The 71,666-nt window shown below is 36.0% G+C and overlaps 5 protein-coding genes across 8 annotated transcripts in view; 4 read left to right on the top strand and 1 right to left on the bottom strand.

Annotated features, from left to right (window-relative positions):
- Positions 1 to 895, top strand: part of LOC119789802 (F-BAR and double SH3 domains protein 2-like) — an 89,989-nt gene extending 89,094 nt beyond the window's left edge. For both annotated transcript variants that reach the window (XM_038294905.1, XM_038294904.1), the window contains one exon: positions 1 to 895. This exon is cut by the window's left edge and continues 2,486 nt beyond it. The gene's annotated coding sequence lies outside the window, so the exon portion shown is untranslated.
- Positions 896 to 1,551: 656 nt separating this feature from the next.
- Positions 1,552 to 13,106, top strand: LOC119789800 (NACHT and WD repeat domain-containing protein 2-like). Its single transcript, XM_038294902.1, has 10 exons — positions 1,552 to 1,750; positions 1,875 to 1,963; positions 2,565 to 2,672; positions 2,855 to 3,052; positions 3,386 to 3,509; positions 4,730 to 4,878; positions 4,992 to 5,339; positions 5,444 to 5,545; positions 6,050 to 6,779; positions 8,018 to 13,106. Exons 1-10 carry the CDS (start codon positions 1,663 to 1,665, stop codon positions 11,116 to 11,118), a joined length of 5,037 nt encoding a protein of 1,678 aa, XP_038150830.1. The 5' UTR covers positions 1,552 to 1,662; the 3' UTR covers positions 11,119 to 13,106.
- Positions 13,107 to 15,064: 1,958 nt separating this feature from the next.
- LOC119789801 (probable E3 ubiquitin-protein ligase HERC6) lies at positions 15,065 to 28,847 on the top strand. Its single transcript, XM_038294903.1, has 23 exons — positions 15,065 to 15,299; positions 16,774 to 16,930; positions 17,438 to 17,514; positions 17,600 to 17,827; positions 17,923 to 18,014; positions 18,331 to 18,458; positions 18,572 to 18,726; positions 18,978 to 19,033; positions 19,120 to 19,211; positions 21,385 to 21,444; positions 23,348 to 23,444; positions 23,606 to 23,786; positions 23,890 to 24,041; positions 24,250 to 24,372; positions 24,472 to 24,570; positions 24,661 to 24,837; positions 25,272 to 25,412; positions 25,835 to 26,001; positions 26,612 to 26,678; positions 26,790 to 26,860; positions 26,997 to 27,180; positions 27,390 to 27,492; positions 27,592 to 28,847. Exons 1-23 carry the CDS (start codon positions 15,086 to 15,088, stop codon positions 27,810 to 27,812), a joined length of 3,042 nt encoding a protein of 1,013 aa, XP_038150831.1. The 5' UTR covers positions 15,065 to 15,085; the 3' UTR covers positions 27,813 to 28,847.
- Positions 28,848 to 30,759: 1,912 nt separating this feature from the next.
- Positions 30,760 to 36,516, bottom strand: yif1b (Yip1 interacting factor homolog B (S. cerevisiae)). 2 transcript variants are annotated; one of them, XM_038294895.1, is made up of 8 exons: positions 36,358 to 36,516; positions 33,699 to 33,801; positions 33,439 to 33,568; positions 33,230 to 33,334; positions 32,775 to 32,911; positions 32,409 to 32,564; positions 32,237 to 32,330; positions 30,760 to 31,455 (listed from the first exon to the last, which is right to left on the bottom strand). In XM_038294895.1, exons 1-8 carry the CDS (start codon positions 36,392 to 36,394, stop codon positions 31,300 to 31,302), a joined length of 918 nt encoding a protein of 305 aa, XP_038150823.1. In that variant the 5' UTR covers positions 36,395 to 36,516; the 3' UTR covers positions 30,760 to 31,299. The 2 variants fall into 2 exon arrangements, with proteins under 2 accessions (XP_038150823.1, XP_038150821.1); XM_038294893.1 differs by having other exon boundaries at positions 36,349 to 36,506.
- A 3,982-nt stretch (positions 36,517 to 40,498) lies between these two features.
- Positions 40,499 to 58,068, top strand: LOC119789797 (uncharacterized protein C14orf132). Of its 2 annotated transcripts, none has more exons than XM_038294898.1 (2): positions 40,499 to 40,632; positions 56,472 to 58,068. In XM_038294898.1, exons 1-2 carry the CDS (start codon positions 40,606 to 40,608, stop codon positions 56,688 to 56,690), a joined length of 246 nt encoding a protein of 81 aa, XP_038150826.1. In that variant the 5' UTR covers positions 40,499 to 40,605; the 3' UTR covers positions 56,691 to 58,068. The 2 variants fall into 2 exon arrangements, 1 of the variants encoding a protein (XP_038150826.1); XR_005281636.1 differs by lacking the exon at positions 40,499 to 40,632 and adding an exon at positions 51,169 to 51,411 and having other exon boundaries at positions 56,472 to 56,611.
- Positions 58,069 to 71,666: the final 13,598 nt, after the last annotated feature.

Raw genomic sequence — 71,666 nt, 5'->3', positions numbered from 1 at the left:
TACCGTAGCGACAGAGATATGAGTTTCATCTTTTCATATGTGCTCTAGAGATACTCTTTTATCAAGGGTGGCTGGTGCATAAAAAGCCTAAAAACTCTTTAAAAGAGATGAATTTAGTAATTTGTTTAAATTATGAAAGGGTTTTTATTGGTTGGTGTTTTTCATCTGCTTTTGTCAGCTCTTGGTGTAGAAGAGCTCGGTCTACTGGGCCCTTTTGCCCTTTAATATATTTTCAGGTTCCTTTTTTTTGTTTCATCTACAATGAAACATTTCATATTGAATAATTTAAACAAACCTTGTGGTGAATTAGTACCTCAACCCAGTGCTATAAGACGAATTTCTAAAGTCCTATATATATATATATATTAAATAACTCAGAAAACCCCCTGGTTGAAAATCTCTGCAGGCACTCTTGGGCCTCTTGTGGTAAGTTTTAGGTTAAACTTACATTTTTTTCTGCTAACAATGAAGAAAAAGTTACATGACAGATTTGTATAACCCTCCTTTACTTTTTTTTTTTTAATGATGTTGTTCAGAGGGATTTTTTCATAAGATCTGGAGTGTTGTTCCAAGCATTTCTGACTTTTGATTGCCACCTTCCTCTTTCCGCATCTTTTTTTTTTTTGACAGTCTTTCTTATCTAATGCAGCACTGAGATAATCTTTGGTTTTTATGTTTTTTTTATAATTCTGATTGATTCATGTGCTGCGCGGCCTGCCAGGATCAATGATGCAGTGAAACAAACTGGCCTTCTCCCTTCATAGACTGTTGCCATTGTGACAATGATGAGAACAGGAGCTAAAGTCTTTCAGCGTATTAATATTGGCTGTACAAAAATAGAGTTTGTATTTATTGTGTACAAAAAGTTCATTAATAAAAAAATGTTTTAAACAGTTTTGCTCTGATGTGTCTGAATAATTGCATGGATACAATCATCGCGATGGAGTTTTTTTTAACCTGTCGAACTTTTACACGTTTGAAGCAAATGTGAAATACCAACAAGAAGATCTGTTCGAATAAGATCTAAGAAGTTATATAAAGTTTTTGTTATAATTCAGAACCTAGATACAGAAAAATCTTTGGGGTTAATCTGACTGCTATCCTCCGGAAGATAGAAAGAACAGGAACCTGCAAGAAAACAACAAAATATTCAAAAGCCAGTTGTTAGAACGTCCTAGTCAAAGTAGCACTAAATTCAAATAGAAATATGTGTTATGATTCTAAAATATCTGGTCAGAACCTCCATTCAATCTAACTTTAAAGTATTTGCAGCTAAATCTGGTTGTATGTGCCTTAAAGTGGCTGAATTAAAGGCCCACTTCTCTCATATAATCCCTCCAGATATGCATAATGGGTTCTGGTTGCAACCTGATGAAACGGATATATTTGCAAGGTGAAAAATGTCAAAAGTCTGTTGAAGCAAATATAAGCACTTGCATACATAAAGACTTGGAGTGATTGTGTTTTCCAGTTAACAGGAATGGGTGGGGTCAGGATATTGCAGTCTGTAAACAAAACCTGAGCCCAGAGTTTCCTGACAGGAGAGGACACAGTAAGACCAGTTCAGAGGAGAGGTATCAACTTTATGGTTTAGTCAGTTATTATTGTCTTGGAAAAATATTTACTTCTAAATATATTAAATTAGAAGGTCACAGAGTAGGCATGCCCTCTAAAGGAGAAGGCCGGTACTCGTCACATTCCTGCTGCAGCTCATCCTGTGTCAAAATCTATGTGTGCTCCAACCCAGAAGGTAGAGTATTTACATATATATGTCAGTTTATAATCAGAGAATTTTGTCTAAAAGTTTATTTTGTTTGCATTCTTAGGTTTTGTGCAATTGTTTTCTCTTTATGTTTTATTTTTTTGCATGTCAGACAGCATAATCGAGCGGAGAGCTCTCAGGGAGAAAGTGCTTCCCAGGTATAGAGAGCACTGTAGGAACTTATTGGCACTAGATGTCAGGGTAAGTAAAGCAGGAGCTAAGAGTTCAACATTATTGCTCATAAATTATCTGATCATTTTGCATTGGTTCCTTTTAGCATTCTGGTTTTAAATAAATGCTCTTGTAAATATTCTGGCATTGAGCTAAATATTAATAGGTATTTAGGTGCAAACTTAAATGCAGTAAATGGGTTTAGGCAGGGGGATATTAAAGGTGCTGCTGTTGATTATTTTCAGCTTTTTGATTGTATTTGTTGTGTGTTTTTTTTCCTACTCCCTGCCTGAAACCACTCCTGTAAAGGTTTAATCAATTCTGCTCAACTTCCCTTAATCACATATGACAGCAAAGACGGTGAACAGCTGCAAAACGACGGCTCTGCATGCTTTGTGCTTCTAAATACATGTGTGTGGGTGTGTGTGTAAAATCACCTCTGGACAAGTCGATCAGCCCATTGTGTAGCGCTCTCTATTCAGTGGCCTGTGTAATTAGATACAAACATCATACATCATTCAGCCATTTCTTGGTTGTTTGCAGGTTGGTGCAGCTAATGAAGTTTTCTGTACCGGCTTCCAGTTATGTCTCTCTTTGTTTGTTTTGTGTGTGCATGTGTGTGTTTCTGAAGCTGATTGATCCATTTGAGTCCAGTGATCCTAAGTGTTGGCCAGATGCAAACACCAGGCAGCAGCTTATTGAGGAGTGCAGAAAGAACTCAGCAGGACCCTTTTTACTGGTAAATAAAACAGCAGCATCACAGAGAAACTAAATATAGAGATCTAAGCTTGTGCTCTCACTGTAAAGCTAAAAGCTGCATTGTAATTAACCAATAATTACCCAAGCTTTACAGGATCATGTGTGAAAGAGCCCACACCTCTTTGTCTGCTATTCTTTTGAATCCACATGGTGGTGCTGCAGGCTCTGGTGGGACACCAGTATGGATCAGCCGCTCTGCCCTCCCAGGTGGAGGTGTCAGAGTACCAGCTGCTGCTACAGGCATGCCAGCAGGTGGGTGTCTGCACCCAACAGCTGGAGAGGGTGTACCAGAGAGACGAGAACGCAGTTCCTCCCTCCTACCGCCAGACAGCTTCTGTGGAATCCGCCGGCAGCCTTCTGGTGATTAATGCAGACATATTATTTAAATTCACACTGGTTTTAATAACATGTTTTAGATTTGTTTTTATGTTTATTTAAATGTCATTTATTTTCAGGAAAATGTATAGAAATCAGTCAATTAACAGATAAATAAGGAAATCAAACTCCTTTATTTCATCATAAAACGTTCAATATCAGTGTTAAGAATATAGAAAATAACAATACTACAAACATAACATAGTGTAGTGTTGTTTCACATTCATATAATTTACTAAAGGTAAATATCTAATAATTTAGTGGAACTTAGAAAATAAGAGAAGAAAATGAAAAGCAACATTTTTATTTTCTCACTAGGGAGAAGAGAATAAGAAGATGCAGAACAGAGAAGATTTGAGGAAGGTGTTGCAGAAAGCTGTGAGTCTGTGTGAACAGAACAGACTTATAACTGCAGAGAGAGCCCATGCCTTCTACAGATCAGGTAAATAAGAAAAAAAACTTTATTTATTTAGAAAGATTTTGTTCATTTTATTTTAGTGGATCTGCAGTCTATGCAGCATCTCCTCAGGGATCCCTGGCCTTAGCTGGGGCTTTATGGGAAAGAGACATATTGACCCCCCAGAACACACTGTTTTTTCCCATTGATTGGAAATCTAAGTAGATTCAGGGAGTGAAATAAGGGACTTTCAATCTTTGCTTCGTCAGCATTCCTCAAGGTTCCAACACAATTTGAATTGGAAACTACATTTCTAATAAATCAGGTGCTTATCTTCAGATAAATCAGCCAATAGGTTAAATATTTAACTAGTGTGCTATTATTTTGCAAATTAATTAATATGTCAATTCTTTTTTAATAAATAATATGCAGATAGCAAAAGGTTCCTGGCAGAGGACTTTTTACTAAAGTAAACTAAGTAAAATTTTAATTTTCCACTTAAGGAGTTCTGAATAGAGAATATTGACAGACAATTTTTTTTTTATCTTAAATGCCAAATGTTTGAAATTTTGTAATTTTGGTATAAGTGGGTTGCTCTGTCAGCTAAAGACATGTTTTAGAGTATCTCTACTCCAGTTAACGAGTAATTGATTACTTGATTAGTTGACGATTATTCAAATAATCAATTAATCATGATTAATACGATTAATCGTTTCAACCCTAGATTTAACCCATAAGTAAAGTTTGAGTGATACATACTGAGAACTACATCTATCTAAAGAAAAGGACAATTTACATCATTTTTGGTTTCAAATCATCCTAAATTCTGATCTTTGTGCTAAAGCTGGTTCTTAAACTGGGTCTGGTTTAGATGCCAATTTTAATTTGTGTTTAATTTCACCAACAAGTATTATATCTAAGAAATTGTGTTTTATAAGATGTAAGACTATTTTTGGAGAACGCAGTCCTAATTTGACATATCTGAGTGAAACCGTTATTTGATAAGTTAGTCTGGGTTCCATAAGATCTCTGCTAGTCCTTTAGCACACCGCTGATTCAGAAGCCAACTTTGTAGCTCTTAAGAGGCAGAAAAGGACTCATGAAAGGTTTACAAGCATTTTCCAAATATTCAAACACTAAAAAGCCCCCCTCCCACTTACATTTAAAAAATGGAAAAGGATAAGGACTTTAAAAGCAGATGATCAGATGGATCCTGATTCTCCTGAGCTAAAAACAGCTGACTCTGGATTTCTTTTTGTCTCCAGCTCTGGATACAGATCTTCGATTTGCTCTGGAAAACTGCCCCGTTCAGGACATCGCCAACAGATGCATGATCTATGTCCACAAGGTCGTCAATGCAGACGGAGAGAGGGGAAAAACTCAGAGAAATTCAGAGCTGCAGCCAGAGTTGAAGGTAGAAGTTGCTCTAAAGGGAGACATTAAATGTAGGCACATGTAAACAGGACTGAAGTCGACTAACCCTATGTTTCAGTTCACCAAACAAATTTCTATTTCCTTCATTTACAGCCAGAGCCCTTTGAGCAGAGTGTCCCCACACCTTCTGAGTTATTATCACAGCTATGTGATGTCTTCCTCCCTGCTCTCCTCTCCTCCCACCAACTTCTCCTCTACTCCACGACCACTGAGTGCGACCGCCGGCACGGCTACACCACAGCCAGGAGACGAGCCTACGCAGACGCTCTGTGCCAGCAGGTTTTCTCTGACCTCATGGCAATGACTGACAGCAGCAACGTTTCTCAGCTCAGAGGAAAAGCTTCTGTTATTGATGCTCCGTCCAGAGAGTGGGCCCAACAGGAGCATCTGTGCAGCATCCTAGCTCAGTTTTATAGCATTATTCAACCAGAGGAGGAAGAGGTCAGGAAGGATTGAGCTATATTATTATTATCTTTATTATTGTTGTTGTGTTGATACTGATATGTAACCAAAATATGCTTCATCCTTCTTTTTGCTGATTGTAGATAAGAGCTTATGTAAAACAGATTGATCAACAGAACCCACTAGTGGTGACTGGAGGTCCATGCACTGGGAAGACTGTGTTGGTCGCTCACTGCGCTCAGCAGGTCAGTTGACAGATATTAAAGGTGTGGACACACGTCAGGGGCGTTTCCGGGACCTGGGAATATTGGGGCTGCCTGATATTCACATAATATTAAAAACATAAAAGATTTAAATCAGTCTTCACAGAACATTTATTATTTTGATGTCATTCAATATTGTAGGGTGTCAAAGCGTACACTTCTTCGAGTGTACGCTTTAACACTTTTCATGTTTTCATGCATAGGTATGTATATGTTCATATATAAATATATATATATATATATATATATATATATATATATATATATATATATATATATATATATATATGTATATGTTCATATATAAATATATATATATATATATGTGCTCTAGCACCGAATGATTCTCATCAAGCCCAGGATCTTTTTTTCACTCGATGAATGTTTGATTTCTTTCTTTAATGTTAGTTTCATTGTAAAATTTAAAAAAGTGAGAAAAGATTATTTTGGTTTTGTAATAATAACAAAAATGTTGTCTTTTCGCAGATAAAGGCCTGGCTATCAGGCTGTGATCCAGTGGTGATCTGTTATTTTTGTAGCCTTTCAGTCGACACATCTCCCTGTTATCTGCTTTCCAGACTCTGTTATCAAATCGTTCACAGATATGAGGAGTGTATCACCGAGCTAGAACCTGATTCCTACAAATGCAGCAGCCCAGATGACTGCAGCTGCTCTCAAAGGCAACATGTCTGTGATGGTGACCCTTCTGCTTCTCAAGAACTTCATTCCAACTTCATAAAAGTGGGTGTTTCTCTGTTTGAACTTGAAGGACATCTTGCGTCTCTTCTCACCCAGCTTCCCTCCTCGGAGCATCCTCTTATTCTCATCCTCGATGGCTTGGATCAACTGGAAAACAACGTTGGTTCTCAGATCATCGGCAGCCTCCCGTCCCATCTACCTGATGCCGTCAAACTCATCATCACCGTCTCCTCCAAAAGAACAGGTCTCCTGCAGGCCATCAAATCACACTACTCCCAACTTGGTGGTCTTCCATGCTCTGTATCCGGCAGCAGAGAGGAGGAGGCTGGATATGCTTGTATACAGCTCCAATCTGTGGACAGAAAACAGTGCATCAAGCTTTTGGAATCACTGCTGAACTGTTCAGGGAGAAAGGTTACTTCTGGACAACAAGCACTGGTGAACCAAGCACTGACCTCCTGCCGTCTGCCTCTTTATGCTCGACTGCTGCATGCACTCACGTCACTGTGGCACTCTGGTAGGACTGAAACTAAGAGCATAAGCTGCTACAGCAGCTAAAGTCTCTGGTTTCCTTGTGAAAAGACAGCAATGCACATGCTGACTTGATGCATAACCTTGTATAACTAATACTTTATCTTATAGAAAAACTTGCTCTTCAAATTTCACTGGTGAAGCAACAGAAAAACAGATTTAAAAAAAAATTAACTGAGATGTAGACACATTTGTCCATCTGTATGTGCAGGGTATAAAATATATATTTAAGAGGTTGAATAACTTTCTTTTACTCAAGTAAAGCAACAATGTGTTTGGTATAAAGGTTACTTGACTTCTGAGTAACTATTGGATAAAAACATCAGATTCAATGTTTATAAATGATGCCGGGAAGCATAATTTATGTGCAAGTTCTGGCATTTTAAAGACTGAAATGTGTAAAAAATACAAATAAATGTCACAAATATAAAAGAACAAATTTATGCATTAGAGATACTTTAACCTTTTTTTTATATATATAAAACTTAGAAAACCAATCCTTGCAATGAGGACTGTATATATTTTAGGATAAGGTAACAAATTCCACTGTTAATACAGTATCCTTTATGTTTACTTGATTTTGGAAACGTTCAAATTACTCACAGAGGACAGAATAGTCAGACATTATACTCAAGTAGGAGTAGCGATACTTTACAAGAATATTACTTAAGGTAAAATAAGAATTATGGCACAGTGAACTACTACTAAAAGTACATGTTTTTCTAATTGTTACTCAAGTAAATAAAAAAAAAATACTACCACCTCTGGTCCTAGAATCAACCCATTGTTTTACAAAATAGGCATTATGCATGCCTCAATTGACTGGAACACAGGATTTCAAGGATTTAGGGTGTCCCAAAACCCAAATAGAACATAATAGATACAGCTGGTCATCCCTGTTTAAATGCTGTAAAAGTGATAAAAATAAAAGAAAACAAGCAAAATAATCTTTTGTAAGTAATACTATTCCGATAGTTCCTAATACCTCAGTATTACTTCTTGGTTTGATTTTTTAAACTAAATAAAGAGGATATTTTAAATGCACAATGTTATCACAAATATATAAACATCATTTTTTTACTCGTTAATCATCATTGGATGGTAACATTTTAAAAACATTTCCTAATTATTTGGTAAAACTTCCTTTTAGACTTTACACATACATTTTAACGTGTGATTTAACAAATAGTCAGGTTACTATCTCCTTTCTTTTCCTTTTTTTAGATTCAGATGTGAACGAGTCGTCTCTCCCGGACAGCGTCCATTCGTCCATTTTTGCTCTCTTGGAGCACTTGGAACAGAAACACGGCTCATCCCTGGTGGCCCGTACGGTCTCTTACGTCTCGCTCTCCAGGACCGGACTCAGCGAGTCCGAGCTTGTGGATCTGCTGTCCCATGATCATCCTGAATGTGAAGGAAAAATTTCACAGGTCGATGTAGAGAGGCTGTTGATAGATTTGAAAAACTTCCTCATCCGACGGTCGATGGCCGATTCCCAGGTTCTGTTTTGGGTGAGCCGACATTTCAAGCTGGTGGGGACCAAAAAGTACCTGAGCACCCATGAAGCGAGGAAGAAGATCCATTCAGAGATGGTGGACTATTTCAGTGGGAGACGGGCTGTTGGAAATGAAAAACCTTTTGTTGTAAATTGTGCATCTGAAGCAAAAAATGAATCAGAGAGCCAGCCGTTTATTTTCTCTGTTACTGAAGACGTTTGTTGGGTAAACATGAGAAAGATCCTAGAGTTGCCACATCATTTGCAACAAAGTGGCTGCTTGGAAGAAATGGAAGAAGGGTTGTTGATGGATTTAGGATTTCACCAAGCTATGCTTCGAGCTGGCCTGCTCAGTGATCTAGTAACCATGTTGGAGGCTGATGAAGGCTCTACAAAGTTTTTAAGAGAAAGATGGCTGGTAGCAAACATACTGAAGTCCTCTGCTTGCTTCCTTCATAGCTCACCCCCGCAGCTGCCTACAGTGATGGAGTCAAGCCTCCTTCCTTACCTTGATGGATTTCCTGCCTTTGAGAGATATATCAGAGAGATCCAACTAGACAGGAGGAAAAAGCGAAAAGGAGTAGGATTGGTTCTTTCATCCAGTTCCGGCTCTGTTCTTCCCATTCGCTGTCTAGGACCAAATCCTAAAAACAAAACAATCAGTGTTGCGGAAACTGTGTGTACAGAATGTGGGGTTGTGGCAGAGATCATAGAGGATGGTTCTGCCTGGATTTGGAAAGGCTTGACTTGTGATGTAGTCAAGTTGTCACTTAGCCTGAAGCAGCAGGAGGTGAAGTTTGCAGGAGTCAAAAGTAGCTCTCAATTTCTACTGCTGTCAACTCAATGCAAAAAGCTCTTTGTGTGGGATGTGGAAGATCCAGAGAGGCTTACAGAGGTGAAGGAATCACTGAAAACAGAGTCTGAATCGAATCAAACTCAGAGTATGGTTGAAGGATTTGTGTCATGTGAGGAAAAGTTATGCATGTGGTGGAAAAAGGAGAGGTATTTCATCGTGTTTGACATCTCCAGCAATACCTCGGCTCTTTTTGAGTGTCAGAGCTCTGTGATGTGTTTGGTTGCTTCCTTCAAGACTTTCAGCGTTTACTGTGGACAGGCAGACGGAACAGTGTCAATATTTGACTTGACCACCGGCAATCTTCTTGGCTGCTGTTTAAACTCAGCCCACAGGGCAGTTATACAGGTAATCCTCTGTGAAGAGGAGCAAGAGATGGTATGCGTGGACGAGAACGGGAGCTTAGCCTTATGGGACATTGCTGACAAAGAACAACCACTGATACTTATCAGAGAAAACTTCGATCATTGTAAACCCTCCAGTGTTCTCAACACAGATTTTTCCAAAGCTGCCAACACTCTGTTGGTGTGTCAAAGTCAGCAGGTGACGTTGTGGAACATGTGTAACTGGGAGATGTGTGACCAGTTCTTGGCTCCTCAAGGGAAATCCTTCACTAAAGCAGTACTTTCCCTGGATAGACATCTTTTCCTAGCTTTGCTGGACCATTACCCACTCATCTTAGTGTGGAGGGTCAGCACCGGTGAGTGTGTCCTCTCTTTACAAACCAACACACAGCCCCTCACGCTACTCAGAACAGCCTCAGATATTATTTGTGTGAGTCAGAATGGATGCTTGACTGTCTGGGATGCAGAAATGATCAATTCTGCAGGTACAGCAACCAGAATGAGGAGTGGAGTTAAAGGTGTGGTGGTGGATCAAACAGGAAAGTCCTTCTACACCACAGATGGGTTAGAGAATATATGGAAATGGAGTTTAGATGCTTCATTTCCAAAATATTCCTTTGTGCATGAAGGCCCTGTGGAAAAGATGGAGCTTTCCCCAAACGGCAGCTTCCTTCTCTCCCTCTCAGGGGAGGAGATTTACATCTGGCAGACTGAAACGGGTGAGAATATTGCCCGGATCAGTGGCGGTGGGGCTGCAGATGTACTGATCACTCCTAATAGCAAGTTTGGAGTCAGCATATCCAAACATGGCCTATCCCATGTTTGGAAACTTCCATGTGGAGGTATTGTATGCAGCATTCACCAGTATCTGTCAGATGCTCAGGTATCAGCTGAGGGGACGTTTCTGGTTGGCCTCCATCATGGAGACCTGCTGGCTGCAAGCCTGTGGTCTGGTTCAATCAGCAAACGCTTCTCCTGCACGGAGAACTCAGAGTATGTTGTCACTTTCAACACCCTTTTAGATCACCCAGACTTTGTGGTTGTGCTGACTGCCTCTGGAGCGGTGTACACCTGGAAGCTGTCAGAGGAGACAGTATGCCGGCACTTCCAGCTGCCAGATACCTTTCACTGTCAACCACAAGATTTCCAAATGTCACCTAATGGGAGCTATGCACTGCTGTCCACTGATAACAACTCTATCAACGTCTTAGACCTATCTCGAGTCAGGCTGTGCTCCTTTAAAGTTGAAGGTCCTGTCATTAAGGCTTGCTTGGACAAAACGGGGTGCTACATGGTGTATGTTTGCAACCCGGGCAGTCAAGAGAAGAGCTGTGCTTGTGACCTGCACTCAAAGCTCGTCCTCACAGTTGTGCGCCTCTCGGACAGGGAAAGAATAGGAAGAGTATGTCTTCATAAAAATCCATCGACTATGACAGTCAGCAAGCAGCAAGGTGTGTTTGTGGGTTTTATTGATGGGTCTGTGGGCGTGTTCTCCATTTTAGATGCTGATAAAAGTGTGGAGGAGTTAGTCCTGGACCTGGAGAATATAAAAGGGGAACAGACAAAATGTCCCTTTGACAGAGAACCTTTGAGCTGTTTTTTTCTCCCCAAACCCAATATGAGATGGGCTTGAGCTTTTTACATCTTCCCATATAATGCATGCAGAACAGGCAGAGAGAAATTTTCAGAATAATCTGTTTTTGCTTTTATCTGGTTCTGAAATTACCTGCCAGTCCTTGGTTTGTGGGCTTCCATGATGGTGTGTTTCTCAAATGGGAAACTACTTCCAGAAGAGACTCATGACAATGAGAGAAGGAGAGAGCTTGTGATTCGATTCCTTTGTCCCCAAGCACAGTCTTGGGGGCAGGGTCACATGCCTATAGGAGTGTCTCTTGTGACAGTGTCTTTAAATCAGAGAAGGGAATCAAACAGCAGAGCAAAACTGCATCCTCCTTCACCAAAATTTAAGGTTTAATATAATTAATGGCTCAAGATAATACCTCCACCCCTGTCAGGGCCGTAACTCCAATTGACAACACCAAGGTCATGTCCTGAGTATTTTATTAACCTATTTATTGCTTAAATTCTGAAATCTTTGTCTCCCACTAAACTGTGAGATGTTTTAAATTTGAAGAGCCAAAAGTAGCGCGACTATGGCATTGTCAACATGCACTTATGTCACTATGGTAACTTCCACATACAAGCTACCGCCTAGTGAGTCTATCAGTCTCTCGATGAGGAGCACACTGAGTTATTAATGCAGGCGGAGAACAGTTTAAGTTGTTGATGATGGTGAGAAAAAACTGGATAGATTTCAGCCCGGCGAGCTACTCGGACAGCATGGAAACATCGAACCAAAGTTGATTAAATGCTTTAGGGCAATTTCCCCCATTTGAACCGACTTTCAATATGTGATTAATATGTTAGCAACATCTTCAGCTGAAAACGAAACCTTTATTCAGTTTTGCTTTCTGCCGGATGCTTGAGCTCAACTCAGCAGGATGAAACGGAGCAGATCGGGCGGGACAGGAAGTGGTGTGCAAAATAAAAGTAAATTATCCGTTTTATTTTCAAAACAATAATAATACTTTTCTATGGTATCTTGCCCTTGTTTCAAGACTCACCATTGTACTTTACAATGTAAAAATTTTTATATACAACTGCTCTAATGTTGTAGATTAATCTTATATATAGACTACTTGTTTAAATATACATTCTTATCTAGTTTGGTTGATATTTATACATAACAGCTGTTTTTTACTCTTTTATATTTTGACATTGGGCTCCTCTGGAACCAGGGAAACTAATTTAGTTTAATTTAATATTTAAGGGTTGAAATGAGAAATAAAACTCGTTGAAAATTTGAAATGCATGTTGCTTTCATTTCATCAGTTTAGCTTTTGACAGTGTTGATGTACTTCACTAAATGGAAAATAAGATAGGGAGGGAAAGGCTGAGTCAACGCGAGTTCCTCTTTGAACCAAGCAGAAAGAGGAGCAGTGAGGAGAGAGATGGAGGGAGAGCAGGTGATAGAAAAGGAAGATACTGCACCTGAGCTGTTTCAAACGTTGGATGTTTAATGGATTATAATTGAAGTGTTCTGTAATATTATCCTAATAATATGTTATATTAGGCACCATCATCAAAATTATAGTCTAAAAGGATCTGGATGTCTATTTTAAATACTCAAGGAAATATGAAGGAGCTCATTTAAATTATACTGTTATATCTTTTGTGACCCATTTCTAACCAGTTGTAGAAGCTTCAAAAGAGAGATGACATAAAAATAGAGTTTATAATGTCAGAAATGTCTGGCAGGGGAGACAGGGGAGGAAAAACGCTCTTCTTAAGTCTGTGAATATGGCCAGATCTCTGGGGCGACTGCCGCTGAACCCGCCTAGAAATTTTGACTCTTCACCTCTGTATTTTTTTGGCCCTGCGTACGGCCCTGACCTCTGTACTTAACAGTTGCCTTTCCCAGAAGTCAACCTTTTTTTTCTTCTACCTGCAGATTAAATACCGTCCACAGACTGCAGAAGATGACCCTAAGATATGACCCTTTGTAACCCATAATACGGCTTTTTATGTCGCATTTGAAGCGGTTGCCTCCCTGCAAGTGTAATTTCACGCTATATCAGTACAGGACTTGTCTGACATCTTCAGAGATAGCTTTATCTTCTTTTAGAGAGGGTTGATGATGTCATTTTGCAACAAAGAACACTTGTCTTTAGGATTAAGATCTCTGCATTGTTTAATCTATTATAAGATTACAGATTTCTGACTTCAACATCTGGACTCTTTAAGATTGTATAGATGCATGGTAATTTTTGGTGTTTGTAAGGTGACAAATTGAAGACATTTAACAGATTGTTGAAACTTCCTTAATCATTCATCTGATTTTTATTTTGGCTACAATTAATTATGTTTGATACATCCATAATGTTGTTATGTTCGATTTATTGTAAAAAAAATCTCAATTAAAAAATCAATATGTATTATATTATGTCGTAGTTTCACTTATAGAGCAGACATATAGATTCCTAGAGCAGAAATACTTTTTTAGGGTTTGCTTCAGAAGCAATGCTTCTTATGTAGTAAATAGCATTTGACAATAAACAGCTAGCGTGATTAAGTAAATCATACATTTAGAAAAAATAATAAGCATGGCACCCGTGCAAAGACACTGTAATGTTTTTCTCACCTGTGTTGATAAGTTATATTGCAACAAGTACTGGAAGTGAAGGGCATTCTCTTTTGGTTTATTTGTTTCCCTTTTACCGTAAACCAGAGGTTTTCAACAGTACCTAGGTTTCCAACAGTACCTATTTCACGACCCCCTTGCAGTACCTATGCTATAAAGGGTTCCACAATCTTTTTTTTTTTTTTTTATTCCCCTCTGCAATTTTTTCCACTAATTGAAATGTCTTTAAATAAACATTAACATGAATTCAACACACTGTAGTAAAAAGATAAATGGAGGCAGAAGATTCAGTCATCAATGCACACATTCAGCGACACACAGGAGCTAGAAATACTTTAACAATCCCAGGGTTACTTTCGCTACATTACTCCATCTGTAATACAATGACTACAGGACAAGTATGTTATAACACAATTTCATACAATATATATAATTAGGGGTCCCCGCTCCATCTCGCCATCAGTGTTGGGGTCCTTGGCCTGGAAAATGTTGAAGACCCCTGCTCTAAACGATTTGAATAAGGGGAATTACCTAAACCATCAGTAGGCCTAGATAAATATCTGCAGATATAGTCTAGAAACTTTGTCTACTTTTTATCTTAAAATGTTCTTGATATTTTTGTTGCAGGAAATTTGCAAGAGAGCAACATATTTCCCAAAAGTAGTCTGATTATTGAAAGAAAAGGAGAGAACATTTTCCAGTGTAACTTCCTTAGTAGCAATGACAGAAACATTTATGAGCGGAGATTTTAACACACACCTTTTTTTTTTATTTTTTTTATTATTATTATTATTTTTTTTTTTTATTGAGAGAAATTTCAAACTATATGATGAAAATTGTTCTGACTTTGATTAGTGTAAAGATCAGTATGCATTCTCATTTGTTTAAAAAAAAAATAAAAGTCCATATATTATTGCATTTATTTAGTGTGCCATGCACATGCATGGTGATGATGCTGAGAATAATATTAGTAGTAATAATAATTAAATATTAATAACAACAATAATATAGTATAATAATGATTATGATGATGATGATGATGATGATGATGATGATGATGATGATGATGATGATGATGATGATGATGATGATGATGATGATGATAAAAACACTCACTCACTCAATTACTCTATTTTGTGAATTTTGGAATTGTTGTAATAAACATGCACATATTCACCTCCTTGATGGGCTTGTGATTTAACTCTCTTTATTCACGTTTCCAAATATATATTTTAAAAAGTCACCATATTAGGATTTATCGGAATATTTGACCTCGGTACTTATCCTGGTTACGGCCCTGCTCACAAGGGAAGTTTTTTTATTTCCGATAGCATTTGAACGCAGCATCAACAAAGTAATCTTACGGTGAGGACTTCAGTGAGTCAGTCTGAGCGCAGACATGCAGCTGTACTGTTGGGGGGACAGCTCCAGTGGACAGTTTGGGGCGCAGGCAGCCCTGGGCCCGGTCTGTTGGACCGGACCAGGGGAGGTAACCGGCATCTGCTGCGGGGAGCGACACACTTTATTCCTCAGAACCGACGGAAAAGTGTTGTCATGTGGACACAACTCTCATGGACAACTTGGACGAAAGAACCATAATGGAAAGATGCTTGGTAATTCATTATCTATATATATGTATTAAAATATTTTAAATTAAATTTCAATTTTTTATTTAAATTATTTTTATTATTTTAAAATATATACATATATTTTAAAACTAATTTAACAAAGTTCCAAATTGATCATACTCATTATGTTGTCGTTGAAGAGATATTTTTGTTGTGTTAAATATTTATTTTTAATATATATATATTTTCTTTTAATATATATATAGCCCCAGGTAAGAATCATAAATAGTTTACTGAATTAAGTTTCAGTTTCGTTTCATCTATAATCGTTCATGTAACGAAACCTAAAACTGGAGGTTAATTACAGTAGGAGCGAAGATATTAAAATAACTTAATATATTTTTTTTATATTATCAACACTTGTCATATTAATTGGAGGTAGCCTACTGTAGTTATATTAAAAATCCTTATTATATCAAAGTCTCATTGAGTTGTATCAGATTGGTTGCTATAGATATATAGCAGTCAGACACTCAAACTTTTTTTAAACTTTCTAATTTTGTTTTATTAAAAGGTAACTAATATTTTTTCAATATAAATTGTATTGTTTCTTTTTACAGATGTTATAGTGTAAAAGTAATGTCATGACAAGACTTCAGCGGGCTTTTTTTTTATATATTATTTTTAGTTTTAACACTCACTGAAGGATAGTACAGCATAGTATATATAAACAAATCCAAACATATTCCAAATTAAGATTACAATATAACAGAAAGAACAAAACTATAAATAATAATAAAGTAAATAAATAAAATGCTTCTCAGTTGGTATCAGTATCGCTCACACTTGACACCCCATTACCTCCACCCTCTTCCAGAAAGGATAAGAATGGATACCATATCTCCTCAAATTTATTTTACCTTTCAATATATAAGTTATTTTTTCCATGACCACGTTAGTTTCAGCCAGTCATTTACATGTGGTGCTTGGACTTTTTTCCAAAACACAGCTAGCTATAAGACTCTTAATTTGTAGCAAACAAATGTCAAGAAATATATATTCCCTTTTTCTCAAAGGCATTTCAGGAGGCTATAAGTACATAACAAATATTTTTGCTGATAGTGCTAGATTAATACTTGTCATTTTATTGATCATGTCCCTCACCCCTTTCCAGAAAAACATTATATGTTCACACTCCCATATGCGATGGTAAAAATCACCTTTGAGTTTGTTGCATTTTGTGCAGGAATATTTTAATTAAATGTAGAATAACTGGCGTTATGTAGGTCTGCATCAACCATTTATTTTGCAATCATTTCAATCTTCCACTTATTGAGTCTGAGCTTCCTTACATGCCTCTGTCCAATCACTCTCACACAGATCTTCTTTTAAGGCTTTCCTCCAGGCTTTTAATTTACTCATTGACAATTTTTTTGATTCTGATGCTATAAGTCTGTATAGATTCAGCTGGCTTTTTAATGTCTTCCTGTATCTTTATTTTCCTGTTTCTTTATTTTAGGATGCGTAGAGGGACTGGGTGATGTCGTCGCTATGGCTTGTGGTCAAGACCATTGTCTGGCTCTATGTGTATCTGGACAAGTGTTTTCCTGGGGGTCAGGAGATGATGGACAGCTTGGGCTGGGAACACCCCCCCCCTGCAGCAATCAGAGACCAAGGCATGAACTGAAACTCACAATATGTGAATCTTGATAGAGATGCACAGATCCACATTTTTTTTTTATTTACCTCACAATACTTGAATTTAGATATCCGTAGAATCCCATAGTTAACAAATACAGTTCACAGTCTTTAGAGTCTGTGATAAAAACAAGAAAATATGATGTGGATGAACGTACACATGAAGAACCTGAAAATTAACTTCAGGTTAGAATAAAGTCAGAAAAGGAAATCATGAAAACAAATATTCCACTGTAAGGGTTCAAAATAGAATGTATTTATTTAACTGAAGCCAGACACTCATTAGGTGATATAGAGAAATAGACTGAATAGATCTACCACTATGGATCAACCTGGCAGGTAAGATTGATGACATCTAGTACCTGCCTACCAAATTTTTTTTCTCTTTAAAATCCAAACTGATAATCATACTAATATCGGATCAGTGCATCTCTATTCTCTAATTTAAATATATCTTAACCCTTTATTGCCTCATCCATTTGCAGTCGAGTACCTATCCCGATGCCCATACAGATCGTCCAGGTTGCTTGCGGAAACGCCCATTCCCTCGCGCTTACCAAAGGTTATACATAGACCAGCTGTGGACGTTTTTCTCTATTTCTTTGTGAAACAAACACCTCAACTTTCATTTCTTTGCTGATTTTTAGGCGGAGACGTCTTCTCCTGGGGTTCAAACAGTCGTGGTCAGCTGGGCCTGGGGAAGGAGGTGGCAATCCAGCAGAGGCCTGTTCTGGTGTGTGCCCTGACCGGAGTCCCAGTGACCCAGATTGCTGCCGGAGGGGACCACACTCTGTTCCTCACGCTCTCTGGCCTGGTGTACTGCTGTGGGGCTAATAAATTTGGCCAGCTGGGGGTCAACAGGGTGGATGAAAAAGGTATGTTAGGTTAATCTTTTTTTTTTAAGTCCTGCAGATGAAGCTTACTTTCATTCAGTGTTGAACTCCTTTTGTCATCCTCCAATCCTGAACAGGCAGGTTTAACATCTGTGTGGTGCCTGCTCTCAGACCTCTGGGCATCTCCTTCATCAGCTGTGGAGAGTCACACTCTGCTGTGCTGACCAAGGTACCAACATTCAAAATTACCGTAAACTTTATCAAAGAAGTCATTCAGAGATATTAGGTGTTTTATTTAGATTTTTATTTTGTTTTTAATTGTGTGTGATACATGTACAGTACATTTGCACCTTAATCCTTATTTATCTTGATATACTGTATATACCTGGATATACCGTATATATATTGTTTATTCTTAATGCACCTTTTTCCTCCTTGTTTGCACCTTCTTTAATTACTATGCCAATATGTGACCAGTGAATTTCTCCACTGTGAGATCAATAAAGCTCATCTAAATCTAATCTAATGATTCTGGGTATTTTTAGGAAGGGAAAGTTTTCACTTTTGGAGACGGGAGCCACGGTCAGCTTGGTCACAGCTCCACTACCAGAGAGGTTCTGCCCAAACTGGTGGAAGGCCTCGGAGAGCCAGCATCTCAGATTGCATGTGGGAGGTAAATATTTCCTACATAAACAATCACTTTGTAAAATTAGGCTAAAAAAATCTCAAGCCTGTATGCCTTTAAATACGCTCTCATGAAACTGATGTTGGGTTCTGGGTCACCAGGCATCACACTCTGGTGTTGACTATTTCTGGACAACTGTTTGCTTTTGGTAACGGAGACAAAGGCCAGCTGGGGACAGGACAAAAAGACAGCAGCCCGTCCCCTTCCCTGGTTCAGCTTCCTTGGACGTCTGACAGCGAAGCAGCTATACCTGGTGGTACGTATGCAGACATCCTGGATGGCACGTGATGGATGATATAAATAATATTGTATTGGTTTGTTTTTTTATTGCTTGTTAATTATTTATTATTGTTACCATTTGGTTATTCTTTTCTTTTTTTGTGCATCTTTTAGATATAACTCAGTCTAAATTGAAATCATTATCTTTTTTCTTAAAGCAAAGCTTTTGAGTTTCAAAATGAATATTCCCAAAGACTAATTTGAATTATTTTTTTTTCTTTTAATCAGAATTGATGTTATCCGCTGGATGGAACACAAATTTCATTTACTCTTCCAGTACAAAGGTAACGTCCACCACACTAAGAGCACTTTTAAATGAACCTAGAAAGAGAATTCCCAGAACTTTTCTGACTAACTAATAACTTTTAAGACCTCCAATCACGGACAAATAATTGGGCGACTGGATAAGACGAAACTACAAAAATGGGTGGCAATGACATACAGCAACGTGGAGGCCAAAAGGTAATCTAATAATTCAACTTTTGGGATTTTTGACTTCCTAATGTTTTTTTCTCTTTTTGCTTTTTGGAAACACTTAAAAGACCATTGAACTAATTTTATTTTTCACCACCATTAACTGCTGTAAATCTAAAATGAGATTTTCCAACCAACATGGTCCAACAGCTAAAAGATCTCGAAAAGTAAAACATCAGGTTCCTATTTAGAGAAGTACATCAATAGGTGGAAAAAAGTCACAAATATCTACCAGTCTGGAAAGGTTTAAAGCTATTTCTAATGAAGCTGGCAATAAACTGGATGATTCAACAGGAAAAGGCAGATTAGTTATTAAAGGCATCTATGGAATATACTCTTTAATCTGACTGAGATGATCTTAGATTACCTTAATTTAAGCAATTCTGCAAGGAGGAGGCCGACCCTTCTCCTGGTGATTAAAAAGTACTTGATACAAATGATTGATGGCAGATGTTGCCATAAGGCAAGGCTAGTTCGAATGCCTTCACATACATTATAAGTGTACACATCATTTGAAGATTTTTAGATTTTAAAAGATTATATTGATTCTAAAATCTGATAACCTAGAACCGTGATTCCCAACCTTTTTTTGACTCCTTTACCCCTTGAACATTTCGTCTTACCGTGAGTACCCCTCTCATATAAAAGTATTGATGATTGTCCAAAAGTGACACAATAACTGATTGTAAAAATAAAAACTATTTTACCTAATCTTTGAATTTGACTATTTAATTCTTAGGCATTTAATTCTTTCCATCTCAAATAAAAAAACAACATAAATATGTTGCCTGGGAGTTAGTAAGGAATCCAGATAAATACAAAATAAAATCATAATATAAACCTGTGTTTATAAAACAAGAGTTCCTTTGAGTAACTCCCTTATAATCATATTTAAAGTTGTTGAATTTGAATCAAAATATAGGGAAAAAAAATGATAGTCGGACTGACTTTATTAGTTTTACTTTGTTTTCATCAAGACACCTGAGCTGCTTTGATGAGCTCCTATAGCTTTTTGTAAAAAACAGCTGATCTCCCAGACTGTTCTCTTCATCCAGTCTGTTCCTCTGCTTGGTTTGGAGGTGTGTCAGAGCTCAAACTCAAACATAAAAGAAAAACGTACTTTTCGATTGATAAAAGCTTGTTTAATTTTCCAATTGAGTCCTCAGAAAGTGAAACAGATCCCAGCTCTATTTTATTTTATTACCTAATAAGTAAAATATTTTCATGTATCCCTTTCAATGCACTCGTAGACCCCTAGGTGTACAAGTATCCCCCGGTTGGGAATCACTGATCTAGCATTAAATCCTTAAAAAATAAAAATAGAAAAATTAAAAATGAAAGAAACCTGCAGATTTCACAACACATTTTTGGTTGGGTGTCCCAAACAAGTTTCACATTTCTGTGACACTACAACAGCAACAACTTGTGCAATGTATAATGTGCATTTTACCATTTGACACCCTGTGCAATAAGTGTTTCACTATATTTGACACCCAGTGCAGTAACTATATATATAAATATACATTTCCATCCACCCTTTGCAATAACCCTGTATAATGATCCTACTGTGAGAAAAAAAAAAGCTGTCGTATGTAGGAACAGACACAGACACTGTATATACTTTGGCACATACTTCCTTTAGCACATTCTTCTTCTTTGACTATTTAAGCTGATGTAAGGAGCAAAATTCTCCACTTTGAGATCAATGTAGTCAATCAATCAATCAATCAAGCAATACCATATTGTAGCTTTGAGGGTTGACCCGATACAATATTGGCACTAATCAAACTTAAATGTATGACTTATTTTGTTCTGTAAAATGTTAGAAAAGGCTTAACACAGTGATATTACTCATACAGAGAACAATTATCAGCAACAATTGGTATGAGAACATTAGACCCATCTAATATTAACAAATGGGTAACAGAAACTTTAAAAAGCAGCAAAGTGTTGCTATTAGCAGGCGATTATAAGAGATATTAGATGCAGGCCAATATAATCCAGATTTATTTTTTTGGCTAATATCGTACCGATATCCAATATTGATATCGGATAGGAACTTCCCTCGTTGTTTTTTTGTGCATACCAGACTGATTAATCTAAAACATCTTTGATTTGTTAATGAGTCTTTTCCTCATACTTTCTTTTTTTTATGGAACAGAGAAATCGAGTCGATGTTTTACACCAGTTCAAGTCTTGTTGCAAGTTTCACAAAACCAGAGTGAGTATGATTTTATAATGGAGAATTAAGTTTTGCAAATAAATAGATACCACATCGCAGATGAGTATCACCGCTCTCGCTTTGACATGAAAATCCCTCACCTTTTGGTAAAATTCACAGTTTTGAATACATCTGGTGTCATGAAGAAAAGGATGTGTCTTTCATAGTTGTCTTAAGGGGGCAGCTTTCCTGCCAACATATTTTTAATGCAACAATAAAAGAATGGAAAGAGAGGATATTTCCTAACTAAGTCACTATTAATTCTTAAAGGTATATTGGAGGATGTTCTTGTTCTGGGTGGATCATCAAAATAAGTGGTCCTCCTAATTGTCAGTCATTCTGGTGATATATTTAGTAAGGCCGTCCTACGTGCTCGTCCCCATTTTCACTTACCAGTGGTGAGTCTGACATAGTGGAAAAATTGCAAATCTTCTTTTGGAAAGTAAGCTTCTATGAGCTATGAGAACAGGAACTTTTAAACAGAGCATGCAAGAGGAGAAATGGGTTTGCATGTTCTCACACGCGATTCCTCTCGGGAGCATGTACAGGGTTGTGCATGTGCACTTTTTTTTTAAAAGTGGAGAGGGCGGGTCGTTTGAAAAAAATGGTCAAAATCCTCCATTATAACTTTAACTTGGAATAAATTGAGACTTCTTGTCGATTTCACATTTCCTTCATGATCACTGTTATTTACACCAATGGTGTCAGTTTCATAAAATGACTCAGATTTGGGCTTAAAAAAGCAGGAATAGACACTTAACTTAATTGACAGTTATGAATAATAAATCTTTTTTTATTGATAGCGCAGTTATCTTCTAAGCCATGGGTATGAGTTTTGTGTGTGTGGCCATGGGGGATGCCTTTTCTGGTGGCCTTTTAAGTGTTTTATAGACACAGATGAAAAGGCACATAGACCTTCCTATACTAGTTATTTGTTATAATTCCTCCTTTTTTATCAGATAGGATGTGAATTTTTTCATCTACTTTCATTATTTTTTTCTCTATTTTCTTTCATATTTTTATATAAATTAACTTTATTTATTTTTTTAATGCATTTCTGAATCTTCATGGTGTTGGGCAGTCTTGCAGACTCTGTAGCTTGTATTCTCTGTCCATATGAGGCGATTCATAAATTTGAGGGGTTTTAACAACAGCAAAACTGTGAAAATCAACCAAGTCTGAAGCCATTTCACTTCCCATCCAGGATGTTTCTCAATTCAAAATGTCTGGTGTAGCGTTGAGTTTCTGGCCTTATAGAGTAGCCCAATAAAAGCCTTGTTATGGCTTAGAAAACACGCAAACTGAACCGAAAAAAACAGGTCCACCCCTTTGTAACGGTGAGTCGTTGAGATCGTAGTTGGCGGAGCGATGTTTTGACCACCTGCATGGCAATGAGGCTTGAGATGATAGCGGGAAGGAATAAACTCTATCACTGGGTTATAGGTTTTCGAGAGCTGAAACATGAGTCCACCCCCCCTGCTCTGTGGATGTTGCATGAGGCAGAGTTAAAGCTTAGCTAAAAGATTCCCATCCCTGGAAAGTTTCATAATCATAATGCCATTAAAGCCTTTTCCATCTACTACCATAAAGGCTCTAAATAACTGGTGACATTTATCCTTGAATAAAAATAAAATTTTAATTAAAAAGAGAAAAATGCTGGAATTAATTGAAATGATCTCAATATTTCTGTGCCTTTGAGGGGAATGTGAAAACAATATGACTGGCAATAACTCATCCCTGATAATGTATAAATACTTTACATCATGCTGTCCTTTAACATTGCTTGATTATTTTATTACAATGCACTAGATTGGTGCTTTTAAACTTAATGCTAAAAAAGAGGGGTTCAACCCTTCTTCACCTTCCTCCCCCCTGACCCGTTGTCCTGTCTGTTTGATACCAGCGGGGCTCCGCTGGAAGCTGGCGCTCTAACAGTGGACCTCCAGGCCGCTCGCCAAGCCTTTGACCAGATGCTGGCCGTCCCTTGGATCAAACAAACAGTTAAGTATGAAACTTTTAAACTCATTCACATAAAATAACAGAAAAGTCATGGAAGTTTTATTTCTATTTAAAACCAGGTTAGACAACAGCACACATGTAGAGCAATTACACGGTGACAGAGAACCCTTTTTTATTTTTTATATTTTTTTCCTCCATGCAGGTGAATCTAAATCTCCTGTTAGATTTGCTCGTTTCATCAATGCATCATTTAAAATCTCCAGAGATCCTCCTGGTTTTGTTGACATGCCCACTTCTACAAGAGGACACAAACGTGATCAATGTAGCTTTGCCTCTGGCAATTACTATTCAGGATCTGAGTGAGAAGACTCTGGAAACATTGAGTAAGAAACTACTGCACCGGCTTCACATCTAGATGCTTTATCGTAAGGTTTAGGAAGGTTAAGGTTTAGGTTTTTTCTGTTTATTAACTTTTTCAATCTGCAGAGAGCCTTTGGTCTTCTCTGTCGGCGGATATTTTGATCAGGCACATCCTGGTGTTCAGAAATGCCCTGGCTTTCATGCTGAGGAACGGCCTGTTGCAAACCCACAACCCAGGAGTCAAATACCTGCTGAAAGCCCTGAAGCTGCTTTACAGAGTCAGTATTGGATTTGGTGAAATCTCACTTTTATAATCTTTATAACTTTTTTGTTATATTTCGTTCAGCAGAATATAAATTGATGCTTTAAATGTATTCGTCTCGCCGGACTGCTGCTGATAGTTTGACTGGCAGTCCTTTATGTGCGTGGAAATCTCAGTAGAATTAAAACATGTTTTCATTATTGAATGAAATAATTTATTTTCAGGCAAACAAAGCTGGAAAGTCCTACAAAGTCCCACTGAGCACCTTTTATGTGGAGGAAATGGAAGGTAATGCTGTTCAGCCGCTTGAGGATGTCACTCTTTGGTTGGCGTTCTCCAAAGAAGAGGTGAAAAATATTTTATGTGTACTTCATTCTGCTTTTTGTTTCTTGTTCCTTTTTCACTAAAAGTCCTTTTTGATCATTTATTTTGTCATTTTTTTAAAGGACGACGACAAAACACCTGCCATTTTCTGCCGCTATCCTTTCGTCTTCCCTCTGGTTTGCAAGGTTGCTGTCTTTAACATCTTGGCACGCGTGATGAAGGTACAGGGCTTCATGAATTATGCTTTATCCTGTTTATGGCTGCAGGCGTTTGGTTCTGGTAAATTTTCACAGAAGTATTTATATCTGCAGGAAGCTCATCATGTTGTTCAGCGAATGCGTCTGCCGTGGTCAAATGACATCCTGGGAGACGCTCTGGACCCCTCTGTCCCGGTCTTCCAGCTGAACCTCAGACGGACTCACCTGATGGAGGACGCTTTCAGACATCTCGCTGCAGCTGATCACTCTGTATTTAAAAGGGCGCTTGTGGTAAACACAACAATAAAAAAAAAAAATTATGTCCATAATGTTTTTTACTTTTTCATATTGTTAGAGATTGAAATTGAATACATAAATAAAAATGTTACTAAAAGTGTAAAAAAAAAAAAAAAAAAAAAAAAGAAATATAAAGAAACAAAAAAACAACTTTTATATATTTGGGAAGAAGTTTATACTTGTAATGTTAGGAATCTGTCTCTCTCTCTCTCTCTCTATATATATATATATATATATATATATATATATATATTTATATATTTATATTTATATATATATATATATATATATATATATATATATATATATATATATATATATATATATATATATATATATATATATATATATATATATATATATATATGCTTGTATACATATGTTTATGTGTGTATCTTAAAAAGCTTTTTGTAATCTTTCTATTGTAGGTTCAGTTTGTAGATGACAGGAAGATCATGAACGTCAACAAAAAAGACTTTTTCCTTCATATGTTTGATGAGCTGATGGATCCTGAATCTGATATGTTCATGTTCAACGACAGTAAGACTCTGGCCTGGTTTCCACCCAAGGTAAGAGCTGCTCATGAAAAAAAACAACAACATCACTGTAGGCAGGCTTATTAGTCAATATGTTTAATAATAATTAATCATCATTGACCTCACAATGGAGAAATTCACTTCTGCATCTTAACCCGTCCCCTTGGGGAGCAGTGGGCTGCCACAGTGTGGCGCCTGGGGAGCAAACGGGGGTTAAGGGTCTTGCTCAGCGACACAGGGTGCAGGCTGTGGGGATCGAACCGAATACTTGCAACCCTTTCCATATCACAATCTCGCTACTCTAACCACTAGGCCAACACTCCCTTCAATTCAAGGTTTAATTTAAAGGTTAAACTTATCTGTGCATGAACATGTGATCATTTAGATGAAATTGAATTGTTGGTTTTCAATGTTCCTGTTTTCTTTGATGTTTTTTTTTTTTTTTAAACAAATAGCCTAAAGTTGAGGAGAAGAAGTACTTCCTGTTTGGCGTCCTGTGTGGCTTGGCTCTTTATAACCACAACATCATACACCTGCCGTTCCCACTGGCTCTCTTCAAGAAGCTGCTCCGCGTCAAAACATCACTGGACGACATGAAGGAGTTTGATCCTTTCTTAGCAGAGTAAGAAACATTAAAAGTCCATGACTGAACGGCTCTCTGCAGGATGCAGCGATGTAAAACTTCACTTCCCTTTAAGATATTATTTTAATTTTTTTTTATTGAGAAAGTTGTTTTTCTTTATTCTTGCTTTCTACCAGGCCTTGAATCTAGTAGATTGGAAAATATGGAATATGGAACAAGGTTTCCAGAAAATTCTTTAGATTTCTTTCTAGAGTTTTTTTCTGACTTAAATGTAATTTTCATCTTTTATCGTTGCATCACCCCCTCTGAAATTCATGATTTTCAGTCTTACCACAGATTAGGCACCTTGTTGGCATTAAAGTTTTAGTCTCGTCCCTCTGGGATCTTTTAAAAACAGAATAAAGGTGGAGTTCATCCAATTTTAGATGAATAAAAAACAAACAAAACAGCACCCCCAACTTAAACACTGAATTGAAAACTATTTAGATGGTATTGTTTAATGGTTTGTGAAACATGAAGATATTAAAACTCAGCTTAATTTTTTTTTTTTTTTTTTTTACACTTGTAACATAACTTTCAAATAATTTTGCTATGAAAAATGTGTAGTTTGTATTTATTGAACTTTCCTCATTGTTTATTCTGTGGTTAGGTCATGGAGGTGCATTTTGGAGGACTACACTCCTGATGAAGTGGAAGCTGCAGAGATGACTTTCAATGTAGGTTTTTGCACAATAGAAAGTGATGGTGAATCTGTCCGGTTCACCCTCTGTAGGCGATGAATATGTGGGTGCAGGTTTCTAACTAACCCATCTATGATGGCTACACAGATGTCCTGGGGTGGTGAGGAAGTTGAACTGGATCCCAAGGAACCTGGAAAATGTGTCACTGGATCCAATAGGTTTGTATTAAAGTGCATTTTCACCTCAGTGTTAAGGTGAAAAGCCTGTCTTTGCTGCCATCAACTGTGGAAATGTGACTTATTTCAGTTAAAAAGCCTTCAGATTTGTAATAATCAGATTTTTCTTTCCCAACAGGAAGCAGTTTGTCGCGGCCTGTATAGACCATGCCTTTAACAAATCAGTGGAGGGAATATTTGAACTCTTCAAACGAGGCTTTTTTAAAGTGTGTAACATAGATGTTGTGGAGTTCTTCCAGCCGGAGGAATTACAGTCGGTCATGGTGGGCCAGGAGACTTACAACTGGGAGGTCTTCAAGCAGGTAGGAGGAACTCAGATATTATTCTTTTAATCTAACAAATGACCACCACGTTATATGATCGTAACAAAAGTAAAATCAAACCGTGTAGGAAAAACTCAGTAATCATTAAGTTATGTAGGTTAATTATGTTTGCTGCTTTTAGAAATGATTCAAAATGTGTAGATAAGTAGCTCTGAATTGTTAAAGGTATTTTATTCTGAAATTTGCAGAACACAGTTTATGAGGGAGAATACCACACCGACCATCCAACCATCATCAGCTTCTGGAACGTGTTTGACAATTTCTCAGCAGAACAAAAGAAAAAGTTCCTCTGTATGTTCTCCACTTCATTTCGTTGTTCATTTAGCATTAGTTTTACATCTGGCCGTGGTTCTCTTACATTCATTGCTTTATTTTTTCCTCCATGCTCAGTGTTCCTCACTGGCTGTGACAGAGTCCCCTTCATGGGGATGGAATACGTCAGGATGAGAGTGGCTCCGTTGCCAGATTCCACAGAGCTCCATTTGCCTGAATCCCTTACCTGCCATTGCCTGTTGCTGCTGCCCAGGTACATGAGATACCCGGTGGATAGGACCATGGAGACCAGGCTCCTTCAGGCCATTAATCACAACAGAGGCTTCTGGAAAGACTAGAGAGCTTTAAAACCCAACGTATTGGTTGCTGTGTCCTGGTTTATTAGCTCATCTGTGATGTTTCCTCATATTTATGACATTTAAAGGGTACCTAAGCCTTTCGGGAAATCTCTCTCCTTTAGATTGATAAAAAAAAACAACATATATATTGGTTTACTCTGATATTTAGGTGGGTAATGAGAAACCTGCTTATTAGAGACACTGGAAAAAAGGAGGGAGTACAGCAGGGTTGGACATAAGGGAGGGATAAATGGAAGGTTGCACCCAAGAAAGGATGTAACAGCTGTGGAGGAAGATCAAGAAGTCCAATGCTGAATCCCCTAAACACTAACCCTCTGTTTGCACATTCCGGCAGAGGGGCTATCCAAAACCATGTATGCTAGTTGGGATGCATTAGTGCAGGATCACTGGAGTCTGGCAGCAGGTGTAAGGGTGAACTATGTACAATCCAGGCACCTTCCAAAGCTGTGAGTGACACTTTAAGAGACTTGGTAGTTAAGGGTTAGTGGTTGGTTTGGGATTCAGCCCCAAAATACTCATGGTTTCCCATAATTCCTTGTTTTTTCTATACTTACATGGAAATACTGAAATCAAAATCCAACCCTTTCTAAATTACGCTTGATTTCAGCTGATTGAAAACAACTCGAAAGCAATGGTTCAAGTTTTGCTGTTTACAACCTTAAATTTAAAGCGTGGTTCATGTAGCAATGCTTTTAACCTTTTACAGATTTTATGTTTTTTTTGTAAATGTTCATCTTCATTTAGTTTCACATTTAACTGTTTTCAGGTCTGAAAAGGAGGTCAGGTGCCAGATTATGTGGCTTAAAATGTACAAAAAACATATATATTCATAAAAGAATCAGTTAAAATGAATGATTGAGCTAAATGTATGCCTTCATTTCAGAAAATACACTGGCCTTTATCAAACAGACTGTACCAGTTTGCTCCTTGCATTATTTATCTTTCTGGTTCTAGAGTAAATAAATATTCTTCACAGCAACGATGTCATAGTTTTCATTCTGAAAAAAAATTAAATAAATATGCACATCTGTGTCCAACATGGTGTGTTTTACAGGTAAACTATTTAATTCTCCTGTGCATCAAGTAGATAAGCTGTTTTGATACAAATTACAGGTGCTGGTCGTAAAATTAGAATATCATGAAAAAGTAGATTGATTTCAGTAATTCCATTTAAAAAGTGAAACTTGTATATTATATTCATACATTACATACAAACTCATATATTTCAGATGTTTATTTTGTTTAATTTTGATGATTACAAATGACAACAAATGAAAATCTCAAATTCATCATATCAGAAAATTAGAATATTACTGAAGACCAATAAAAACAAAGGATTTATAGAAATGTTGGCCAACTGAAAAGTATGAACATGAAAAGTATGAGCATGTACAGCACTCAGTATTTAGTTGGGCCTCCTTTGGCCTGTATTACTGCAGCAATGCGGCGTGGCATGGAGTCGATCAGTCTGTGGCACTGCTCAGGTGTTATGATAGCCCAGGTTGCTCTAATAGTGGCTTTTAGCTCTTCTGAATTGTTGGGTCTGGTGTATTGCATCTTCTTCTTCACAATACCCCATAGATTTTCTATGGGGTTAAGGTCAGGAGAGTTTGCTGGCCAATTAAGAACAGGGATACCATGGTCCTTCAACCAGGTACTGGTAGCTTTGGCACTGTGTGCAGGTGCCAAGTCCTGTTGGAAAATGAAATCTGCATCTCCAAAAAGTTGGTCAGCTGCAGGAAGCATGAAGTGCTCTAAAACTTCCTGGTATGTGGCTGCGTTGACCCTTGACCTCAGAAAACACAATGGACCAACACCAGCAGATGACATGGCACCCCAAACCATCACTGACTGTGGAAACTTTACACTGGACTTCAAGCAACGTGGATGAAGTGCCTCTCTTCTTTTCCTCCAGACTCTGGGACCTTGATTTCCAAAGGAAATGCAAAATTTACTTTCATCAGAGAACATGACTTTGGACCACTCACCAGCACTCCAGTCCTGTTTCTCTTTAGCCCAGGCAAGACGCTTCTGACGCTGTCTGTGGTTCAAGAGTGGCTTGATTCAAGGAATGCGACAGCAGAAACCCATGTCTTTCATACGTCTGTGTGTGGTGGTTCTTGAAGCACTCACTCCAGCTGCAGTCCACTCTTTGTGAATCTCCCCCACATTTTTGAATGGGTTTTGTTTCACAATCCTCTCCAGGGTGCGGTTATCTCTCTTGCTTGTACACTTTTTTCGACCACATCTTTTCCTTCCCTTCGCCTCTCTATTAATGTGCTTGGACACTGAGCTCTGTGAACAGCCAGCCTCTTTAGCGATGACCTTTTGTGTCTTGCCCTCCTTGTGCAAGGTGTCGATGGTCGTCTTTTGGACAACTGTCAAGTCAGCAGTCTTCCCCATGATTGTGTAGCCTATAGAACTAGACTGAAAGACCATTTAAAGGCTTTTGCAGGTGGTTTGAGTTAATTAGCTGATTAGAGTGTGGCACCAGGGGCCATCAATTTTGAACCTTTTCACAATATTCTAATTTTCTGATATGATGAATTTGAGATTTTCATTTGTTGTCATTTGTAATCATCAAAATTAAACAAAATAAACATCTGAAATATATGAGTTTGTATGTAATGTATGAATATAATATACAAGTTTCACTTTTTAAATGGAATTACTGAAATCAATCTATTTTTTCATGATATTCTAATTTTATGACCAGCACCTGTAAGTCGCTTCATTTCACCAGCCTCTTCTATTTTTAGTAAACTTTGACCTCAGGTCAACATCCAATCACTGCTCTGCTTCAGCATTAAAACAGCTCATTGCTTCCAGACGAAACGTTTCCTACTTAACTAGCTTTAAGAGCTCCAGAAATAATTCACTCCATGATTTGAAAGAAGACTTAACATTGCAATTGAAACATCTGATATTAAATTATATTTATTAAGCAGTAATCAGGTATATACTTGTTTTTTTTGCAACAAAGGTAATTTCCTTCTAGCAGATCCTGAAAGAAATATACACAAGACTTTGTCTAAATGCTCTGTAAGCAGCCAACCAGTTCATGTTCTGGTTTACAGTTTCTTCACATCAGATGCGGGGCAGGTGTGCAGCTGTGCGGCTAAAACAAATTAGCCTTTGACAACCAGAGTAAATTCTGCAACATAAAAATTCACAGACGTACATAAATATTCATAAAAACATTGCCATCATGCAATTACACAGTAAAACACAAATGAAAGCCACCTGTTTTTGCTACAAAATCTGAAGACATTAAATATAAAAAAAGGCCAAACTAACACGTGGCTGTGCTCAGAGGAGCGGAGACGTCCCCTCTTTATTGTTTGGTGACGGGAGTTCTGCTCATTGAGTGTAGCAATGTGGTTCTTTGTGGATAACTTTTTTTTGTTGTTGTTTCTGAGATGATGAATTTGATTGACAGCAGAGTTCTTCTACAAACTTGACGCTTTTATCTGATGAGATGGTAGGTGAGCCAGTACATGAAGACGGGCTGCGCCGCTGCGATGGACATGGTCAGGTACATCCTCAGTTGGTTCCTGGTTCCTCTCACCAGCTTCCCTTCAGCCGCCGCCTCGGATAAGAGCTTCAGACGCAGAGTGCGGATCTGTCCAGAAACGTGCAGGAACGTTAGAAGACAGGAGTGCTCTGGGTTGGTGGAAATGGAGGTTTTACTCCATCTCTGAGCATGCAAACTAAGTTAACAGCTTAAACTAATTGGTATAACTGTTTAACTTTTCCTCATGTTTAGCAGAAGACATCCTCACGATGTCCAGGACTTAGGAGCCATTTTCCAAAATCCTATAGGATAATTCTGCCTTCAAGTTTGTGATTTTAAACTCAAGCTAAAGTCTATCAGTCTATCTGAGCTGCTGTGGTATGAAAGAAAAAGCCTACAAAGTTTGCTTAATTTGATTAAGAAAGGTGGTTAAAATCTCCAGAGTGGTGGAACTGGCCCATCACCGAGGTAAAGACAATAATATCTTATAAAATATAATACCTTATGTTTCACTATTAATATTCAGAATCATACATAAAATACTTGGATGATCCAAACTATTTAGTTGTTCAAAAAAAACAAATCTACAAAGCATAATCTAAACAAATTGATTTTTTTTCTAATACAGATGAATAATAAAGGTAAGAAAAGCTTCCAATCAATGTAACCATTTAGTGAACAGTAACAGGATTTATTAAAAATTGAACGGGATCAGAGGTGTGCATCAGCGTGTTCCCATATGTCACACATTTGTATAAAGGTGTGCTTGTAATGACTTATGAAGTGGGTTTGGATGACTTGCAGAATAAGGAAGAAGTATAACTATCCTGACTGGTTGTGTACAAGGATTTCATGAATTAAAATCAGTACAAAGAGGCTACATACTCACCATAAAGACAAAGATGGCTCCACAAAACCACAACATAGACAGATAATATGCCAGCCTTCCAAATAGAAGACCTGCGATGATCCCTATAATCATTCTAAAAAAAAAAATAGACCATGACGGTTAAATTGTTATTGGAAAAATTAGTTTGATGGTGCTATATATCGGTACATACCCAACATATTTGTATCCTGAAAAAGCCACAAGGTCTATGGTGGTGAGGTCTGTGTTTACAGTGACGAGGTAGAGGGAGAGCAGGACGGCCAGGACCTCCATGATCAACCAAACCAACGCTGAGCTGGCCTGGACTCCCAGAAGCTCTGGGGAAAACCTGAGCAACATATCAGAAAGGTTTTATCATTGGTAGTACGACATAAAAGGGACATCATTAGTCAACATTCATCATTCATTCCCAGGTTCTCCACAGTCCTATTTATGAATTTAGGCAGCAACCTCATAAATGGGAAACAGATGTCAAGCATGCTTTTATCTGCAGAAAAAATATAAAGCTTTGTATTAGCAGAAATGTGGCTAACTGTACCTGTTCTGTGTGCCCAGAGCCAGCCCAGCCACCAGGATGTATGTGATGAAGGCCATAGTAGGAATGTAAAGATCTGGAGCGTTTACATCAAAGCGGGGGGCGACAGGGGTGTCCTGCTGGTAGCTCACCTCCCAATTCTACAGAATAGACACATTCCACACAATAATTAGGTCTGTTATCTTGATATTTTTCCCAAAATTATTTACAACTTTATTTACATGGTTTGTAAAAGAAAAGAAAAATGTGTTGTTAAGTTTCATCTAAAGGGAGATGGTCTGGTTTGTATCATGGGTCATATGGATTAAAACCAAACTAAAAGTCATACAATTAGTTAATCACAACTTCACATTTTGCAATTGAAATCCTTTATTTCGAACAATAAAAGCCCATCAAGTACAGAAATTAAACTCCAATCACTCCCAGAGAGGGTTAATTCATAGTAAAGCCAAGCCTACCTTGTGCATGTAAGGAAACACTAAAATTCCCAGCTTCTTTCCCACGTATACCGTGTCCACAGCAAAGTAGTATTTGAGCTTGGAAATCGGAATAAACCTGTCCAGCTAAAATCAAACAAACACACAAATTAAATCCTGCTTACATAGCCTCAGTGGATTTTTTTTTTTTCGGCTTATGCAGATCAGCTAAATACTTCTGGAAATCTTACATTTTTGTCCACCATTTCCCTCCCCTGGGTCGCCAGTGAGCTGCCGTACGCCATCGCCAGGTTGGACATGGGGTCAGACAGGAAGGACTGACCAGGAGGTCCTGCTGCTTGAGGCCCAGCCTGCTGATTTCTGTCCAGAAATGATTGGAATAATATTTAAACTAGAAGCCAAAATATTTAGGAAAAATAATATTGTTTCCATTTATCAACAACTGGAGAAGTTTCCGACTGGTTTAAACCTGTCAAAGGACGGCTCCCACCTGTAGACGCCTTGGTTCGCAGGCCCAGCTGCACTTGTGTCATCAAACAGCTGACCACCATCTGGTCCATCCACAGAACTGTTCCTCAGACGCATGTTATGTTCTGCGCGGTGAAAAGCAAGGCATTTAATTAGAAATAATCTGATTGTGTTTCTAATATCAAGCAGAAGTAGCTACTCTAGCATCAACCATTAAAAAATCCAACATGCAATTCTTCACAGCTTTCCTACATTTTCTAGATGAGTCTCTCGCTAAACACACAGACCAACTATTTGCACTGGATGCAGCAGGATGCAAAGGTCTTACTTTTAAATGGACCTGAAGTTTTTCCAATTTCTTTGGCATTACAGTCTAGACTGATTGGTCTACAGTTTAAAAGTCGACAATGAGTCACAATCTGTTATTAAAAGTGTGACAAAGGAAGGTTTGGATTAGAGTGAAAAGTTAACTTTTCACATAGTGTTTATAAAAAAATATGTTTAAGGGGAAATGGCTGAGGAGCTAACGTCATTGTGTGTCTTAAGTAAAATGTAAGTGTTAAAGGGACCTCGTCATGTTCTATGACTATGAATTTCTACACCAGTACACCTCTGGTTGCAAACAAAGATTTTCTGATTCAATCATTAAACTCTGGATATCATCTTAAATTTTTCCGTTTTACACCTCGTTTACGCTCCATTTGTAACAACCTGAATAAGTTCTTACATTCATGCTGATTTTTGCAGTTTCTGTATTAGTCACTTAAATAACATACTGATGTCATTTTTGCACATGTATGGTGTTTGCTATTTTTTCCCCCCTACACATTACCATGAAAAAGTCCACAGCTGTATAATGATTATTTAATCTGCATATGCACAGTATTTATATTAAAAAAACACCATACAGTACAGTATTTTATTTGTTCAATTTCCTATCTCATTTATTCATTTCAGTCATTTATTCTGTTATATTAAATACGATTTGTTAAGGTCCAAATTTGTGTGACCACTTTTTCTATAATATTTTGCTGCTGTAACACAACAATTTCCCCATTGTGGAACAATAAAGGGATTTTTTATATTTATATATTTCTCATAACAATACCAGTTAACTGGAAATACGAAATTGTGCATGAGCAGAATGAGGAAGGAAGGAGAAGCAATGAAGTCAGCAACATGCAGTGGAGGTATGAAAAGAAAGCAGATAGGTTCAAGATAAAGTCTGGAAAAAGTGCAAAAAAGAAAAACAAACCCCCCAAAATTGAAAGGTCTATATTACATGAACTTTGATGTTTACGTTAGCAGGAGTTAAAGCTGCAGAAGCACTCAGATTTCTGTCTAGTTGATGGATGGATATGTTCATGATCTTACTGATACTGACACTAAGGATAGCAATGTTGTTCTAAGACTCCATTTTTTTCAGACAGAAACGTTTATACGGTATTTGTGCAATATTTGCCATTGTTCAACTTTTCAGTTTGGTAAAAAAGATACAAATTATTAATATATACATATTTTTTTGCTTATAGTTATGCTCTACTGCCAGGAGAATTTGGCAACTTATTTCTGCTGATTGCAGCTGATGCAAACATTATTTTTAGACTCAAAAGCCCCGTTTTCTGCTTTCGGCTAATGGCAAACACAGGATAATTAGTATTCTATCCAGCTGCTTAAAAACAAAGCAATTAATGTCTATCTCAAACTAGAAGTTTAAATGAATGAGTTGCTTTCGTTTAACTTGTAATCTTTTAATAATAAAACAACTCAGCTTTGATTTCTTAACACTATATCAACTCTTTACCTTCTCCGACCTTTTTTTCCCCACCTTTAATGAGGAAGATCCCATCAAGATTTACAAATATATTTTTTCAAAGGAGCCCTGGGATTTTTTTAAATGTTGCATAAAGAATTAAAATAACTTTCAGGGAAAAGGGAAAACGTTACAAAGCATAATACTACAGACAGAATGTATGGTGTTTAAATAATGAACTTATATATGCATTAGATTCCAGGCAGTCATTTGCAGTTGTATTATGCATGTATGCATGTTGCAAAGGCAACATGCATACATGCAATACTGAAACTTAATTTGCAGGCCTTAATTTTAGATACTGACCACAAAAGTGATTGCAGTTAAAAAGAAAATCTTTCTTTGTTTGTTGTCTGAAATACTTTTTTTCACACTTATCAAAACAAACAGAAAAACCAACATAATCAGTAACACGACTAAAGACAACTAAAATAATAATACTTTTGAATCTGTTAATTATTTAGCTCTAATTGTGTCATCACCTCTTTATTAAAGCTTAGAAATCCAAATACATTTGCAAGTTAAATACTTAACAGTTAGAAAGAAATTTGTAAAATATACCTTCACGCATAAAATTAAAACAAAAAAAATGAAACGTTATCCCAAAACTCCACACATTTCCAGCTAATTTAAGGACTTTATAAACTGATTAACATAGTTGCCAAAGATAACATTTATCAACGCTGAAGACCGAAAGGAAAAGGGAGAATAGAGATTGTGAAAGACGCCATAGGTTTTATTAGTTCAACTAACTGTTAGCTTCAACCGGCCGGTAAAACACAGAGAGCTACGGAAAGCAGCTAGCATTAGCCTCCAGTTGCATTTCCTCAGTAAACATGTTCGAACAGAAATCACGTACGTAACTTACGCTGTCTGAACCCACTCTGTGCGGCGGAATAATCCATCTGAGCAGACTTTAAACAAACAGCAGCTGTCAACTATCCAAATGGTAATCAACTTGTCAGCCGCAAGAGGAAGTTAAGACTCATTCATAACATTCACCCGGAAGGGAAAGTTAGGTTTTTCTTCTTCGTCTTCTTGTCGAAATGTTTATGGCGGTTGGCAAAAACGTTAGGTGAGTATTACCGACACCAACTGGTAGTGAGTGTGAACCACATGGCAAAAAAACAAAACAAAAACAAAAACTATATCCTGTTATACAATTCCTGATTCCTTCCTTTTGCAGAAAATCAACAATGTCAAGTTTCATTTTCACATTACTAAGTTTCCTAATTAACTTGTTTCTCTCTACCAAATGTTTCCTACAATTCAAAATAACATGTTCCACTGTCTCATATCTTACCCGCAGTCCCATTTCATTTCCCTGTCTGATGTTTCCCTATTAAAAATAATGACCTATTCTGACCTATACCGCCATCTAGTGTTTCTGAAGGGGTAATGCTCATCTCAGCTTGAGATCAGCGCCTGTTTCACATATCAGGCGCTGATCGGTAGAAATGACATCATTTCAGTCAAATACGTCTTTTTTTTTTTTTTTTTATCCAATTCAAAGTTAATATAATTTGAGCTCATTTTCTTATCTAGATTCCTAAAAAATATTTTATTTTATTTTTCCAGTGACCCCAAAGTTGTGGTCCAAAGGTTAATATTTGTTTTTATCCTGTTAAATTTGGAATTGTTCCTTAAAAGCTGGCTGATTACACATTGAGGTAAATTATGACTTTCCTCCATAATGCAGGGCTAACCATTCGGTGCAAAAAGAGACTTCTTTCAACCTCTAAAATACACAATCTGTTTGTCCAAATATATTTAGTACATCGTTGGCATTAGGGAACACTGATGAAAATAAACTTTAAGTTATCAAATATTATGTGCTGGTTAATGTATAACAACAAATGCAGTGTCATGCTAAATCTATGCATATTTATGCCCCTTGAACTTTACTTTAAGAATCTATTTACTGAACAATTATTAGAAACACACTCCACAAATCTGGGCTTTGTAGACTTTGTGACTTGAAGACAGTGATGGTTTCATAAGACAACCTGTTTTTAATTAGTAAAAATCCATGCAGTATGTGAAGGAGGTGCTTTGATCAGAGGAGACATGGATTATACTTTTGGGTTTATATACAAAATTGTATGTGCTGCACAAAAAAACTTCTATACTTCACCCTGAAAACACCATCACCATGGGGAGACATGGTGGCAGCAGCATCAGGTTATGGGGATTCTGTTCTTCCACAGTAGTAGGAAAGCTCATGAAAGTTAATTAAAGAACAATGGAAAACATGTAAAGTGGGCTAGAAGATAGAGGGCTGCTACGAACTGGGACAACCCCCCCCCCAAAAACAGAGCTATCTATATCATGTTCACCTTTGGAATTACCTCAGACTCAGGCTTTGCTGACACAATGTTATTAATAGTTGTGTTTCTATTAAAGATGCAAGATAAAAAACGACAACAAAGTAGACCAATTAAATTGACTGAATGACCAGTACTCTGTTTGGTCATTATTTTTATAGGTATCTTCCTTTTTGATTAATGTCGTATTTACAAGAATCAAGAAGCTTTCATTCAATCATTTCCCCCATAATGATATTTTGTTAATTCACAGAATACAACAGTGGCTGCTACTACTCCAGGTTTAAGCCTCTTTCTGCCACTTACATCTAATGTGTAAAGAATAATATAAATAATGATACCAACAACTGTACAGCTGTAACTACAAGAAAACAAACCACAGAATGGGAGAAAAGAAGGAAGAGGGGCACTTTTTAGTGACTGACAAGCTCCAGCTAAGCACAGCTGCAACTGCAAGGCAGACCCAAGACAGAGGAGAAGAAAAAGGTCAGCAGAAGATTCTAAATATAATACATCAATTAAAAACAATTTCACATACCGAATTTTCATCAGGCAGCTACCACTCTATTGATTTACTAAATTCAGCAAATAAAGATATTAGAATAGCTCTGATTGGAAAGACAGGTAATGGAAAAAGTGCCTAGTGTAACACCATCCTGAATCAAGAAGCATTGCATTCTGTTTTCTCTCCAGGTTCTGTGACATCAGAGAGCAAAATGCCACAGGTGAGGTGAACGAAATCAGAGTTGCAGTGATCGACATGCCAGGGATTTATGATACAACTGCTGGGGCAAGTGTGTGAAGAAGCACAAAAGTACTCAATGGCTCTTTTCACTCATGGTGAGAAATGTGGTAAACTTAGATATTTGAAATACACATGTCATTGGAGGTATCATGTCTGGTTTGAACGATTGGTCGCCTTGGTTCAGTTAAACTCTTTAAACTCTATAATTAAAACTGTAAAATTAATTTTCTTATACATAAACAATAGTATGTACGTACATTAATGTAAGGCAATGAAAAGAAGTAGATTTAGTATAAAGCCTGTTAAATGTCTGTATTTTGAAAGAATTACACATTTTTCTTGGAAGTAATTTAATATCCTTTTAACATTTGTACAAGTTCTTTTTGCACATAATATAACTAACTTGCAGCTCCATAGACGTTGTACTAATCAGAGGTTTGGGAAAACACATATAAAACAATTAAAAACAAAATTTCCCTAATGTAAAATTAAGGGCTATAATTTTGTAAGAGACAAAATTAAAACTGGTTTTGAGAAAAATGTGTTTGCTGTTGCAGGGGTTTTTCTATGAAAAAAAAATATTTTATGGGAAATGAAATCCATATAAAACTCTGCAGACATTATCATTATTTCTAAAGAAGACAATTATCTTGAGAGGGGTGAGACATAATTTTAAAAGTGAATTAGTTTTTGTTTTTTTTCTTTTTTTTCCTTCTTGTTATGGATGAACTTTCAAAAGTATTGTTAATGTTCTTGTTGGTAATAAGCTGGTTGGTAATAAACATATACCTTTCAGTGATTTTTTTTTACCATGATTTTAAAGATGGAAAGAAAACTGGGTTAAATGTATCTAACTATGTAAAAGTAGTCCATAGAGTAGCTAAAAAAAATAGTTTTGGACCTTGGAGCCCCTGCAAATATTTAAGAACATATTTTGGACAAAACTCCATATCTGTTAAATATACAGAAGATTCAAATTTGCCCCAAAAATACTTTTAAACACTTTACTAAATCTTTAAACAAAATGACCACATCCACATCTTTCCTTTGCTGTCAGCTCTCAGAAAGAAATTTGTACTTCAGAGGCATTGACTTTATGAGAATGGATGCCTCATTAAGATTATGATGAGAAATTAGGTAATTGATGAAAAAGGATTTTCCCTGCAGAGATCTGATCCTCAGGAAGATAAGTTTATAAGCCAGTTCAATTAAGAAGCTTTCATGAGTACATTGAGGCAGACCTACAGTTGGTGCCTCATTGGAGCACAATATCTGCCACTTTAGATGACTAGAAATATAGGAGAAGCAGTAAATACAAAAGCAGCTTACAGAAAATAACAGTCAATTGATTAAAGCATAAACAGATCAAATGTATCTTTTTATTTTATTGCACTTTGATCCAGTAGAATTTGAGTTTCTTCTTGGCATTCATTTATCACTTTTCTATATAATTCCAGACTGGGACTTGCATTAAGCCAAGGCCTTTTCTTGAATTAGGTATATGATTAGGAGAGAGATGAAAGAAGACAATCTTTCACCTTTCAGTTTTTTGATTGTACAATCAATTGTATCATCAAAACTATACACCATGTTCCTCCCACCATACAAATAAACCTAGTTAAAGTTTATGGTTCCAGCATGAGAAACTGTTTATAAAGGATTAAGGGGAAAGAAAACTTTTGCAAGATGCATGTTTATCAAAGGAAGATGATTAAAACAAACGTTCTGGAATGATGAGATCAAGCAGAATGGATGTAAAAAGCACTTTCATTTTAAAACAACCATCATCAATAATTGTGCACATTTTGCATAACATGCTACACACACAGACACCCACAACCCCGCCAGGCAGACAGAGAGATAGAGAAAGAGAGAGGGAGATATGCTGAGTGAAGAAACTTGCCAATGAAGCATAAAAGACATTCATTGTGAATCACAACTACCACAACATTCTGCAAAGCTTCCTTAAGGAGATTCTGTGTTGCCAGTGTTCATTTTTTGTGGCTAAAGCTCTTTTCTTCACACACAGGGTGGAAATCATCGGATAATGGAGCTATCACTGATGCCAGCACAGGTAAGTCATCAAAAATGTTAAAAAAGAAAATTAAAATGCTTTCATACATTACCCCTCTCCCCATTTAGTACATTTTTTGACTTTTTTTTTTTTTTGGTAGACCATTTTCAGATTTTTTTTTTATATCAGAAAATTGGTTCACTGGGATATAGAGGTCCCATATCTCATACCCAACCTCTGGCCGTGTTTGTTTACACAGATGACAATAGTGAACAGGTGCTCCTTCAATAAATGATGCTTTGAATGCTTTGTCGAGATTTCTGAGCTGAATCTGCAGACTTTTTAAACTGATAATTATTACATTAATCCAAGTAAAGCTCATTAAGTGCACTCAAAAAATTAAGGTGGTTGTTCCTCAGTTTTTTTTTAAATGTATAGTCTTACAAACTGGTCATTGCAGACACATCAGTGGAGCAGCACTTTAATTTATTTCCTCTGTTTTTCAGGGCTTCTGCACATGTGTTTTTCTCTATTAATTTCAACTTTTTTCCAGAGACATCTGATCAATCCTGAGCATCAGGATGCAGAAATAGTACTGCAGTGGTATACTGTATGTATGTTTTAATAGATGGATGATATCAACAGAAGCCATTTTTGTAGTGTTTAATAATTAGCACAAAGAGAGAAATGATGCAGAATGCGGGTTTGAGTTCTGCTAGGGAAAAGAAGGTGAGAGTATAAGGGGTGAATAATCAGCAACAAGGAAGAGATAGGAAACACTTAAAAACCAGGACTAAAGTAAAAGACACCGATCACTAACAAAACAAGACCTGAATAATGTAATTATAATGATCAATTCAATTTATTATAGAGCAGATATGATTACACTCCTAACATTTAAAATTATGCTCTAATTCTGTGATTACTAATGCATCATATTTTCAAAATATTATCCAGTTTTTTGTAGGTTAACTTCTTTTCGATTGAAGTATATTCATTTGAAGAGCATTTTTTCACCACACTGCTGATTACATCTGCTGGAGAGCAGAATTGTTTTTGTTAGATGTAAAACCGTGCTGTCGCACTCAGTAATTTGCCTGTTTATGTGTGAAATTAACACATCTGCTTGTTTTTATTGTGAAAAGGAAATGTTCTGTCTGGCCAACTTTAAACCTTTTAGAGAAAAATATTTTGACCCAAACATGGAAAACCAGAGACATAAATCAGGCTAACAGGTGGCTCCAGTAGATATAGATTTAGGTTACTAACAAGACTTCAGGAAAGTTTTTATAACTGGCAAACCAGTAATAAATAGTGATAATTATTGATTGTGTATATTTTCAGCTGGATTGATGACCTTTTGTAAAAGCTTCTGTAAAACTATTCAAACCAACCCGTTTCACAAAGCAGGTGTAACAATCTCAGACTCAAATCCTCTCTGAATTGATCTCTGAATCGATCTAGCTTAAGGTTGGAAACTCTGCACTTTCAACACCGCTGCTGTGAGTCTGTTTAGTGAGTGAGTAGGTCCACTCAGAGTTGAGCATGTGTGTGAAAAGTATGAAAATCCATTATCAGTGGATCTTCGATTTCGATGAGTCACCATTACGACAGGAAACAGGACGTTTATTAATTTAATAAAAGCACCCTCTTCTTTGTTCCATTTGCAGGGAAATAGAATTTGTCTTGGTCAAAAACACATTTCTAGTCGGAACTGTAATAACAGATTTTCCTTAATTACATTTTTGCAGCAGGACTTTTTTCAGAGAGTAAACAAAGAAAATTTTAGTAGTAAGAATTAAGTTTAATATACCTAGAAATGTTTACACATTTTAATTGGTCCTTTTGACATTTATCAGCTTAAATGAAGATTTATTTATGATATCTGAGATACATTTCTTCATAGTCAAAATAATACAAAAGATGACCAGTAACAAAAGTTCACCTTAATGTGCATAGCGCCAATTCACAACACGTCATCTCAAGGCACTCAATGAATGAGTCTTAACTTCCTCTTGCAGGCAGAAAATTCAAGCAGATCATACAGTCAAATTAATTTAAAGTTTTCTTTCTAAGGAAAACCAGCTGATTGCATCGACTCATTGACTCAACAGTAATCCCTCACACCAAGTATGCATGTAGCGACAGTGGAGAGGAAAAACTCCCTTATAACAGGAAGAAACCTCCAGCAGCACCAGGCTGAGTGTGAGCGACCATCTGCTAAGGCCGACTGGGGTTTAAGGAGACAGAAGCAGACATACAGAAAGGAAGAGAAATATGGAGGTATATGGGGATCTAAAATTCATTTATAGACATCTAGAATGTTTTTTCTATATATGAAAAATTTTGTTTTTTTCCCCAGATATCAGAAATACATATTCAGTCAAACTTTATATATATCAAAAAGAAATGCCATAGCCTGTTGTGGAAACGATAACATTACGAGGGAAACTAGTTTACTGCTTGAATAGTAGTGGATCAATGTATTCAATTTAGTGGAAATTCCCTGGCAGCAGCTGAAGATGGAGTATAAAAATGTTGTTCTAACATGTTGGACCAGTATATAATGTCATGGGGGTAAATTCTCTCTCTGATTCTCTTACATTACACAGTAAATACTAAGTAGCTGTCTGCAACAGCTTCGGATCTTATCATTCCAATAAATGGCTGTTATTTGCGTTTATCAGTCCTCCTAATGTGTCTAACGGAGCTAGTGACTGATTTTCTTTTTAGTGTTTGCACAGATTCACAAGCAAACTCTCCTGACTAAATCAGGAAAAAGGACATCATGAGTGGCTTCAAGGAGGAAGGAGAGAGAACACAGTCTTTAGGTTAGCTATGGGGAGAATGTTACTATGGTAACACAAACAGTGGAGTAAACTCTCGTAGTGAAATGAAAAAAGTTTAAAAAAGTGTTCAATAAACCTGCTTTCTGAAATGCACCCCTGTTAAGTACATCTATTTACATTGTACTAGTGTTTTTCCTGTTTATATCTATGTCCTCTGTAAAATGAGAGGCAATACTCTTTAATTATCTACTGTGAACCCTGTGCTCTAGGTGTGAACCCTGACAGACTGAAAGGGTTTGATGAAGAGCTTCGTCTGATTGCCATCTGTTCCAGGAAAGTTAATCAGATGTGCCAAGTGTTTGGTCTTTAATCACTCTGAACAATCTGTATTCCTAGCAATCTGGGGTCAGGTGTGTAAATCTGTGACTTCTTTGAACATTAAAGTGAAGCATCAACTTGTTTTATAACTTTTTTAAGCTGAGATGCTCTGGGGTTATTTATGAGCTGATGATGGATGTTATGTTTTCGCATCAAGAAATGAGCCAAAAAAAATATGTTCCGCATATTTTTGACATGTGCATATGTACCCAGAGTGATTCCATTACAGATTGTCTGTACTTATTATGTTAATAACCATAGATACTGATGCTAATTCTGTGGATCCTTCCTCGACTGAACAATCTCCAGGAGTGAAATTATCTTGATGAGTTATCTTTGTCTTTTTAACCCCAAGCCTTCTGTGCAGGCAAGAGTGGCCTTAATTAAGAAATGCCTATCAAAGCATGAGTAATGTAAATTTTGGCCCAATCACCATCTGATAAAGAGTCTATCGACTTCTTCATATTGGCAACTGCTAGAGAGCAAACCAGATCATTAAGGTTGTTCTTTCAAAGTTTATCTGAAAATTTGGTGGATCTAAATTTTTTGTTTAGTTTTCATTTAAATCTATCCTGATTAATAATCAGAAAAAAATATCGAATAATAACAAGGAATTTAGCTTTTATGGTTGGTTTACATGTGTCCTTAGGTAGAGAGAAGTTACCCAATCGGCACTGATTAACTCAACATCCTTTTATTATAAAAGTTTTTCTTAAATCAAATTCTAAAGTCATTGAGCTTTGGGTTAGTGGAGTTAAATCTTACTTTATATCAGGTATGTATAATATATTTTTATTTCAAAATATCTGTTCTCCAGCTGTTCAGCCTATGACTTATAAACTTATTGAGCCATAATGGAAATGTGACTAGGACATTTGACATAATAATATATTTTCTATATAATCAGGACAAAAAAGCACAGCTGAAGATAACCCTGAATCGTCATCCTTAGCAAATCTTGTCTAGTTTTTGCTTACAATGTGGTTCTGTTGGTTCCCTGCTGCCAAAACCTACACCATGCACTGGTGCGTTCAAAGCCGAGTGCAGAGTGCAACACTTAAAAGAAAAAAGCTCCTCCAAGATCCAAAGCCTAAAAGGTGGTTTGCCCCGCTTTAGTGTCAGTGGAGAGTTCTCGCCTAAACTGGAGGAGTTTAAGAAAATTGTAATCCTGTTTAAAATAAAAGTTGGGCCATTTTTTTATTTTTTAAGTTGGCACACATGGCCTTTATTTCAGGACATGGAGCTGAGAGAGACAGGGAGGCATATAGAAAAGTCCACGAGCTGGGACTTAAATAGAGCTACATTCAGGAGAGCAGAGCCTACCTTTTGATTAACATCTTGAATAGACAGACAAATATTTTCCTTGTGGTTGATGATTGATAACTTATGCTTAATTTATAACCAAGTTATTGACATTTACTAATGATGAAGACATCTTGGATTTAAGCAGTCGGTTTTAAGACGTCCAGCCATAGAGATAAGCGTTTAGTAACACCTGGTAATTTAGCAAATTGTCAGTTATAATCTTTAACTAAATATAATTACTTGTTTTATTCTTGCTTTGTATGAATATAACCTCAGTTCTATTTAGTAATACATTCATAATCTGATGGTGAAATATCCGACAATGCTATGTCATAAAATAGTTTTCCTCGGAATCGAGAAAAGGTATCAAAAAAATCTAAGTTTTTTGGGTTTTTTTTTAAGGCATCAGTATCAAGTTTCAAATTCATGTATCTTAACTATACTGCATCAACTAATCTGTGCAAAATACCTGAAAAACAACCAACAAATGACACAAGTCACTAAATAATTTATACAGATAGAAGTTGTGTTTTGGCTCCTCACTTCTTTGGTGGCAACTTTGTCAGGATTCATGAAATAATCATAAATGTGGACTATTCATAAAAGCAGAGAGTTAAGCAAATGGTTTGTTGTTTATGTTCACAGGTTATATTGGATCAGAGATTTTAACCATGTGCTGATTGGGTTTTATAAATATTTATCCTTTTGTTGTATTTATTGCTAAGTAGTTTAGTTGCAAGTTTGCTAATTTACGAAAAGCCAGAAGTTCATTATACTTTAATAGGAAAACACTAAATTTTTCATGACTAAAATTTTGCTTAAAAGGGTTATTTCTGTAACAGTTTCTTACCGAATGAACAGCACAAAAAGCAGTCACAGCACGATGGAGTTTTATAGTACTTGGTTGCTTCGGGTTTGTATTGCTGACATTATTGCATTTAAGATCTAGATGTAAATAATAGAAATCCCAATATTATAACACAGACAAGCCCTTTGCAGATGTTTATAACTTCTCATTGCGAGTTACAGTTTTTTTAACCCAGACATTTTCTTTATGATCATTTTGTTATTGTTGTTAACTCAAACAATTGTTGTTTTCAGGTGTGTACTTCAAGTGTGCGGCCATTTTTAGATCCAGTTGTGTGTAAAAATGCAAGAGTTTGAAAGTGAGAGTAATCTGACTTATGGCTGTAGAGCATAGGAAAAAAAAAACACTCTTTCTTTCTCTGCCTCATAAGCTCAGTATAAGAAAACTATTAAAAAAAAATTTAGGTCAATGGTTCCCAACATTGTTCCTCAGGGACACCTGTAATGCATGTTTAAGGTGTTTCCTTGTTGCATCAAACCAGAGAAAAATAGATAAATAACAGGCTTCTGAACCACTTAATTGCAGAAGAAGAACCCTAATTTGAATCAGGTGTGCTGGACCAGTGACATATCTAAAGCATGCAGGGCAGATGTCCCTGGGGACCAGGGATGGGAACCTCTGCTATATGTAACAAGTAAACAACACAGTATAACTTTATCAAATCAAAATTTTGTTTATTCTTTGTTTGTCCTGCAGTATATTAATCTTAGTGCTCCCCACCACTATTTAGAACTAAAGAAGCCTCTTGTATAAGAGGCAAAGCATCTTCCACAAACAACTTCACGCCCAGTTGCCTAGCCTGAACTTTTTCAAGCTTGACCATGACCTGGATGACTGGGAAGATATTTTTGTCATAGCATTTTTGTAGCCTGTAAATAAAGAACTTTCTTTTTTCAACATTATTTTCATGTCTGATAAACTTCTGGGAGAAGACTTATACATTTTCTATCATAAATAACATTTTGCTTAATTTAAATTGATTTCAAATCTAAATCTGCCAGGACTGTGAAAGCAATATTTCATTTATGTGTTGAAAACATTTTTAGGAGAAAGGTAAAAAATCCAGTAAAATTTTTCTAAGGTTGGCCTTCAGTAATACAGGACCATATTTTCTTCATCAGTGGATAGACCAGTTGCTTCCAATTTGACATGTTGGATCAGATACTGACAACAGACTGTCAACTTTTGTTCTTTGGCTTGGAAAACTGTCACTGATTGTAAATTTGTCTGCCAGTCCATTTTCCCTCTCTGTTCTTAGAGAAATAATATAAGTAAACAAACCTATTAGGCCTTTATGGTTCCATTATCTTATTGAGGACAATTGCTCTTGGGCAAATAACTTGTATTTTATACCCTATTGTGGAACTTACATCAGACTCTGATTCTGAACTCATATTAAACTCTTTGCTTACTGCCATAAAGCGGGTAAACTGAGATTCCAGGACATATTTGTGCAGCAGCAATTTCCTGTCAACACATAGCTCAATAACCTTAAAGTTATACATACTATTTTAAGATGCTACTTCTTTTTGATTTAATATGCTTGGTGCCTATTACCCATCTACTCGGACTCATTTGAATGTAACCAGATTAGATATTAGGCTTCATAAATGACCAACGTAAGCAGGGGAGACATCTTTAAAAAATACATTATATTAATAAAACATGTTCATTTTCCTTTTTCATAATCAGATGATCATAGGGAATATGAAAGGCTTAGCTGTGCATTATATGCTTTTCAGAGGCAACAGAGACATTTTTCTACTAAATATCAGAGTAAGCATGGCATAACTACCATCTTTATCTGTTTTACCACTCTCATCTATGTCATGTCCTTTATCTACATCATACTCAGAGATTCCATTTTTATAACAGATGGTCCACAAAAAAGAGGAACATCTGGCTGCTGGGAGGCTCTTTGTTCACTCTTTCATTCCTCTCGCTTTTGTCCTTTCTGTCTTTTTTAACCATTCTGAATGTTTGTATATGTCCTAATAACATGTTTAAAGATGGAGAACCTCGACATACTTGAATGCTTGAATAAAAAAATATTAATTGTAAAATCAAACCATGTTACACAGCATATTAACATTGAGCTCAAGCTAGCAACTTTATGTCATTTTTAGATAGATTAGGAGGATTTTTAACATTCATCAAGGTGACTTTGTGACAGACTGTAAATCCTATTAACTAGACAATATTTTTATTATTTAGAAAATACCACAACTTTGTAGTTCCACAGCATAAACTAAAGAATTCAACAAAAACATTTTAATTGCTTTTAATATAAAAGTAGAGACAAGTAATACTCTGGTACTGCCATAATAGTATAGAACATTTTTTTTTCTTTAAAAAAAAAAACGGTATGGAGGAGTAAGACCATATGCCCAAACATGCCTTGAAATTTAATTCAATTCAATTTATTTATATTGCGCCAATTCACAACACATGTCATCTTAAGGCACTTTACAGATCACCAGCTCCTCCAGTCAGATTTAGAGGCATTTACTTTTTTATCAGATTTAGCAGCATTAGTATTTACATTGTCGTTCTCCTTCTCTTTGATTATTACTAAAAGTTAAATTAGTGGGCTGATAAACAGGGCTAGATAATGTGCTCTTTGCAAAAGGCATTGTCAAACTATTTCATGTATTTATGACCAAGAATACAGTTTTGAAACTAGAGAAACAAATAATGCCTTGGTTTTCGAAAAAAACCCTGGTCTTTAAGCATGGAGGTTGCATGTTCTCCCCATGTGTGTCCGGGTTCTTTCTGGGTACTCCAGCTTCCTCCCATAGTCCTTGTTATTTATCATAATAGGACTGAAGAAGTTATTATAAAAACATTTACCTGATAACATTGCAGTTAGACTGCCAGTGCATTGTGTAGCTCTGCTTTTGGCTCTGTGTAAAAAAAAACATCATCTCCGTGTTGTTGTCTTACTATCTAAAATGGGTCTACCCAAAACATAAATGTATAGAATTTAATGTAACACAGAAGCACATATAACTACTATGAACACATTTTTTTCACTTAATTTACTTGCACTCTCCAAATCTAATGGTTCCCATTTGCAGATACAGAGAAATCAGATTTTTTTTGCCACTAGTGTTTTCTTTAGCCAAGGCTCTCTAGGGCTCAGTGTGCTTGGATATTCACTCTCCAATGTCAATGAGGTTCACTTGTCACTCAAAAAGCATGTTCAGCACTGTACTCTATATATTGTGAATCACAGTGATTCACTCATGACAGCATGCAGCCTGACAATTCCACTTCTTTCATGCACTTGGATGAGTGTTTGCTTTTTTTTAACCTTTGTTTCTTCCACAGATGAACTTGGTCTGTAAAACTTAATTTTCTCATACTACTTGTGATGGAATATTAAAGGCATTTTCAGCCATAAAATAATGAAGAACAATATTAACTAGAATTCAACAGTTGTCCAAGCAAAATATTAATGAACTTTGTAATGGCATAGGAAAAAAACCTATGTCTTCTATTTTTTCATTATGCAGTTGTTGAACTTCTTTTTTAAACATCAGCTGACAAACCAGCAATATTTTCCCTTTGTTTTTATAACTTTTTTAAAATTAAAAACAAAAGTTTCATGCTTACAAAGTGTCCTGAAAGGTCATGCTGGTGACAGTATTTTGACAGTTGCAATGATGAAATTCTCAATGTATATGCCTGGAGTCTGACAACAAAGTTAAATGTAAGGATAAATATAATTAGAAATCAGCTTGCATCTTCTAATTTCCTGTTTCTGAGTTGTAAAGAATCATATGGATGTCTCTACAAGAATAAACTTTTTTTTTGGACAGTAAACAACACTGAGGCACCATGAGGCCCCAAATAAATAACTCAATATCTGTGTTTCATAGAAAAGAGAAGCAATATATCAAAATAATCAAATAAAACTTAACAGAAGTAAAAAAAAAAAAACTAACAGGAAAACACTATTTACTTAAATATTTCTAAAGGTCATATGCTTTGCTTTTGTTTATTTATTTATTGTTCATTAAGTATTACACAATATTTGAGTTCTACATGTATAAATCTTCACCTTAAAACAATGCAAAGCTTTAATCAAACTTCAATCATATTTTTAATACATTTCTAAATAATAATATAATGTCAAAACAAATCATCTTTAATGCCATAAAGATTTGCCTATAATAATACAATTTCTGCAGCTTTTTGTGAAAATAGCCAGTTATTTTCTTTTTTAATGTATCCTTAGTGGAACAAATACCCCATCTGACTTTTGAAATGCGCAGCACAATGAGGTGGAACAAAAAGAATCTGCATCTTCCACCAAAAGATCTTCAGCCATTGTTTAAGAATCATGATGAGCTAGTGAAGCATCTTTTATGCTGGTCACATTGCATGCCAGGCCTGCTAAAGCAGAGGCCATGCACCTTCTCATTGCACAATAACATCATGTTGGATGAACTTACACAGATAAGCATGGTAATTTGAGGATGAATGGTTAATTGTGAATGAAATAATCTTAATGTATTTCTCCCTTTGTGTGAGAAAGATTTAAATGACTGCTTTTAGATCTATGTTTATTTGAATACTTTTTCAGTTTAATATCAATTCAACAACACAATTCAAGCACAGTGCTGTAGACCCTTAACCCCACGCTGCTCTCTGGGCGCCCCACTATTGCAGCCCACTGCTCACCAAGGGGATGCACTGGAAAAAATTAAAATCTAGATAAGTAATTATTTCTTTAAAAAAGTGAATTTGTTCTTGAATTGAGAAGGTAAAAGAGACATTTTGCCAATGGAACAAGCCAATTTACATTTCAAATAAGAAAACACAATTGCATTGTCTTATTTCAAGTGCATTTTATCTTAATATCTTATTTTAAGAGTAGAAATACTCATTCCATTGGCAAATCATCTCATTTACCTACTCAAATTAAGGCTAAATGCACTTAATTTGAGAAATTGTTACTTATTTTTTAGCTCTATTTTCCAGTGTGGGTTAAATGCAGAGGTAAATTTCTCCAATGGGAGATTAATACAGTTCAATTATCAATTATTACTATGAATAATTTAACATTTATGGGCTAATTCTTCAGGCAGAACATCTGTTGGCTATTTGTCAAACATTACTGATTGCACTCTATGCTGTTTTCAAACATATAAATTTTTTTTTCTGCAATTCACTTAAGCCAATATTTCTATCCAGACAGATCCACAGAATGTTCAGAAACACACAAGCAGAATGGCAGTAGAGTCACAGCAGGATATGTCACGCACACTCATGATCTCACAGTGCACGCTCTGACTATGTCTGGGAGCGATGTCTCTCCCTCTTAGTGTACACTCCAGCTCTCTCCCTCTGTCTCTCAGATGGAGTTATGCTTCTGACTCTCATGAAGAGCTGCCCTATCCTAGTCTGCAGGTACTCCAACTCTAAGTCAAAGAGTAGAGCAGGACGCACGCTGCAAGGCAATAACTCATCTCTTTCATCGAACAGCAGCCGGCAGTAAGTGGAACTCTATTAATCACTTTCAATTTTTTTATTTAATTTTTTAAACTTATATGTTAACACATGTAGCATGAATTAGCAAATTAACATTTCTTGATTTGTAATAAACTATTAATCCTAATGAAGAGAGGGGGAAAAATCCTTTAGAGATGCTTTCTAAGTAGTATCTCCTCATGTCCAGTGCAAAAAATGTTGGCTTGATTACAATGCAAAGCACAGTTTCAACAACATGGTATGTTTGTGCCATTAAATAGCTTTTTTTGGGAAAATGGATTACAGTTAAGTTTTATTTCCTTTAGACTGTACTGTAAACTTAAGAAGTTTTTGCTTGATGTAAGCTGTTATTTGCATAGTGTATAGCAGGGACTGACTTGAGGGGTCTGCATCAAGTTTTCATCTTTTATATTAAATGTTTTTATAAGCCTTACTTTACTAAATGTTATATCTTGTAATAGTTCTTAATTATCTATTTATAAGAGTATGAGAAACATTTCTATGACCTAATATAAAAAGGAAATCATTTTATTTACAAATGCGTTTTCCTATCTTTGCCAATACATTTATTGAGTTTCATGACCATTCGTACATGAGTCATAAATATCTTAGAAGTAAAATAAAAATATAGATATTTGAGGATATAAAGTATTTAATAGCACTATTAAATACTTATAATACATATTATAATAGCCATATTGTTAAGAGGTTATGAACTCTGTTTCCATGTGAAAATGAAGCAAATGCAAAAGAGGTCAGTCACTTACATAACTAACTTAACTCTGTTTGAACAGATTGCAGCTTTTCTACACAGCTTAGTGTTGATACTGGGTGCAGTGAATTAAAAATGGTTTAATGTGCGCCTGCCTTGAAGTGTTCCTGTTCCCGTTGCATATCTGCTGATGATTTAACTCATCTGGCTTTAAAAAAGTGCAGAACAGAAGTATTTTTGGAAAATATTTTGAGGCCAAAAGGATAAATTGGCTTGTTTATTTACTTTGTTTGTTTTTGTTAGATCAAACATGCAAATGGTTTCTAACCTTTCAGTTGTGTTTTAACAGTCAGTTTATTATCCCTCGTTAAGACAATAATGTAAAAGACTTTAGATCCAGACTTTTGTTGATTCATATGTAATGAGTGGAGAAAAGCTTTTTACAGCAATGTTAGTGATATTTAAGTCTGCAACAGATATATGATAGGAATACAAATATGACAGTTTAGACTGCACATCAAGCTGTCGATAAATGAGTAAAAAAGGATTACTTTAGCAATGAATAAAACTTTTCATTTAAAAAGAGCTGCAGTATACAGTAATGGCAGCTGAGTGATAGAGGTTATGTATTCAGTCTTTTACAAACAAAAGTCTCTAAAATCAAAGCTGTAGTTTGTATTCCACAGGTGTAGTATAATTTGCTTGTGCGTGCTTTGTGTTGGTTCTGTGGATGACCTTTGCTTTTCCTGTTTAAAAACATGACTCTACCCTCAGGCAGAGACCTGAAAATGCAACAGTAAAGTTCAGTGCACCCATTTCTAGAACATGTTTCTTCTTGAACTAATTTTCTGTAAAATGCATCAGCATGCGCAATGAACTTCTCCAAAAATTTTTTTAGTAGGTTGTATTTTTCATAACCCCGTTTGGGATAAGCGAGATGGAAAATGGATGGATGTATTTTTCATAAACATGAAATATAAATAGCTGGTTTAAAAAATGCTTTAATGTTTTCCTAAATTTTATCAGTAATACGTGTTTTTTCTTCTTCTTTTTTTTTATTAGGTGAATAAAGCTTTCAACATAAGCCAATCTGGATTATATGATACTGAAAGAGAAACCCTGCTGTGCATAGATAAGAGCAGATTTCAGCTGGATATGAGGAGAGGTTTTCAATCCTCTTAGCTATATACTGATTATATCAACATTTTGTTTACACAAATCACAGTGTTTTTTTTTAGTTAGGCATTCCTCGTTTACATCACAACAAAAAAAATGAAACAAGTTTTTTAAAAGATGAATGCGTAATTTTTATCTGTTTAAATTTGGGTTGATAAGCTCACATGGCTGTAAGAAACAATAGTAAGCAGCAGGTTTTAAGATGCTCAGCTGGCATTAAATTAAATCATGATGGTTGGGTAACTTTAGGCAGATTTCAGAGGAAAACTATGTAGGTTAGTTATGATTACCCAAATTATTCATATAGTATTTCCTTATTGCAAAAATAAACCAAAAATCAAAACCGTATTGCTTGTTGGTGTACACTGCTTAGGCCAATTAGATTTGATTTTACTTCTGCTAATAATTTTCTGCTTTCTTATAAGAATTTGTACTGTGATCTTATTTCCATACACTAAGATTATTAAGTCTCTCTCTAAAGTCTTTGATTTCTGTTTATTTAGAGTATCAGCATCCAAGCTTGTCTTTCATTTTTTTACAGCAAAAGCAGTAAAGACTAATTTTGCAAAATTTTTAAACTTTTCCACACTTCCATTGTTCAGCTTAACACCCTAATGCCCCCATATGAGCCCTAAGAGATCATATCCACATAAGCAAGAAACTGTTTAGTGACTATTAATGTGATTCTAAGCAAGAAAAAGAACCTCATTAAGCTTGTTTGCACACTTATTTTCTGTAGATCTGTTTGTTTGTTTGTGCCACAAATATTGATTGGTTCTTTTTGTCTTGTTTTAATTTTTCTTGATAAGACAAAGCAGTATTATTTATTTTCTTATTTGTCCTTTTTTCTGTTTGTGTATGTCCCTGTGGCTTTGGAGATACTGTATGTGAAGCATACAGCACACTTTGTTTATCCCTTAGAGATGTTTCCCTCCATTCGCTGGCAGCACAGCTGTCCTGAGACCAGACACAGCTGTGGGGTCAGCCCTCTAAAGACAACATGTCATTATCTAGGCATTAAACTGTTTTCCTATAAGGTATGCAGGCTACAAAGAGAAAACTGTGCTGTTCACTTCCACATCCAAAGATTTAGTTAGTAAACAAAGGGATATTAATTCACTTTCTGTAAGAGCATTTTTACTTTTAAAGATGCAAACTCATGTCTGCAACTAAAGGTACAATTGACAGATGACAGGAAGTGCATTTCAATTTACTAATTTAATCTATAGTGATTTCATCTGTTAGTTATGCTTATATCACAACTGTGGTTTTTAAGAGTAGAGGTTTTGTGCAAGTGGCTTCTTTAAGGTTATCTGGCTAACACAAATGGGTTTGTTAAAGGGACCTGGCCTCCTGCTATCCTGATAGTTTATTTAGTCTTTTAGCCTTCCTGTTTGTCACTTGACTCTGGCTCGCCACATGGTACCTGTATCATCTTTGTTCTCGCTAGCCCAATCATAACATGAAAAAGTATTTATATGGGTCTTTTTAGAACAGTCAACTTCTCTAAATTTCAATGCTAGATCAGCAGAGAAAGTCTAAATTTCTTAGGATCAGTTCTTGTGAAAGTATTACGGTGAAGAAAATACATGACTTTTTGTGTGTCATGAATTATTTTTCATCAAATGCATGACCTAAATTTTTTTATTCTTTAAAACATTTTAATTCTTTTTTTCCTGATTCGTTTTCTATGTTAAGTGCTTTACTTATTGAAATGGCAACTAGAGATTAATCTTTATTTATATCTTACTTACAAGTTAATACAAAATAATATTTATTGTTATAGCAATGCTTACAATTACGGTTCACTATGTTTCTTGGTTTTGAAGTTATGGTTTTGCAAGTTTAATTACTGTATACAGAAAAAAATGTTTAACTTTAAAAAATAAATGTTTCACCTCATTTTTAGCCAAACCTTTAGTTGTGAACTAAATTGACATTTGTTTTTACTTTGGGTACGAATAAAGGATAGGCAATTATAGACTACGGTATATTTTTGTTTTATTATTTTTAATAAGAATCTTTCAATGTAATATTCTTTTTCTGTACTTTGGAGTTATTTTGATATAAAGAAATCTTTGAATATATAAGTTTAAGAGGCATTGTCAGAAAATCTCCTTTCATCCATTTCCACCACCATTACGACAGCCATGGCATTTGAGGATGGTTAAAAGCTGCAAAAGGCTGGATTTTGACTTTAGCCTTTTTTTCTTTGAACAGTTATTTTTACATTACAGCTTGAAGTTGTTCAAGAAAGAAAGCCACTTATATGAGTTATGTTACTGAACACAGTCGTAAGCCACCCAGCATTTATTTCTGAAGATACATTCATAATGATTAGACTAGAATTGGAATTAAAAGTTAATTTTCCCATAAGTAAAACACATTGTATACAGTGAAGTTTAATACCTGCTTAAAGGTTGTTATGTTCAAAACATTCTCCATAATCTAACAAGCCAGCTTTATCAAAATGCACATGCAAGAAGCTTGGTCAGGCTATTGGAAGCAAGTTTCCTCTATGTTTTCATTAAAACTTGTTCATAATACAGCTCCTAAGAGGTTTTCATTGTACTGCCATTTCACTGTGCTTGGAAAATAAAAAAAAGTTTTTCTATCGCTTTGCAAATGGCTCTGAATGCAATGCACTGAATATTTTAAAGCTGCAGAGACCAGTTTTTGCTTTCTTTCACGGCCAACATTTCAAAGGGGATAACCCAGATTTATTAGAATAATAAGGTAATTTGCATGGCCTGTACAATTAACAAGTCAAACATAGGAAAGCTCTTGTAATGAAAAATGTGATACACTGATCTCAATCTGACACTATAACTGTTTTTTTACATAAAATGAAAAACACCCAGTAGACTAACAAGGATCAGGAGTTATTGAAAGAGGAAGATTCAACAATTAGTTATACTTTTGTTCCTGCAGCTTGTGGCCTGTACCGCAAAACTCCATGTTGATTCATGTTATCGTTTTTTATATAAAAATAAAGAAAATGTCCCTGTATTGTTTGGCTTTATTTACCAGCCACTTACTTTTCTTTCCATTTAATCATAAATCCAGGACAAATAACAGTTATTGACTCAAACATAAAAGGCAGATTTATTCAGATTTGTTTTTTTTTTTTAGTCAAGCCAATATAATTGTTCTCTTCTGTGTCTTTTCACTGTAGCATTTTCCGGCTGTGAGTGCGGCCTTCATGGATTCTCCGTACAATGGCAACGCGTCCTTGCAGACGTCCACATCCAACCTCAATGCCAGTTACTCACGGCCCTCAGAAGCTGATGATGATGGAAAAGTGTCCAGTGATACAATCTGGTTGTGGATCGCTGTGCTGGCCACCATTGGCAACATAGTGGTGGTGGCTGTGGTGTGTGCCTGTGCCTTCTGACGCAGAAGAGGAGCAGATCAGGAAACTACTTGCAATCAGACATTTGAACTTTAACTTTTTTCCTCTTAATTTAATTGAAAATAATGCTTTATTGATAAAGCAGTCCGAGATCATTGACTTGTTTAATATGTGTGTCCAAACTTGAGGTATGCAGGGAAGCTTCTCATTAAAAATATCCCTCAGTAACATTTGAAAACAATTAGAAGGGTAGAAAACTCAGGCAATGAGAATGATAATTAGCCATTAAATGGAAAACTGCAAGATGGCCAGGGAAATGTGCAAAACCAAAATTATACAATATTAAACAGGGCTGAAATAATTCGTTTTTTAAATTTTGTTATAGATTGCTTTAAGTTTACGCTTAAAGTGGGTATACCGACTTTTTATAAACCATCTGGTTAATTATTTTGTCAATTTTCAATTCCTTCTTTTTCAATTTCAACAACAAAGAAGTAACTAAGCAAAAAACAGTTATAATAATGATTTATACCATACCAAGTGTATATAGTACCTAATTAAATAATTTTTAAAGAACAATAACTTAGCTTGAATTGTGATTTTCTCTTTAAATGGTAAAGACTGCCTTCAGAAGAACATGTCTGTAGGTCTGCCTTTTAAAGTTAACTAGGTCGCAGAAATGCCCTTTTTAGTTTTCTCATGAACTTTGTATATACATATTTAAATGGCAACAGCCCCAGAGCAAGTACCTACATTTATTCCCCAGTACCAGACTGAAAACCAAATATGGCCTAAAAATAAGAGCATTTAGGCTTGCCGGTATTGGAAACAGGGCAGCGGTTATATAAACTGATCATATGTAAGCCTATACATTGGCGATTACAGCATAGGCTTAGGGAAGGACAGGATTAGATGAGATCTTAGCTTAATCTTTTAGTGGTTTCAAACCACTGTATTATCTAGTTCTTATTTTATATATACTTTTCAAAAAACGGATAGAAACTCAAGGTAAAATGGTAACAATACTTGACGAAGACTTAAGTCCAAATTTCTTTTTTCATGCTCATTTGATTTTGGTTTGTTTTGTATTACACACTTGGATCGGTTGATTTGAAATGACTTTTTACGTTAATTGTTGCTCACCCTTTTCCTGCAGTGACTCAGTGACATAACGGAGCAGCAGCCGCACAGCTTGAGAATCTGTCCTTGTATCTGTTCTTGCAGTGCTGCATGCCATTAATTTGTTGTTAATAATGCTGTAAAGTCATCTGCTGTATTTTACTGAGTTGAACTGCTGCAACTTGTGTTTTTTGTGGGTGGGAATAGGAGGCCCAATTGCATCACTATTGGTTTGTAAAACTTACAAAAGTGTATAATCCTCATTTTGAAAAAATAAACTGTATTTAATGCTGGTAAAAGAGCAATTCGACAAATCCATCAAGATCTTTACCGTATTAAAAGAATATAGGAATATGGGAAATTATGCATTCTTTCAGATTTAGATGCCAGTGAATGATTCAGACCTAAAAACAAATTCAAATCTGTTTATAAGAGCTGGAGTCAGCTTTTTTTCTCCCGTGCTTAAGCCTGGTTACTACTACTAAGACCTAATAAAAAAAATTAATTATTTCACTTGAGTCCATCTGACAACTTGCACATACATTTATTTATTAGTTTTTTTTTTTTTTACTTTTCACATCATCCTCTGATCTGAATAAAATCAAGAACAAAGGAAATATATATATAATGTACAACTATGTTTATATATTATGTCTGTCTGAAAAAGGAAACAATGCATTTTAAAAGGCTTTAGGAGCCACTGCCCAAACCAGAATAAATCTGGAACAGGGATTAATTGTGAGGAAAAGCTGTTCAACCAAGAGTACATCCACAACTCACCCAGGAGGGTAGAACAATGTCTAAAGCGCTACACCTACTTCACCTGCCTTAGTTCAGGCCAATGTTCATCATTCAACACTAAAAAAAAGAGACTCAAGGGCAAAACTACTTGGCAGAAACTGTAGCATGTCAAAGATACGCTAGAAGGGAAAATATGTGAACTGATAAGGGAGAAGTTCAACTTTTGAGATGTGTGTCCCACTTGATGTGGTGCATAAAACAACAGCTGCGTTTTGTAAAAAATAAATTCATACTGCCATTAAAGCAGAAGAGATGGTGGTGTACTGATCTGTTGCTGCTTTACTGTGTCTTTAAAATCCTTAAAGATGCCAGGCAAGAATGTAAACTTAAGTGCACAAAGTTTATAAGCAACAGCAGGGGTCAGTTTCAGGAAGCAGGTTTAACAAATTCAGATTCAAATCTGGAACTTTAAATTTATCTAACCTAAAGTCGGGAACTCTGAGTGTTCTTTTTCATAACGGCTGCTATCAATTAGTTCAACCAATTTTAATTAGGTCCACTCAGAGTTAAACGCGTGCACAACAATTGAATATTGAGATCTGAAGTTAATTTCTAGACATCCAGAATGTTTATTCTAGATGTGAATAATGTCATTGTGTTTGAAATAGTCATTTAGACAAAGAAAAAAGGCTTTTTTTCAGATATCAGGAATAGATATTCAGTAAAACTAGTACATATCAAAACGACTTGCCATAGAATCATCTCATGCATCCCTTCTCCTGTTGATTCAGTCTTTTCTTTACACAATAAAGAGGATGTTTGCAGACAAATGGTCTTTATAAACGGCTATCAGTCCCCTCAGATTGTGCCAGTAGGCTCATTAGGTTGTTATCATCGAGTGGATCCTAATCCTAACGTAACTTTCTCTTTCCCCCACAGAATTACTGAATTTATTTATGTGTAATCTGAAAATAATATCAGTTGTTCTTCTTGTACTGTTAATATAACTTAATACAAATAAAATGATTCGCATCTCACTCATATTAAACAAACCAAAAACAAGTGATCTCATGCCATGTCAACTCAGTTGTAGAATCCTCTCCCTATAAATAGTTAATTCTCTGTGAAAAAGTTCCAATCATTCTTTAATATATATATATATACATATATATATATATATATATATATATATATATATATATATATATATATATATATATATATATATATATATATATATACAGGTGCTGGTCATAAAATTAGAATATCATGAAAAAGTAGATTGATTTCAGTAATTCCATGTAAAAGGTGAAACTTGTATATTATATTCATACATTACATACAAACTCATATATTTCAGATGTTTATTTTGTTTAATTTTGATGATTACAAATGACAACAAATGAAAATCTCAAATTCATCATATCAGAAAATTAGAATATTGTGAAAAGGTTCAAAATTGATGGCCCCTGGTGCCACACTCTAATCAGCTAATTAACTCAAACCACCTGCAAAAGCCTTTAAATGGTCTTTCAGTCTAGTTCTATAGGCTACACAATCATGGGGAAGACTGCTGACTTGACAGTTGTCCAAAAGACGACCATCGACACCTTGCACAAGGAGGGCAAGACACAAAAGGTCATCGCTAAAGAGGCTGGCTGTTCACAGAGCTCAGTGTCCAAGCACATTAATAGAGAGGCGAAGGGAAGGAAAAGATGTGGTCGAAAAAAGTGTACAAGCAAGAGAGATAACCGCACCCTGGAGAGGATTGTGAAACAAAACCCATTCAAAAATGTGGGGGAGATTCACAAAGAGTGGACTGCAGCTGGAGTGAGTGCTTCAAGAACCACCACACACAGACGTATGAAAGACATGGGTTTCTGCTGTCGCATTCCTTGTGTCAAGCCACTCTTGAACCACAGACAGCGTCAGAAGCGTCTTGCCTGGGCTAAAGAGAAACAGGACTGGACTGCTGGTGAGTGGTCCAAAGTCATGTTCTCTGATGAAAGTAAATTTTGCATTTCCTTTGGAAATCAAGGTCCCAGAGTCTGGAGGAAAAGAAGAGAGGCACTTCATCCACGTTGCTTGAAGTCCAGTGTAAAGTTTCCACAGTCAGTGATGGTTTGGGGTGCCATGTCATCTGCTGGTGTTGGTCCATTGTATTTTCTGAGGTCCAGGGTCAACGCAGCCACATACCAGGAAGTTTTAGAGCACTTCATGCTTCCTGCAGCTGACCAACTTTTTGGAGATGCAGATTTCATTTTCCAACAGGACTTGGCACCTGCACACAGTGCCAAAGCTACCAGTACCTGGTTGAAGGACCATGGTATCCTTGTTCTTAATTGGCCAGCAAACTCTCCTGACCTTAACCCCATAGAAAATCTATGGGGTATTGTGAAGAAGAAGATGCAATACACCAGACCCAACAATTCAGAAGAGCTAAAAGCCACTATTAGAGCAACCTGGGCTATCATAACACCTGAGCAGTGCCACAGACTGATCGACTCCATGCCACGCCGCATTGCTGCAGTAATACAGGCCTAAGGAGGCCCAACTAAATACTGAGTGCTGTACATGCTCATACTTTTCATGTTCATACTTTTCAGTTGGCCAACATTTCTATAAATCCTTTGTTTTTATTGGTCTTCAGTAATATTCTAATTTTCTGATATGATGAATTTGAGATTTTCATTTGTTGTCATTTGTAATCATCAAAATTAAACAAAATAAACATCTGAAATATATGAGTTTGTATGTAATGTATGAATATAATATACAAGTTTCACTTTTTACATGGAATTACTGAAATCAATCTACTTTTTCATGATATTCTAATTTTATGACCAGCACCTGTATATATATATATGACTAAATCAGGATATAAAACAGTGTGATTAGCTGTAAGGAGAGCAGAGACAGAGGACACTGAGCTTACTAAATAGAACCTGCTACCGACCAGATTAGCTCTGGGGAGAATGTTACTACAGTGACTGAAACAGAGGTTGAGGAAACCAGAAAAGTCAGTTTCCGTTTTCAGGTTTAGTTAACTTAGAGTTTTCGGTAAACCTGCTTCATAAAATGGACCCCAGGAGAGTTTACTAAAACACAATGATATCTTCAACAATTAATGACACAACAATCAAACGTTTGATGTTTCATAGTTAAAATCCGGCAATAATCAATTGTGGTGGAAACAGTTTTTAGTTTAGCAGGATACAACTTTCACAGGATCACCAAGATTTTCTATAGTAGATGGATTTATCTTTTGAAAATTCTTTTTATTTTTACTCATTTTTCTTTTTCTTCTTCTTTAGATTTAGTGTGATCACTCAAAAAAGTCAGGTTTTAAATAAAAAAGCAAAAACAGAAAGTGAGATCAACAGTTATAACTCTTAACTGGACTTAACTTATTTTTTTTGGTTCTCAATGCTTCAGAAACGTCAGATTTTTTTTCCAGCAGGCATAATATTTCAGACTATTTTAAGAGGTTCAGCTGAAACATGCAGTTCAGCTTGCCTAAATGGGAAATAAGGTCCAATTTATCAAGACAAAATGATGCAAATTCATTTTCCAAAGATACAGGGCTCAGTTAGGCAGTGATTTGTTGAAATTTAATAAGCAAGAAAAGGGTCACACCAGGGGCGCTTCTTTGTGTGAGGGCAGCTTTTCCCCTCATTATTTGAATAAACGCATCATTAAAACTTGTGTTAATACTAGTGTCCTTTTTCCATGCAGATCATTGAGATTATTAGTGAGGACATTGGTTTTCAAACAGCCAATGGGGAAGAATAAATGGAAGAAGACACTGAAGCACAGAGGGCTAGTGGTGACGTGGAAATAATGAGGCAAGATTAAGACAGGGGATCTCTGAGAGCAACAGGAAACTATTTATAACTCTGCTTTGGTCATCAGAAAAACTGCTTTGTCAAAAAATAATAGAATATAATAGAATATATTTAACCAAAGCCAGAGTAACAGACAAAATGTGTAAGTTAGAACATTATTTATAGGAGGTGAAGGGTAATGATTGATGACCACTCTACATCGGTTAGAGGTTAAAAAAATAGAGGAAAATCAAACAAGCAGAAAGCCCTTATTGTATGAGCTTAATTAGCAATGTGAGAAAGACATCAGATGAGAGGGAAAGATAGTGCTGAAGGAAAGTGATGTATTGGAGGAGACAGATAAAGAATGAGAGAGGTGGTGCGAGGAGGAAGAGAGCAACTGAGGGAAAGTAGTCATCACAGAGTACAGTTTGTCAGGTTGACAGGGAGGGAACTTAAAACAGGTGCAGTTTCAACTTTGAGCTGAATATATGAAAACACCAAAGAAAGGAAGTAAAACATCTGAATTATGCAGAGTAGCTGTATTCATACTTAAATTAAATTACACACTAAAACATGTTTGTTACTTTAAAGAGAAGGGGACTGGTTGAACAAGCTTTTAATTTCAGGGATCAAAATAATATTTGGGGGTTGTTAAGGCTATATGATGGAGCAGCGGAGAAAAGTACAAATATTTATGAAACCACTCTGACTAAAGCCAATATCTTGGTGCTAACCTTTTTAAGTGTCATGGGTAGAAGAACCTTTAACCTGTTATAATGTTTGGTGCAAACTAACACACCTTGAGAATATAGAATGTTATTACTCTATGGGACAGATTTGTGGTTGGGTCATCTAGTGAAATTATCCCGAAAAAATTGTTAAGTGAGCCTAACTTGACACTAAAAAAGGCCATTGAAGTGAGTACTTCAATGGAAATGTTAAGATCATTCTTTGGGGTGGCTGAAATATTAAGCTCGATTTGTGTCCAACCTGATAAATCTGCTGCATCATTGTTGCTTTTGGCATCCTTTCAGGTTTTTGTGTCTCAGTTTTTTTCTATGGAATGGCCTATTAGTTTTTGTCTCAATTCAATCATTTCATATGCAAAAATTTTACTCAAAAAAGTTTTAGAGTAGTTTTTGTACAATTTAGAATTTTTTCAGTGTATTCTCTCTTATACATACTGTATCAGAAAGTGAATGCAAAACAAATGTATGTATAGCATTTAAAAACACTTACATGTGAATATTTTTTCTTAGCATCTGATTGCGTGTTTACTCATCAGTTTTTATTATTTTATTATCCAGGTGCCTGCTTTTTGTACCATATACCTGAAAAATGCTAACATCTACTTCCAGCTGCCATGAATAGTAGCAGGGAACCCCCAAGAGGCAACCTTGCCTGAGGCAGCAGCTGCTGGGGATTCCCAATGGTAGCGCAATGCCTGTATGTGGAGGTCTGCACGGCTCCCCTAGCAAAATAATATTTTTTAGATAGGATCGTAATCTTGATGAACTGACTGCACAGGAGGACTTTCTCGCTTAAAAATATATTATAACAGCAAATATAGCCAAGCCACTCCCTGTCATTTAACACAGCATCAGATGCATCTGTACACACTTTACTGTACGTGCTTCTGGAGCATCAAAGATGTTCCTGAGGTGTGTCTGATCATAGTGTGTACAAGCAACTAAAATAAAGCAGCAGATACTTTTTTGCTGCTGAAATCAGGTTTGGTGTGAACATAAAATCAGATACAGCTTCAGTTGGAAAAAAGCCCACACAAAATGGGGACTGTTCCTGCAAATTGTCACATCGTATTATTAAGGATTTTAACCTAAAGCTGCATATATAGCTTGATCAATTTCCGGTCCTCTTGCTGGAATACCTTTTCTTACCACCAGACATGCGCAACAATCAGCCCTGCTATTGTCTTCTCACCAGTATGACATTAAGTACAGGCTGTTGGATAAGCACATCATGCGGATGGGCTCTCAAGAGTTTCATAACCTGTTTCATATCAACAGTTACCTAAAGCTGTCATATTTCAAGGGTGTATCTTTTGCTCTTGCTCCATCACACACTTTTTCCCAGCCAATGCGCACTTCCATCTTGTCTCTGCAATACACTGCATGCTACTGCTGAACTGTTACCTGCAATATCCATGATGAAAACACAGCTTTGCCCTTGAATCAATCTCCCAAGGCCTTTAGAGACAAGGGAGTATGCATAACATCACCAAAGAGCACAAGCAAATCAGTGAGCAAAAAAAAAGGCTTTGCACATTCATGGCTGGAGATAAAATTGCTCGAAACCACACAAAAGGAGCAAAGTGGATGATAGCTGTGATTCTTAAAACAGCCCCCGTTTTATACACTGTTGAAACAACTGATCATCTGATATGGAGGCCACATGTTGATGAACTTCTTCAAAACTCTGGCCCTCGAATGACACTCCACAAGCAAATCCTCTAGTTACAGAGAAAAATACTTATTAGGATGATTTGCTGTTAACTGAGGAGACTCAGTAGCACCCATTGTTAGCAGGTTCTGATCCATGTACCCCCACGCCTCCACAACTGCTAGTCAAATGTTTAACAGATCTTCAAGCTGGCCATATTTACCCTAGGAAATTCAGTAGACCAAACTTTCATATTAATCAGAGCCTAACCCATGATAATAAGGGGCAGAATAGGCCCCTGGTTTAGCCTAGGAATTGAGGCAGTCTACCCTCATTCCTTAATCAAGGTATCGACAGCAGAGTAGGTAATCCAGTGATGGACCAGCCTATGCATGCTACTCATCAGACTCTCCAAAGCTAATACAGGTGAATTTTCTCTTTAGTAACCAGCTTTAGCCATTTGCCAGCACTGGCCATTCAGTTACCGGTATCAGCCTATCATTAAACAGATAAGTAGCTGGCGTTGGAATGGATATAGCCTCCTGGGAATTAGGCATGGCTGGGTGTCCAGTAGTCTGAATTTTGGCATCAGTACCATGCCATAAAGGGGAGCCTATTATAGCTCTAAACAACAAAAAATATTGTTTACATTGTCAGAGTGTCCTAGTTCATTTTAAAAGTGCTTGGCACCGCCAATGGGCAATTATTAGCTTTTTTCAACGGCAAAGCTAGTAAGGAAAAATTACATTTTGCAAGAATCATGAGGAATAACTCTAAGCTTTCCATTCTAGTAAAGAAAAATAATGAAAAAAATATATATACAGGCAAAAACTGTACAAAATAAGAATTCCTCTTCCTCTTTGGTTCTGTTTTTTTGTTAAAATAAGGTTCAGATTAGATCACATACATAATAATAATAAATATATAAATTTAAAAAGTCTAATAAAAGGGAAATGGAACACTTGTATCGTAAAATCTTGTTCTTTAAATATATTCATTACCATATATATTCAGCATTTTAACTTCATTACACTACAATGAAAGCTCTACTTAGTACCATATAAAATACAAAGTTCTCTGTACCTATTACTTAAGCTCAATTTTTGCATGTTTTTTTAAATTAATTATAACTAACTGGATATTACAGAGCATGTAACACCAACCCGCAACCTAGAGGGACACAATGGGAAGTTGGTGGATGTATAATGTTACTTCCATTTCACAGTTATGAACAATTTTGAGTTGGTCTGTCATATGAAATTTGAATAACACACATTGAGGTTTGTGATTGTAATGGGGTTTGATGTTTAAAAGGTTCTTCATATGTTCTCCACATGGTTTTTACTTTGCTGCAATCTGTTCTCTGAGAACAAGGGTTAATTTTTCATGACTTAAATTCACTTTCAAAACCGATCTAAATAATAGAGAGGGTGCAAACAGGGACATTCAGCTGCATATTTATTAGATATTAAACAAAATCCTGAAATTAAATGGATCTTTCTGGAAAAGGTCAAATAAAGTACTCAAAATGCTTAGATTAAATAACTATTAAAAAAAGAAACACCCCAAGCCTTCAAATAGTTTTTCTGCATGCACATCTCAGATATCTAACCTCAGATATCTTACTTTTTATTTTTATTTTGATGGGTAAACTCTTCACCCCCATTTTAATTTATATATGTGCTCACTTAAATGTGTATTTGTTGAGCCAATTTCCTTTTTGTTTAGCCAATGAAAACTTTTTCATTACACCGCAAAGCATATTGATTACTTTAGTTTTTTTGAAATAAAAAATACCTTATTAGGTGATCATAAATCTGGGCTAGAATGATGGACATAACTTGTTGGCTTTGACTGGAGTCTTCAAGTCTTGATATAACCTGCAGCAAGTTAAATAAATCTACAGATCTATAAACATACCTTTGAAAATGCAAGAATTTACATGGAAAGGCAAATAAACAATTAAAAGCATACATTTTTGAAAATTATAACTTTTCTTAACCTAATTTTGCAACTGGATGAACAGTTAATGAGCAAGTCAATGATCTGAATAGGTCTGACAAGAAAAAAAAAAAATCTGTCATATTCTGCTGCCTGTAGAGAAGTCAGAATAAATTATAAGTGGGCTACATTGCAACCGGCAGTATAGCGAATTATTAGTGGTAATTATAAACGCGTCAGTAAAGAGCTTTATAACTGGCCAGAACTTTGTGTGTACATCAGATAAAACTGATTAATAGGGAATGATTTCATGTGAAGCGACAGGACTTAAATTTGATGACGTAAAAATTGAAGAGTAATGTTATCATTATAATTACTGCAATGAAGTTATCAGTCTTACATAAGACACTTAAAAAGTATTTTTTTAAATGCTCTTATAGAAAATGATTACATATTATTAATGCATATATATATATATATATATATATATATATATATATATATATATATATATATATATATATATATATATATATATATATATATATATATATATATATATATATATATATATATATATATATATATATATATATATATATATATATATATATATATCCACACCGACACACAGTTCAGTTTCCTTCAGTCCTTACCTAATAGGACTGTTAGGTTAAATGGGGACTCTAAATTGCCCTTAGTAGTGAGTGTGTGTATGTGTGCATGGCCGTTTGTCCCTGTGTTGCCCTCTAACAGACAGGCGTACCCAGCCTTTCGCCCCCACATACTTCTCTTTCAACATGTGAGAAAGAAATGTCAGGAAACAAATTAACTACTCTCTGACTGATAGACATCTTTAATATCTTCACTTGTAAAAAAAAAAGTCCAGTGGATTGTTTATTAGCTTTTTGGAATACTATCTTTAACCATTTATAAGCCAAAGCCTTGCGTTTTTCCTGTGAGCATAAAAGAAAAGTCCCCACAAAGCAGTGACATAAAGATTATTTATGGATTACGACACTTTAGAAAGTGTCTCAGGTCAATATAGGATAAAAAAATGAAATGCCAATAATCTTGTGTGAATGTTGCTCTCATTCCTGGGTCATACAATGAGTTGTGTTGGTCTTAATTTACACGATGGTGCGTGTGTGTGTCTGTGGATGTGTGGGGGTGTATTTCTTACATCATAATACATAGCGGGGACGGACTGCTCTTGTGGGGACCAATGCCCTGTCCCCATGGGTATAAATGCTGTTTTAGGGTTAGGTGTTACATAAAGGGCTAAGGTGTGAATTGAGTTTAGATTGGGGCTAGGATTAGGTATGAGCCTGTAATTGTAAGGTTTAAGGTAAGGGTCACAGTTAGGCCGTAGAAATAAGTTAGAAATGCATGGAAGTCGCTAGAAAGTCCCCAAAAGGATAGAGAAATGTGATTGTATGTGTGTGACAGAGTTATTGTTAACACCTCAGGCTATCCCAGACACTCCATCTGGACTCTTGCCAGGCATGCTTGTCTTTGGGGGGATGAGAGATCCTCAAATACACAGAGAAATGGGTCATTCAAGCACACCAATTCAGCACATTCCTGTGCAGTAATGCACAAGCAAACATGAACAACACACACTAACACAAGCAATAGTTCAAATTTAAAAGGGTTTTCTCTTTCTAGAATTGTTTTGTTTTTCTTTCCAAACCGACCTTTCAACACCTTATTTACAAACACCTTAGTGTCTTCTTTAAGAGACATACCAGCATTATCTTGATAAAAGCTCACTACTGATCCCCTAAATGTTAGATTTATTTATTTTCAATTAACTAGATGATTGGATATAATTTGTGTTCCTTTATTTAACTTATATTTGTCTTATTAACAACATGTAACTTATTAATTTAAAATTGAGATCATGCATACAAAAGAATTAAAATAAAAAGTAATTAATTTCCAAAAATGATTAAACCTGATGGCTCAATGATAAAGGGAAGTATCAAGTCAGAACAATATCATATATGAGGCTAAAAAGAACTGCGTTGTTATTGCCATCTCCTGGCCTGTTATGGATACTTCAGCTGTTGACCATTTGCACTAAAGTTAAGTCCTTACATTATGCGACATCTATAGCCACTGGCATTGGAATTGGGGGATCAAGGGACTGTTGACCCCTATGTAACATTAATCTGGGCCACTAATTAAACACAAAAAAATAAAAAAGACACAAAAACAAAATTTATAAGAAGATATATGTAGAAAAAAAGAAAATATTTATATATATCTATATATATAATACAATATGTGTTTAGTTTATCATAGGTTTATAAAATACATTCAAATAAAAAGTAAAAACATTTCACTAAATATAAATGTGAATAGGAATAGAAATTATGGCAATAAGAAAAGTCATGAACCACAACCCTATAATAAAAAAAAGGTTTTAATTGGAACATTTTGTCATAGATTGGGTTTGGATTTAGTTCTGACATTTTTCTAACTTTTTAACAAATTTATATACAAAATGTTATGGTATCTATAAGATATTATGTTCCCTGTAACGTTCCTATACTTTTCCCCTAAACCTTAAAACATTAACGTTTTCAGATTTATAATGGAGCTGATCTTTCTCTTTGTCATGAAAAAAGGTACATGTGGCTTCTTGCTCATTAAATGCTGCAGAATCTACCAGACCTCTTTAATTATGTATGAATTAGGTTCCTGCAGTAAATAAGTAAAATATATATATATATTTTTTAAAGCAATTATAGAAATATTTGGTCTGGTTTCTTTGTAAATTTTCAAAAATATTCACAGCCTTACACAGAAATTACTATGCCTTCAATTTTGGTTTATATACCTATACACAGCATATGTATAAACACACTTAAAACAATACAAAATATAAGCCTATCAAACTGGAAGAGCATGAAAGAGCATTGTTGTATTTAACCAGCCTTACTTAGGCTGAGTCAGTGAAAAAGGAAACTTGTGAATTCACATAAACTATGTGTGGGAGTGCATACATGTGTGTGTGTGGTTGTCCTTCCAGTAAAACATGACTCACTGTTACTCATTCTAAAGATTAGCACACTTTAAAATCCAAGTATAAATGCTGTCTGCAAAGAATACTTTGGCGTTTCATGCCAAAGCTTTAATCAAGTGTGCAGAAGTAAACTATTTACAGTTTCAAAGAAGACCTAGGATTTGGGAAAACACAAACTGAACAGCCCGGACTTGGACAGAAACAACAAAAAACTTGATTCCCTTTCGCTCATTTATTAAAAATCTGTCCATGATGGCTTTAATTTAAGCGTAACAGAGATGACAGATATGATCTCATAAAAAATATATGCATTCCTTTCTATTTTGAAGAAAGAATCGCCAAGATATAAATCCACATGACTGATGTGACTCTTTTTCACTGTCTACAAAGAGGATCAGTGGAAGGAATAATCACAGTAATCCTTGCTGCACATCTGGAACAAACAGGCTACCTAGACATTCCAACAAAGTTAAAAAACAAACCACTGGACTTCCTTGTCCAAATTTGAACATGTTTTGCTTCCCATTCAGGAAGATTTCTTAATTCAAAATGTCTGGATTAGTGTTTGAGTTCCAGGCTTATAGAGTGGCACAAAAAAAGCCTTTTTATGCCTTAGAAAACATACAAAGTGAACCAAAAATCAGGTCCACCCCTTAGTAATGAGGAGTTGTTGAGGACTGATGTTTTGGTCCTCTTTATGGTGATGAGGTTTGAGATGATAGCGGGAAGTAATAAACTCTATGAATGCCTTGTATGTTTTTTGGGAGCTGGAACTTGAGACCACACAACAAACAAACCAGTGGTTTGTTTTTTTAACTTTTTTAACTTTGTTGGAATGACTATGAACTGAATGACTGAGAATCTTTACCAGCATACCTACACATGAAACACTTTGATACAGGACTTGTTTTTGGCCATTTAATCATCCAAGTATAATCTCATTCTTGGAGCTGTGTGTTTATGCTGGAAAACCAACAGAGCCATGTTTCAATGTCACACCCTAACAACGTAATCCAGTCACAGGTCATGTCTTTATTCCTTACTTTGCAGGACTAAACATTTGGAAGCTCAGCAAATTTAACACAAAATAGTAACAATTTCACTTCATACATTTCAACAAAGTTGACATGTTAATCTTTTTTTTTTTTAAGCCGAATTTAACTTACCCAAATGTTCAGTTACCTATTGTCCTTTTTTTTTTACCACCAAAATATGCTATACACTGCAAAAACAATCCAGAAATAAGTAAAAAATGGCTTAAATTAAGTATATTTAGCCTTAATTTGAGCAGGTAAATAAGATGATTTGCCAATGGAATGAGTATTTTCACTCTTAAAATAAGATAGTTAGATAATATTTACTTGAAATAAGACGATAAAATAGTTTTTTCTTATTTTAAAAGGAAATTGTCTTGTTCCATTGGCAAAGTGTCTTACTTATCTCCTCAAATCAAGGAAAAACACACTTATTTTAAGAAAAAATAACTTATTGAGATTTATATTTTTTGCAGTGTAGAATTGCTATATAGAATTGCTCTCAACTCCAACATGTATGCCGGTCTGTGCAGACATCTTTCCCCCCTCTTTTATTCTACTGCACAATTTCTTTATCCACCATCTATAATTGTACAAAGCATCCTTTGTGACCTCAATGCCCAGAGAAACTTTTGAATATAAATTTACACCAGACTTAAAAAGCTGCAAAAACTGCCCCCGGAGTCATATTCATGTGAATCACTTTTGTTGGTGGTAGTTATTTAGATGTTTTATATTATCCATCAATAGTTTTCATGACGCGGTCATTAGAGTGCTTGGTTCCAGGTACTCAGAGATTCACTTTCATACAGAAAGCCCACATTCATATCTTCAGGTAACACAGAGTACAAGTCAGACTTAATAATACTACTGTAGCGATAGTTTCAAGGTGTTGCTTTATTGTATGTCTCGTATCATGTCTTTC

This window comes from Cyprinodon tularosa, unplaced genomic scaffold, assembly GCF_016077235.1.
Source record: "Cyprinodon tularosa strain WSP-4 unplaced genomic scaffold, ASM1607723v1 ctg348, whole genome shotgun sequence".
NCBI classification, from domain to species: Eukaryota; Metazoa; Chordata; class Actinopteri; order Cyprinodontiformes; family Cyprinodontidae; genus Cyprinodon; species Cyprinodon tularosa.
The sequence above is the reverse complement of the archived record's forward strand: the minus strand, read 5'-3'. Positions and strand labels throughout refer to the sequence as shown.

What these genes read in the sequence shown, in the direction of transcription:
- LOC119789797 (XM_038294898.1), top strand. Translation starts at nt 40,606, where the DNA reads ATGGAGCTATCACTGATGCCAGCACAG. An exon ending in TATCACTGATGCCAGCACAG is followed by an intron (nt 40,633 to 56,471) that starts GTAAGTCATCAA and finishes TTTTCACTGTAG; the next exon opens with CATTTTCCGGCTGTGAGTGC.
- yif1b (XM_038294893.1), bottom strand. Translation starts at nt 36,394, where the DNA reads ATGGATTATTCCGCCGCACAGAGTGGGTTCAGACAGCGTAAGTTAC. An exon ending in TCAGGATACAAATATGTTGG is followed by an intron (nt 32,331 to 32,408) that starts GTATGTACCGAT and finishes TTTTTTTTTTAG; the next exon opens with AATGATTATAGGGATCATCG. An exon ending in GAGCCATCTTTGTCTTTATG is followed by an intron (nt 31,456 to 32,236) that starts GTGAGTATGTAG and finishes GTTTCTGGACAG; the next exon opens with ATCCGCACTCTGCGTCTGAA.
- LOC119789800 (XM_038294902.1), top strand. Translation starts at nt 1,663, where the DNA reads ATGCCCTCTAAAGGAGAAGGCCGGTACTCGTCACATTCCTGCTGCAGC. An exon ending in TATTGGCACTAGATGTCAGG is followed by an intron (nt 1,964 to 2,564) that starts GTAAGTAAAGCA and finishes GTGTTTCTGAAG; the next exon opens with CTGATTGATCCATTTGAGTC. An exon ending in TTCAACCAGAGGAGGAAGAG is followed by an intron (nt 5,340 to 5,443) that starts GTCAGGAAGGAT and finishes TGCTGATTGTAG; the next exon opens with ATAAGAGCTTATGTAAAACA.
- LOC119789801 (XM_038294903.1), top strand. Translation starts at nt 15,086, where the DNA reads ATGCAGCTGTACTGTTGGGGGGACAGCTCCAGTGGACAGTTTGGGGCG. An exon ending in TCTCAGATTGCATGTGGGAG is followed by an intron (nt 18,459 to 18,571) that starts GTAAATATTTCC and finishes CTGGGTCACCAG; the next exon opens with GCATCACACTCTGGTGTTGA. An exon ending in TTTACTCTTCCAGTACAAAG is followed by an intron (nt 19,034 to 19,119) that starts GTAACGTCCACC and finishes ATAACTTTTAAG; the next exon opens with ACCTCCAATCACGGACAAAT.